The 72,089-nt window shown below is 41.7% G+C and overlaps 1 long non-coding RNA gene across 2 annotated transcripts; it reads right to left on the bottom strand.

Annotated features, from left to right (window-relative positions):
• Positions 1-29,012: 29,012 nt before the first annotated feature.
• On the bottom strand, positions 29,013-63,218 carry LOC123364862. Of its 2 annotated transcripts, none has more exons than XR_006577316.1 (5): positions 63,157-63,218; positions 62,809-62,939; positions 60,784-60,948; positions 31,474-31,541; positions 29,013-29,241 (listed from the first exon to the last, which is right to left on the bottom strand). It is a non-coding gene; the product is annotated as an uncharacterized LOC123364862 (long non-coding RNA). The 2 variants fall into 2 exon arrangements; XR_006577317.1 differs by having other exon boundaries at positions 60,784-60,897.
• Positions 63,219-72,089: the final 8,871 nt, after the last annotated feature.

Below are 72,089 nucleotides of genomic sequence, written 5' to 3'. Positions count from 1 at the left end.
AGGACGGGAGTCCATGCTAGCACAACTGATTGAGGAATTTGTATATAAGTGCTTTTACTAAAAGAGTATTGCCAAATCCAAGAGCTCAAAAGTCATTAGTCACATCCCCAAAAAACATGAGATTGGCATACAAATTGTGAAATAATTTGTTTTAAATTATTTTTCTTCGTCCTTTTTTGGCATGGCTCAAATTTTCAAGCTTTTCTCCTCAGCCATTGCAGCTGGAAACTTCCTCTTTTTTTCTGTTTAATGAAAGCTGAAATTTGGACATAACTTCATGAATTAGGGCTTTAAGAAAAAATATCAAATATTGTGAGATGATAAAATTGAGAGAGTTTTGAGAATACTCTCAACATTTATAACATTTCCCAACGTTTTGCCATTTATATTTTTATGTGTGCATGCTTTACCTTACACCCAACTTTGCCTATGTGAGGCTAATCATCTATCATTCTCACGCACACAGTATAAAGTTTCAGTGTGCAAAGAATTCTGTTATAGAATATACTTTATGACTGAGAATGATGGAAGCCATTCACAGTTTAATCACTATGAATATTTTGTACACTGGGGGGAATCTGTTAAGCCTTGTTAAGACTCACAGTGTTTGGAGGTTCTCACTGTAAGAATCTGTGTTTTGACATAAAGTGATAAAGTAAATATTTTTGCATTCACTAGATGTTCTAGAACATGCTGAATCATTATTGGCCATTGCTGACAGAGCTGTGTAGTGGAGATGCTCGGAGAGGTGTGCTGCTGAGATTAATGGAAGTTACTAATTTGAACTGTCAAAGTGACATAAAACTGATGATTTACCTAACCACTGATGTGTGGCACATAAAAATGGGGGGAAATTGTTAATACATATTGAGCATCATGAGTAGATTAAACTTTTTTAAAGCATTAGTGAGTATTTTATATCTTCTTATGGGTTAATTGCAGTGCTTTACAGCATTCTCCTTTAGCAAGTCATTTGAACATTTTTCCTACAGTAAATTAGTGGCATTTACATCTTGACCTGTTTATTACTCAGTCAAAGATCAGACTGGTATAGAATGGGTTGGAGAGCCAGCCAGAGAGATTTTTTCCCCCATTGATTTTCACATTTAATTAAGAGCTTTGTAAAATAATAATGGGACATAGTAAAAATACATAAAAACATAGTCTGGGTGATTTTTGGATAATTGATTGGAAGAGCAATTCACAAATCCAAATAACTGCTGCATTACAAAGTCCATTATCATTCAACTAAAACAATCATATACTTAAAATAGCAGATGTGCGGACCGTAATGCGGCAGTCCTGCTTCCACTGAATTACATGACAAAATTCCCATTGACCTTAATGGGAGCAGAATCTGGCCCAAGATATGCAATAAAAAGGAGTGGTAATATAAGTATTAGGGCTGGGATAATAACTGCCTAACACCATAGAAAAGAAATTGATACACAATAAAATTTCAACCAGGAGCAAGTGCAGCACAAAGGAAGCATAGCACGGTTAGTGAGGTAAGGTGGACAGATACCTTTGTTAGTTTCTTTAAAAAGAGAGAGATCCTTTTCATTCATTGCCAGATCCATGGCAATTTTACCAGCAAATAATTTTCAGAGTAAATGGAGATTTCCATATCTGAAGAATCAGGGCCGGCTTTAGGCCTATTCCACCAATTCCCCTGAATCGGGCCCCGCGCCCAGTGAGAATCTCTTCCCTGGCTAGAGGAGCCTTTTTAATTTGGCGGCGCTTTGGGTCTTCGGCGGCGGGTCCTTCGCTTGCTCTGGGTCTTTGGCGGCAGGTCCTTCAGTGCCACCGAAGACCTGGAGTGAGTGAAGGACCCACCGCCGAAGACTCGGAGCACTGCCCGGTGAGTACAAGCCTCGTGTTTTTTTTACATGTGTGTTTTGTTTTGTTTTTTTAGTCATCCCTGCTGGGGCCCCGTCGAAACTGTTCGAATTGAGCCCCGCACTTCCAAAAGCCGGCCCTGTGAAGAATCAATCATTTTGCTACCATGGAAACAATAACAAAATATGTAAGCCCTTCAAATACATGTTGATGACAGCAGGGATAAAGGAGAAGCTAAGAACAAAGGACAAGTTCTCCATTGTATGCAAAATATTATTTTCACTTCTGGGGTTAGTAAGCCTGATGCATATATTTGAATTTAGCAACACCAGGATCAATGTTTCTGTGGTTATTCTAAATTCTTTGCCTCAGCCATATTTGTAGCTTCATCTCACTAGGGTAAAGAGAGATGAGATTTAAGTGATAGATTTCTCAAAGACACAAATAGCAGCTAGGAGCCTAAATCTCATTGAACATCGATAGGAGTTAGACACCTATGTGTTATTCTTACCTTTAAAAACCGACTTTAAATAAACTTCTCTCTGCCCCTTCACCCCCCACTTTTATACAGCAAAGCTTCATCTAGAGCATAGCAGTTACCAAAAATCCTGAAAGCTTATCACATATGGATTCTATTTAAACATGCTGGGCTAGATTCTCATTTTTGATCCAGGTCCTTTGTGTCCAGGCAGTGTAAAGGAGCCAGAAGGTGGCCATAACTGTCAGCTAAGAATGCTTCTGGCAGGGGAGAGCGCTCAATTGGCTTGAAGCTGATGGAGCCAACTCCTGGGACAATCATCCCCTGGCCTTGGCATAGCAGCTGCATGAAGGGGAATAAGGGGCCAAGGTGGAGCTATGCTCTGTTGATGCACATCTGGTACATAGTCTCTTAAGGCCATGCATTACTGGCATAAGTTAGAACAAGCCCAAAGTTTGCTCTCATTCCGACCGAGGACAGCTCAGAATGATTCATAGAATTAGGAAGCCATAACCAGCTCCCTGATGGCCCATCCAGAACTGTCATGCCAAGCACATCTTGGAAGCAGACCAGAGCCTAGAGAACCTAATGTGCTGTATTTTATAAGCAACAAACAATAATGTGGATGACATTGTATAGAAAGTAGTACAATTAAAGTCTGCCTTAGTGTCCTTGGAGAGACACAGTTCCTTCCCTAATCCCTACAGTAAATAATCTGTGACTGTTCTTTGTCAGTAGCAGATTACATTTTCCCTATCATGTATGACTCAGCTACCATATTCAAGGTTCTGCCCACATATGTGGGAGAGAAGTAGTGGTTCCATGGAGCCTGGCCTACCCACATGCCTGTAGCGGCAATCCATTGAGGCTATGCAGGGGAGAATTTGGGGACAGCTTTCTCCCCTTTATGTCCAGGTGAAACCACATAAATCTGGGCCCCAATCTGGCCCCAAATTTCACATGTAATTCCAAAATCCAGATACTCTCAGTTTAGTTCAGAGCCCTCTCAAGTCTCAGTTGGCATTGCATTCAGCTGAGGTTTGGAGTTTATATGGCCCAAATGCTCTTAGAATAATGGTGCCTCTAGGATTTTGAAAGTAATATTACACAGTTACTTCAGCCTTAGAATCTGTGATTATTACTCCCTCTGAAAATGTGTTACAAAACAATGCATTGCAGAAGCAACTCTAGATGTCTTGCAGAGGATGCTCTGTGCAGCACTTCAGTTTTATTGATTAGAACACCATTTTGATTCTCCACCCATTGCTGTGTCAGAGCAAACAGAAGAGAGTGAGGAGAAGTGAGAACTATACTTGTCCCATCGTCTGTGCAGCCAATCTATAGGGGGATATGAGGGGACTATGATATGCAATAATACTGCATCACTGAAACGTTTTTTCAAAGGACAATTTTCCAGATAAGAGAGAGATCTGGGACTCATTAGTGCTTTCTGTATGTATGTTTCTGTTCTCCTCATCTACCAGTTTAACACAAGAAAAAAATTAAAGATTGTTAATATACCACTTCAGCTTCCTAGTGAAAACTGTTTGTGCACAAGTTTTCACATGAAATAAAATTGTGTGTGGTGTTTTGCATACTTTTATGTAGGAAAACAACCAAGCCCTTTTAACAAGCATTTTGTAGAAAAACAAAACATCAGGTAATGCAAAATAGCATAATAAAAATCTTCATGCAACATTCTACAAAAATATTGTTGCTACTTTCAACTAGCAGTATGATATCCTACAGAAGATAATTTGATTAGTGGACTTCTCAGGACAGAGTAACACTACAGAATCCCACAACCACTTGTGACAGACCCAGACCAGTGGGGTACAGGAGTCTGGTAGAGGGCAAATATACTGGTCACTGGATGAGTAGTTTTCTGTTCCCTGAGTGACCAGAGCAGGGAACCAATTAAGACAGGCAGGATAATTAAGACACCTGGAGCCAATTAAGAAACTGCTAGACTCAGTTAGGACAGGCTAGCTCAGGGGTCGACACCGGTGGCTCACGGCTCGCCAGGGTAAGCACCCTGGCGGGCCGGCCCGGTTTGTTTATCTGCCGGGTCGGCAAGTTCGGCCGATCGCGGCTCCCACTGGCCGCGGTTCGCGGTCCCAGGCCAATGCGGGAGGCAGGAAGCGGCGCGAGCCGAGGGATGTTCTGGCCACGGCTTCCTGCCTCCCGCATTGGCCTGGGACCGCGAACCGCAGCCAGTGGGAGCCGCGATCGGCCGAACTTGCCGACGCGGCAGATAAACAAACCGGGCTGGCCCGCCAGGGTGCTTACCCTGGCGAGCCGTGAGCCACCGGTTGCCGACCCCTGGGCTAGCTAATCAGGGCACCTGAGTTTAAAAAGGACCTCACTTCAGTTTGTGGCGTGCATGCGAGGAGCTGGGAGCAAGAGGCATGAGGAGCTGAGAGTGAGAAGACATATTGCTGGAAGACTGAGGAGTACAAGCATTATCAGATACCAGGAGAAAGGTCCTGTGGTGAGGATAAAGAAGATGTTGGGAGGAGGTCATGGGGAAGTAGCCCAGGGAGTTGTAGCTGTCATGCAGCTGTACTGGGAGGCACTCTAGACAGCTGCAGTCCACAGGGCTCTGGGCTGGAACCCAGAGTACAGGGCGGGCCCCCAAACCTCCCAACTCCTGATCAGACACAGGAGGAATTGACTTGGACTGTGGCTTCTACCAGAGGGGAAGGTCTCTGGGCTGTTTCCCAACCACAGGGTGAATCTGTGAGGTGAGCAAATCTGCCAATAAGCACAGGACCCACCAAGGTAGAGGAGGAACTTTGTCACACACTTCAGACATCAACAAAACCTGGGTTAAACAATATTAAATAAAATTAAATGTAAAGGTGCAACACACAACACTACAGAGTAAAAAATTAATTGTGTAGTTGGGTAAACTAGATGAGCAGCATCACTGTGCTTAGTTGAAGAATTAGTCTCACAACATGTACTTAAATTTAAAGGAAAACAAAGCAATAGGTGAGGATGAAAGAGAATAGCAGAATATGTTTTCCCCCCTCTCATTCTAAAGATCAGTAATTAATTTTTTTAATCTGTTCTTGACTGTTGCCCTAAAATAAAAATCTGAGAGGAAAAAAAAGATCAAAAAATAATTTAATACTTAATGCCTTTATCAGAACAAATGCTTAAATTATGTGGTTTTTAATGTTCATTTGTGGGTAATCTCTAAAACTGCACTGTAGCGCAAATCACTTATTTCATGCACACGTAAACCAGAAGTGAACTGTAATCTGCTCTGAAACTACATTTTTAACAACCATTTTGGAAAAGGAAGCTAATTATGGATTGTGCACTTTCCAAATGAGTCTTGATATTATTAAATAAATTTACCTGATTAGACTTTAAAGATATATTTGTAGGGCTAAATTTTGCTCTGATTTACACCAGAGGAAGTGCATCAGTTTTAATGAGAGCAGAATTTGTCTCAGTTCATTTTATATGTTTTTGCACTGCCTGCTTTTCAATTTAAGAACCAAAATGTATCAGAACATGTTCAGGTAAAGTATTCTGATAACTATAATGTAAAATGTGCTTCATCATCTTCTTTTTTCCTTGATGCCACTTTTCCTGGTGAGTAGAGAGGACCAGACCTCCTTTTCCTCCACAACAGGTCCCAGTTCCTCCCAGGGGATTCTTCAGCATTCCCAGGCCAGCCGGGAGATATAATCCCTCCAGCGTGTCCTGAGTCAGCATCGGGGGACTCCACCCAGTGAGATGTGCCCAGTATAGTTCCAATGGAAGCCTCCCAGGGGGCATCTTTGTCAGGTGCCCAAGCCACCTCAACTGGCTCCTTTTGATCCAGAGGAGTAGTTTGTCTACTCTGAGGCCTTCCCACATAGCCGAGCTCCTCATCCCGTCTCGGAGAGTAAGCCCAGGCACCCTGCAGAGAAACCTCATTTCTGCTGCTTGTACCCTCAATCTCGTCCTTTTGATCATTACCCACAGTTCATGACCATAGGTAAGGATGGGGACATAGACTGACCTGTAAACCGAGACCTTCATCTGAGATCTCAGCTCCTGCTTCACCACTATGGATCGGTACAGCGCCCACATCACTGCCACTGCCGCTTGCCATAACTTGTGAACAAGACCCCTAGATACTTGAACTCATCCACTACGGGCAGCTGGTCCTCCCTCACCTGGAGAGACCAGTCCACTTTATTCCAGGACAGGATCATGACCTCTGATTTGGAGCTGCTGATTCTCATCCTAGCCGTTTCACACTCAGTTGCAAAAAGTCTGAGTGCATATCAGAGATCACAGTCTGAAGAAGCAAGAAGGACATCATCTGCAAACAGCAGAGACACCATGTCTGAGTCCCCATACCAGATGAACTCCACAACTCGGCTGTGCCTTGATATCGTGTCAATGAAAATCATGAATAGGAATTGGGACAAGACACCCTTGGTGGAATCCCACCTTTAACAAACTCAACTTAATGCCAAGAATATGAACACAACTCTCACTCCAAGAACAGAGGGATGAGAATAGATAGCATGCAAAAGCAGCACGGGTATCACATACTCCAGCAGCACATCCCACAAGACATCTCAGGGAATGTGGTCATATGCCTTCTCCAGGTCTACAAAACAAAGGCAGATCAGGTTAGCAAACTCCCACAACCCCTCGAGTATCTGTGAGAGAGCAAAGAGCTCGTCCATTGCTCGGACAGAATCTGCATTGTTCCTCTTGTGGTTCAACTAACAGGTGTAACCTCCTCTCCAGAACCCTGGCATAGGCTTTGCCAGGGAGGCTGAGTAGTGTGATCTCCCTATAGTTGGAACTTCCCCTCTGGTCTCCTTTCTTAAATATGGAGACCAGCAACCCACTTTGCCAGTCCAGAGATGCTGCACCTACCTTCCACGCCACACTGAAGAGGCACGTTAACCACAGCACCCCACCATTGTCCAGTGCTTTCAACATCTCTAGGCAAATCTCATCCACCCCTGATGCCTTACCACTATGAAGGCACTTTGCTGCCGTAATGATCTCAGTATCAGAAATAGATCTGATATCTCCAGAGGTTTCCGGCACTGCCTCCTGGAAGCAGGACATGTCCATCAGGTTGAGGAGTTCCTCAAAGTGCTCCTTCCACCTCTTGACGATCTCCTCAGTTGAGGTCAGCATTTCATCACCCCTGGTGAGTACAGTCTGGGCAACATCTCAATGACCCCTCCCAAGGTGACGAGTGGTTTGAGGATGTCTGGTAGTCATTCTCCATGGTCTCTCCAAACTCCTCCCAAGCTGGGTCATTCCTTCAACAACCACCACAACCACAGCCCTCTTAGCCAGTCAGTACCTCTCAGCCATATCAGAAGTCCAGTTCATTAGCATTGCTCAGAAGAACTCCTTCTTCAACTTGACAGCTTCCCTCACCATTGGAGTCCATCAGCGGGTCCTAGGGTTGCCACCATGACAGGCACCAACTACTTTCAGACCACAGCTTTTCTTGGCTGCCTCAACGACCTCACCTAGAATGCAGGAGAAGTTCTTCCAGAGGTGGAAATTGAAGTCTTTCCACAAAGGGACATCCACCAGATATTCCCAGGTTACTTGCACTGACTGTTTGGGCCTAAAATGTGCATATTTTCCTAATATTTATTTAAATATATATCAAAATAGTAACAATACATTTCCAGTTTTCTATATTTGTTCTATAGTACATATATCTATGGCTGTATGTTATTATATATGACTGTTAAATTAATGCCAATTAATTTACTACTTATCTGAAAAAATATACTTTATATGTACTATGGCACTGCAGTATCATTACTGTATGGTAGTCATGACTAAGAAGGCCCATTCATTTTATGTCCCTAATTTCTAGAGCTTGGAACTTCAAGAAAATATGATGTGTGGTGAAATTTCTCAGGATTGTTCTCAATTCAAAAGTGCATATTGTGACAGACCCAGACCAGTGGGGTTCAGGAGTCTGGTAGAAGACCAATATACTGGCCACTGGATGAACAATTTTCTGTTCCCTGAGTGACCAGAGCAGGGGCAATCAGGAACCTGCTAGAACCAATTAAGACAGTCAAGCTAATCAAGACACCTGGAGCCAATTAAGAACTTTCTATAATCAGTTATGGTAGGCAGGCTAATCAGGACACCTGGTTTAAAAAGGACCTCCCATCAGTTAGTAGGGGTGTGTGCAAAGAGCAAGGAGTGAGAAGGAGTGCTGCTGAAGGAGTGGAGAGTTCAAGAGTGATCAGGCTTCAGGGGGAAGATCCTGTGGTGACGATAAAGAAGGTGCTGAGAAAGGCCATGGGCAAGCCCAGGGAGTTGTAGCTCTCACGCAGTTGATACAGGGAACATTGTAGACAGCTGCTATCCATGGGGCCCTGGGCTGGAATCCGGTGTAGAGGGTGGGCCTGGGTTCTCCCCATCCGCCCCAACTACTGATCGGACACAGGAGGAGTTGACCTGGTCTGTGAGAAACACCAGAAGGGAAGGTCTAATTTGGAAAGGGATCTGCCTGTCCCCGACACACTAGGTGGGACACAGAGACTGTGGGGATTGTTTTCCCTTTCCCCATGCTGGCCAGTGATGAGGTTAGCTGAGTGAACGGCAGGTTTGAGGCACTAGCAAAAGTGGCCAAACTGAGGGCTGCCGTGAATCTCTGAGGCAAGGAAATAAGTGCAGGACCCACCAAGGCAGAGGAGGAACTTTGTCACAATATGAAAATAAAAACATTCCAAAATTCCAATATTTTTAAGCTTGAAAAACTAGTGTTTTCACACATTTAAATGTTATACTCTAAAAAGTGACTTTGCTAAAGTGTCATCATAGGACACCATGTTTAGTATCTCTTGATGCCTTTCAGAACAAATGTCAGTTTACAAGCAAAAATATGTTTTAGTGTCTCTCTTCTTCACCACCCTACTCAGATCTCTCTACTGTTCTCCCCGCAGCCCCCCATCTTTACCTTCAAGCACTGTCCTCTCAGGTGCCATTTTTACTTTCTGAGTACTGTACTTGACTTTGCATCTGTAATGTTATTTAATTGTAATCAGAGCTCAAATATGGGTCTTAGAAATCACATCCCTATAGAGTGCATTACCTCACCCTGTAGATAACCCCTCAGATTTATAAAGTACACCAGCATGTTGCATGTTAATTTGTGCGTGTAGAGTCTGCTGTCACACTTTAATGTAGTGCTGTTTGAAACGATACTATGTTAGAGCACATTAAGGAATGTTTAGTGTGCACCAGCAGGCTCTGCAGGTACCAATTAAGGTGCAAAAACATTAGTATGCTTTAGAAATCACTCTCCAGTGTAGAGAACATTACCCTACAATGTAGACAAGCACTGAATCTCCTTCAAACAGTGGAGCAACAACACTGGCTGATTGATGGTGCCTGAATCCGTAATACCTTTAGGGGTGTGTGACTCCGACACATGTACCATGATGATGTGGTATATACATTTTATAACTGCATTATCCTCAAGAAACACAGTCACTTGGTAGAGCCATACAAGGGTGAATAAAAGCTTTATATTATATCAAATCAGCTGTTTTGCTTTGCTTATATCCAACAGATTTTTTTTAGAATGGTTTCAGAGGGTTTGCCAGCTTTTAGTGGCATTATTTCTCTTATTACTTTTATAAAGAAATAGTATCATCACCTTGAATTCAGCTGTACAGGCTTCAGAGGGAGATGTATCATTTATATTATTGATTGGTTTATATTACCAATGGTATCTTAAATCATAGTAACCTGTGCTAAGGGTTCACATTCCCTAAGGGCTACAGTTATTAGAATTAGAAGGGGAGAACCACTATTAGAAATATCATTAGGTCTGAAGACTCTAGGACGGGATGGGCAAACTATGGCCTGCGGCCAGATCCGGCCCCTCAGGGCTTTGGATTTGGCCCGCAGCGCCGCTGACATCACGTCCCTGAGGCCCCTAGGCAGGGGTCACAGGGCTCCATGCATTGCTCTTGCTTCCAGGCACTGCCCCCCGCAGCTCCCATTGGCCGGGAACAGGGAATTGCGGCCAATGGGAGCTTCGGAGGAGGTACCTGGAGGTGTGGCAAGGGCAGTGTACGCAGAGCCCTCTGCCTCCCCTCCCCCAGGGGCCGCAGTGCTTCCAGGAGTGGCGTGGGGCCGGGGATAGGGCAGGCATGCAGGGAGCCTGCCCTGGCCCCGGTGTGCACCGCTGCCACCCCGGAGCCACTTGAGGTAAGCAGCGCCAGGCCAGAGCCCAAACCCCTCCTGTACCCCCCCAACCCTCTGCGCTGAGCCCCTTCATACACCCCGCACCCCTCCTTCACCCAACCCTGCCCTGCGCTCTCTGCTGCATCCTGCACCCCTGTGCACCCAACCCCCTGCCCTGAGCCCCCTCCCGCACTCCACACCCCTCCTGCACTCCAACCCCCTCCCCTTAGCCCTCTCATACACCCCACACCCCTCCTCTGCCCCAATCCCTTGCCCTGAGCCCCTTCCTGCACACCGCACCTCCTCTCACACCCAGATGTGACCCTTGGCCCCAAAAGTTTGCCCACCCCTGCTCTAGGAGCACATGAGGAATGATGGTCGTGACCACAACAACATTCACAATTTAACAATCTTCCTTTTATTAAAAACCTTACTTCATAGATGATCAAAGTCACAATTAAAGATTCGTATGTGATGTTGGAGGAATACCATAAGATGATCAGCATCAATGTTTTCAAACTCACATCCCAAAGAACACCATAAAGGTGGGTGGATCTCTCAGCTAATAGTCATCTGTGGAGAGTCTCCTGATGGATTCTTCCTCCTTATTAATTCTGAAGAATGCCTTTTTATTCTGCATAATACTCATGCCCATAACCCTTATACATATGCATGAGGGTTCCAACTCCTTTTCCCTTACCTGGACTTCCATATCCCATAAAATTTTGGATGCTTCCCTTTTCCTAGGCTATCCCTAGATCAAAGAGTTCTTATGGTAACCTGCAGTCGCTGCAAAATTTCCCATGATGTTACAATCTGGCACCTTGTGGTATTGATGGGTACATTATGGCATAGCTTCCTGAACATCACATATTAGCACATATATTCCAGTGATCTTGTAACTTTTCTGGTACATGTCAACTCCTGGGTCACCCCTCCACCCATGTGGCTAGATAAAATCGTACAGGTCCCAGCCTGCAAGCCCTGCATTACAACCTTATTTAGCTTATATACCGAATACACACTCATCATTTACAAATGTTCATCAGCCTTATACTCCTATAATACTATCCTACCTATTCCTATATCTATAATCTACAACTTAAATCTATTCATTATACTCTGATTACATATGATTTAATCACAACAATAGAAGACACAATTAAATGATTATATAAGGTGATTAGCTACAGAGAAACAAAATAATAACCAAGAAATAGCAGAAGTCTCTAAACTGTACTAAAAGGTTGCTTTACAATGTCATGCTTTTATGGTCTAGTATCTTCCAACTTGCCAGAGCTAGGAATGATTGCTGCCTCCCATTGGAGAGGGATACTCCCAGTTTTCCAGCATGATAAAACATCCATTTCAACCCTAATGGCTCATGAGATATTGAAAATTAAACCTGTCACTAGTCCAGAACTATTGAACATTCCGCAAATCAAACTAATATGTAATTCTGTATCTGTGAGAGTTGGGAAATTTCACTTCTGGGGTGAAAGAAAATCATTTTTGTGTCACATGAAATTTCAGTTGAAAAGGACATTTTTTGAGAAACTTGCAAAGATGTGTTTAAACTGCGAGTGCCTCTGTATCCTTAATGTTAGTGTTGACGACCATGAAATCTATCATATACTCAACCCACAAGAACTGTGCACATACTTGTGACTTTTGGAACCTTGAATTATTTTTTCTCACAACTTTGTCCCAGTAAGGAATTACCTTTATCAAATAAGAAGGTTCAAAAATAGTGAGATCAGTTGAGAAGCAGTCGGTGTATTTAAGAGGTTTATGCAAATCTGAAGTGCATCAATTACAGGCTCAATATATTTTTAATTGTTACATTTAAATTATGAGTATATTAAATATGTTCAAAGTAGCTCTGCAATTTATGGATTACATGCTTTAAAAGCTTTAGAGAGAAAAAACAACAACTTAGTTCATGTTAATAAAATTAACTATATCTATGCCACTTTGGTACTAATCAAAGTACTTAACAACTGCAGGTTGCTATTTAGTAACCTATGTTGAATAAGTTTGGTACCTGTCCAGTTCACAATGGACAAGCGTCCACATCAGGGATCGGCAACCTTTGGCACGCAGCCCGTCAGGAAAATCCACTGGTGGGCTGGGACGGTTTGTTTACCTGCAGTGTCCTCAGGTTTGGCCGATTGCAGCTCCCACTGGCCACGGTTTGCTGTTCCAGGCCAATGGGGACTGTGGGAAGCGCCAAGGGATGTGCTGGATGCCCCTTCCCACAGCCCCCATTGGCCTGGAATGGCGAACCGCAGTCAGTGGGAGCTGCGATCAGCCGAACCTGCGTCCCAGCCTACCAGTGGATTTCCCTGATGAGCCACATGCCAAAGGTTGCTGATCCCTGGTATAGTGCAAGCTTTCACTCTTCCTACCCATGGAATTTCTACTCTATGGGAAGAATAGTTTTATGGTGAAACCACTGGATTAGGACTCAAGAGATTTGCATTCTGTTCAATTCAGGATTGTGTTCAGACTTCCTGTGTGACCTTGGGCAAGTCACTTCACCTTTCTGTGCCTCAGTTCCCCATCTGTAAAATGGTCATAATGATACTTTCTTACTCTGCCTTATCTATTTAAACAGTAGGGTCCTTGAAGCAGGGGATATATCAACAATGTGTTTGTCAGTTACTAGCATAATTGAGCTTGGGCCTTTTGATGTCTCTAGGCACTACAATATGGATGAAGCACAGAGGATTCTATCTCTGTAGCTTCAGTTTAGAGAAATATTAAATCCATCACCTTCAACAAGCACTAAATTCACATGAACATTAAAAATACCCTGAATTTTATTTCTACCATTTCTGTTAATATGTTCTTATCAGCAATATTTATAAAAAATAAATACCATTCTCATACATTGTATTTTTATTCACCATCACAGTATTTTCCCCTGTACATCATATTTAATAATCTTCACAAAAGTCCCTGACCTCTACTTTAAATTCTGTTAAGACATGTGTCTTTCAAAGTGGAACACAGAGTCAGTAAATAAAATCAGTAAATTGACCTGACTTCAGACAAGAACTTGAGTTTTAAGGACATAAAAAACCATCTGCAACGTTACAGCTACTCAGTATAAATCTCCACTGCTAGAGGCTGGCAGAGTATTTACCGGTATATTACTCTTTGAACTGCCAGTTCACTGAACTATTTTCTGATGTCACAAATTTTGTTCTTTCAAAGGAAAGAAGTGGACACAGAAATGCCCAATTCTAAATAATTTGTTAGAGTCAAGAAATAAAAGGTTACATTGGCAGCTGAGCCTCAACCTTTTGCAGATGTAATTTGCATTTGCAAAATTTCTGCCTACACTGGCCCACAGGTCTGTGGGACTTACATGTGCCTCACTTTGCCCAATCTCCAGAGTATGTGGGTTTGTTACAGCCAATGGCGAGGGAATCTGCTCCTTTTGCTCTAGTTGTAGAAGCTCATGTTTGGTCTTACAGGTCATACAGGTCTAGTGTTATCCATACCCTTTGCTTCCTTCTCCCTTTATGTCTAATTCACCTCCTGGCTGATCAGCACCGGTGTACATAATAGTGTTGACAGGAGTGAAAAGGAGATCTGAGTTTTTGAGTTGTTTGGTTTGATGGTAGGGGGTTATAATGAATGGTACTGCTGCACTTCAGTTATGCTGGGGTATTGATTGGTGGTATTTTTTACATGATGTCAAGTATACCTAGAGCATACAGACAGGTCCTTGTTTTAGCATGTGTATATATCTAAATAAATAATAAATTAATATTTGCTCTGGGAATGTGCTTCTGAGTTGGGTAAGCTATGCAATAAATTTGTATTGTATTGCAAGGGCAGCATAGGATTCTAAGCGAGCTTGAATCCTATGCTAGCACAATCCACTAAAACAAGAAATTATTCATGGAACCAGACAAAAAAAAGCAGCACATGATCAATACAGTGATATGTACAAGTCCTTATTTCATTTAATTGCCACATGGCTTCTGATTATTAATATTATGTAAAGATAGTGGCATAATGGAAAACATACCCAATTGAATGATTAAATTAACAGAAATGAATTCTTTTAGTTAAGGCTTCATACACAGCCATTCACAATTTTGGGGGCTGAATCTCTTTTTTGGGGAGTGGTAGAAGTGTCCTTAAATTTCACTGAATGAGCTTTTATACTCTCTTGCCATATAGTTTAGCTGTGTGTGTGCATGTACAGATAGCCACATCACCTCCATGCTTATTCAAAAAGTTACAGTCTTTTCTGTTTTCTTGGTTCTCAGTGTACTTATTCCTCTCTTTTCACTCATTTAACCTTTAACTAGCTTTAAGGTGTGCTGCTCAATTATGATCATGACATGGGGACCTGAAGCTTTTCTCTGATTTAGCAGGACTGACCTTTACTTGATTTGCCCCCACTTCACTGTTTCTCACTATCAGAACTCTTGGGAAACTTGTTATGTTAGCATGGGTGAGGAGAAGGGAAAGAAGTCTTTAATAAGTTTGGAAAAATGGTGTCTTGCTGCTTTTACAGCCTCCTCAGCTATACCCGTCCTTAATTGCTCCCTGATGGTGGTCTTTGATGGTGGAATGGTAGTTTGAGAAACAAACCACAGAATAAAATAAAGTTGATATTTACAGTTTCCTGTTTAAAATACATTGTGGTTAAGAACCTCAATCAATTTTAAGAATGAAATGATTCAGTATTTACAAAAATCTTAATAAATGTAAAAGACTTTGAAAAAGGAAAAGAAAATGGAAAAGGGAAAAAAGAAAACATGGTAGAAATGGATCAGCCAACTCTTACTACGTCATCCCTTTTGCAAATCGTTTAATTAGCTAATCCTACCCTTGTACCTGAAAAGCAAATTCTTAGTCATCCTCTTCAAAGCTCTGAATAACTCTGGTCCTGTCTCCACAGCTTCATCTAATCTCACGTCCCATTAACTTTTGCCCTATGCAACTTTTTTCCTAATTGTTCCCATTTTCTCAGTCTTCCTCCATCAGATTTTCCTTCTTTCATGCAGTTAGGCCCAGCTGAAATACTTCACAGAATGTTTTTCAATGGAAAATGAGGATTTTGACAAAATGAAAATTTTCAGGGTGTCTAATTTATTTTTAAACTCTATTTTTCTTTGGAGAATGGAACATCTGAAAACTGAACATAAGAACCAAACTGAAAAAAAAAGCAACAAATTTTTACCACAAATGTTTGGTTTTCTGTGCCCCAAAACAGGAAAAAAAATAGTTTCTAGAGTTTTGGACAAGAAAAGTTATAATTTTCCATGTCTGGGGAAGGGGAATTCAGACCAGCTCTACTTGCACTCCCTTTTGCTTGGGAAGCAGATACTTTTACAAAACTCACTTTGTCCTTCAAATCTTCTGTGTATGCATTTGCTGTGGTGATCTCCTTGTTGACAATGTCTCAGAACCTGCTTTCCTATTACTGGTGTCCCATGGATCACATTTGCCGGAGTTCAAATAGAAATTCTTTGTGGAAAGCATTTTTTTCTGGGGTTGATATTAGGGTGCTACTAAAAGAATTTCTGGAAAAATATTTTCTTCTAGAAAATTTCCATGAATGCTATTAACATGTTTTAAAATAGTGAATGAAATGTATAGAACTATAGAGAAACTGAAAATATGTGGTTTAAAAACCTACATTAAATGTTAGGAATGGAATAATTGCAAGGCGAGTGGAAGAGAATACAGAATATAGAATATGCTCATGCCCCAAATCTCATGATAAGTTGATCACTATATTACTGTGAAGTTATAATTCTTTGATCTGGAATTATTTTTGTCCTGAAATGGACAATTAATCTTCCTGCATGACTGTTTTTCAATTTCAGCATTATAACTTCACTCCTGCCTTGTGCAATGAGGTTACTATTATAACTGGGACTGCAACAATATAATAATTTAGAACCTGTATGCTTACCTAGCTGGAATTTCAACTTGTGAAAGATTTCTTTATAAAAACAAACAAAAAAATTATCAGAGTACTATGTGGTTCAGAGGAATTTCTTGGATCAAATTAAACATGACTTGAAGATTGATTTTACTCATACATGATCTTTGGTTTCATAATGTTGCAATTCTCCACCAAAATGTTATGCTTAAACAAAGCACACGAAATCTTTTATAGGGGAGAAGGCAATACGCCATATTTGTTGAGAATTCAGCAGTTAGCATATGCTTTTCAGTCACACACACACACACCAGGCACATAGTCCCTGCAGCCGATGTTTATAGTTACCAGTTTAGAGTCTGGATCAATCTAGTGGCCAGACAGATTGGTCACAGAGGGCAGCCAGGCTTTGTCGGTTGTGATCCTATGCTCCTGGAGTAGTGGCAAGATGAACCCAAAGTCCCATGGCAAATCACTCTGTTCTTATAGTCTTTTTTTGTTGTTGAAGTCTATGGATTTTGCTGTATCAGTTTATGACTCTTTAATTGGTGTTATTTTTTTCGTGTAAACAGTCCAAAACACCTCTGAGAGGGTCATTTTTTCCCGAATTTGATTTAATCAATTGTCTTTAGGGGTTCCAGTTTCCACCTCAGGGTCCTTAATCTGCCCTTCCTCAATTATGGATGTGTGTTGATGGTTCTTTGATGTCAATAAGTCTCAATAAGTGTCTTCGCTCCTCCTTTCTTGAACATCTGGTTAACAATAGCCTTCGCACCTTATCTTTTCCTGATGCATGCATTCCTCATTCACACAGTCTTTTACAGAGACTTTTGAGAATACAAACAGCAGTATTTTATACTGAGCAAAAATTAAACTGTAAATTAAACTTTGCTAAGTTTTATAACCAAAACAATTGACATTGAGGTCCAGGCCTTCAATTTACTTAACATAGACATAATACAGACTTCTGTCTCTTACTAACTTAACCTTAATAATAATAATTTAAAAAAAAACCCTAAAAAGGGTCCAATTTGTAATGCATATGGGAAACAAAATCCCATAGTCCCAAAGGGTTATTCCTTTCTGCTATTCAAAAAGGGTGGCTGGCAAAATAAAATAAAATCATACATTAATTCTCATAGTATAATTATAAAATTCTGTTTGTACACTGACCCAATCAACCCCCAATTTAACTTAATGAAGTGAGTAGAATTATGTTGTGGATAATATTGACCCATTGTATTTCATAATATATGTCTTGCATTATTCTTATTCCTGTTCATATGAAGTTGTCAAACCCAGGATCGCCAAATGTATGGTTGCCCCTCTTTGGGATGAGCAGTTTGGTAATATCCAGGACCTTGTCAAATTGTTTCCAGTAGGAGGAAAAATTGATTATATGAATCAGGTCTTTCTTTGGAGCAGTCCTGTTTCTCTACATAGAATGTATACAGACTATTGTTTTCCTGAACATAGTAGAAACAAAGAACAGGAGATAGCTTCCTTCTTGAGAAACCCAAGTCTGCCTTTCCGGAAAGTACTGTACCCAATAGAATCATAGAATATCAGGGTTGGAAGGGACCTCAGGAGGTCATATAGTCCAACCCCCTGCTCAAAGCAGGACCATTTCCCAACTAAATCATCCCAGCCAGGGCTTTGTCAAGCCTGACCTTAAAAACCTCTAAGGAAGGCAATTCCAACACCTCCCTAGATAATCCATTCCAGTTCTTCATCACCCTCCTAGTGAAAAAGCTTTTCCTAATACCCAACCTAAACCTCCCCCACTGCAACTTCAGAGCATTACTCCTTGTTCTGTCTGGAACAGTCTAGATCCATCCTCTTTGGAACCCCCTTTCAGGTAGTTGAAAGCAGCTATCAAATCCCCCCTCATTCTTCTCTTCTGCAGACTAAACAATCCCAGTTCCCTCAGCCTCTCCTCATAAATCATGTGCTCCAGCCCCCTAATCATTTTTGTTGCCCTCCCCTGGACTCTTTCCAATTTTTCCACATCCTTCTTGTAGTGTGGGGTCCAAAACTGGACACAGTACTCCAGATGAGGCCTCACCAATGTCGAATAGAGGGGAATGATCACGGCCCTTGATCTGCTGGCAATGCCCCTACTTATACAGCCGAAAATGCCGTTAGCCTTCTTGGCAACAAGGGCACACTGTTGACCCATATCCAGCTTCTCATCCACTGTAACCCCTAGGTCCTTTTCTGCAGAACTGCTGCCTAGCCATTTGGTCCTAGTCTCTAGCGGTGCATGGGATTCTTCCATCCTAAGTGCAGGACTCTGCACTTGTTCTTAGGTTGAACCTCATCAGGTTTCTTTTGGCCCAATCCTTTAATTTGTCTAGGTCCCTCTGTATCCTATCCCTACCCTCCAGCATATCTACCACTCCTCCCAGTTTAGTGTCATCTGCAAACTTGCTGAGGGTGCAGTCCACGCCGTCCTCCAGATCATTAATGAAGATATTGAACAAAACCGGCCCCAGGACCAACCTTTAGGGCACTCAGCTTGATACCGGCTGCCAACTAGACATGGAGCCGTTGATCACTACCCGTTGAGCCCGACAATCTAGCCAGCTTTCTATCCACCTTATAGTTCATTCATCCAGCCCATACTTCTTTAACTTGCCAGCAAGAATACTGTGGGAGACCGTATCAAAAGCTTTGTTAAAGTCAAGGAATAACACATCCACTGCTTTCTGCGTATCCATAGAGCCAATTATCTCCTCATAGAAGGCAATTAGGTTAGTCAGGCATGACTTGCCCTTGGTGAATCCATGCTGACTGTTCCTGATAACTTTCCTCTCCTCTAAGTGCTTCAGAATTGATTCCATGATTTTTCCAGGGACTGAGGTCAGGCTGACTGGCCTGTAGTTCTCCGGATCCTCCTTCTTCCCTTTTTTAAAGATGGGCACTACATTAGCCTTTTTCCAGTCATCTGGGACCTCCCTCAATCGCTATGAATTTTCAAAGATAATGGCCAATGGCTCTGCAATCACATACGCCAACTCCTTCAGCACCCTCGGATGCAGCGCATCCGGCCCCATGGACTTGTGCTCATCCAGCTTTTCTAAATAGTCCTGAACCACTTCTTTCTCCACAGAGGGATGGTCACCTCCTCCCCATGCTGTACTGCCCAGTGCAATAATCTGGGAGCTGACCTTGTTTGTGAAGACAGAGGTGAAAAAAGCATTGAGTACATTAGCTTTTTCCATGTCCTCTATCACTAGGTTGCCTCCCTCATTCAGTAAGAGGCTCACACTTTCCTTGACTTTCTTCTTGTTGCTAACATACCTGAAGAAACCCTTCTTGTTACTCTCAACATCTCTTGCTAGCTGCAACTCCAAGTGTGATTTGGCCTTCCTGATTTCACTCCTGCATGCCTGAGCAATATTTTTATACTCCTCCCTGATCATTTGTCCAATCTTCCACTTCTTGTAAGCTTCTTTTTTGTGTTTAAGATCAGCAAGGATTTCACTTTTAAGCCAAGCTGGTCGCCTGCCACATTTACTATTATTTCTACACATCGGGATGGTTTGTTCCTGCAACCTCAATAAGGATTATTTTAAATACAGCCAACTCTCCTGGACTCCTTCCCCCACTCATGTTATTGTCCCCGGGGATCCTGCCCATCACTTCCCTGAGGGAGTCAAAGTCTGCTTTTCTGAAGTCCAGGGTCCGCATTCTGCTGCTCTCCTTTCTTCCTTGTGTCAGGATCCTGAACTCAACCATCCTATGGTCACTGCCTCCCAGATTCCCATTCATTTTTGCTTCCCCTACTAATTCTTCCTGGTTTGTGAGCAGCATGTCAAAAAGAGCTCTGTCCCTAGTTGGTTCCTCCGGCACTTGCACCAGGAAATTGTCCCCTGCACTTTCCAAAATCATCCTGGATTGTCTATGCCAGGGCCGCCCAGAGGGGGGCCAGGGGGGGCAATTTGCCCCAGGCCCCGCAGGGACCCCATGAAAGTTTTTTGGGGCCCCTGGAGCGGGGTCCTTCACTCGCTCCAGGGGCCCCGGAAAACTCTCACGGAGCCCAGACCCCTGGAGCTTCTTCCACTCTGGGTCTTCAGTGGCAGGGGTTCCTTCTGCTCCGGGGCCGAAGAACCCCCCGCCGCCGAATTACCGCCGAAAACCCAGCTCTTCAGCGGCAGGTCCCGCTTCGGTGGTAATTTGGCGGCGGGGGGTCCCCGTCGCGGGTCTTCAGGGCACTTCGGCAGCGGGTCCCGGAGTGGAAGGACCCCCCCCCACCAAATTATCGCCGAAGCAGGGGCCCCCACCGCCGAAGACCCCAGGCCCCCTGAATCCTCTGGGCGGCCCTGGTCTATGCACTGCTGTATTGATCTCCCAGCAGATATCTGGGTGATTAAAGTCTCCCATGAGAACCAGAGCCTGAGATCTATCAACTTCTGTTAGTTGCCAGACGAAAGCCTTGTCCACCTCATTCCCCTAGTCTGGTGGTCTATAGCAGACTCCCACCACAACATAACCCTTGTTGCTCAGACTTCTAAACTTAATCCAGAGATGCTCAGGTTTTTCTGCAGTTTCATACCAGAGTGCTGAGCAGTCATACTGCTCTCTCACATACAATGCAACTCCCCCACCTTTTCTTCACTGCCTGTCCTTCCTGAACAGTTTATATCCATCCATGACAGTACTCCAGTCATGTGAGTGAACCCACCAAGTCTCTGTTATTCCAATCACATCATAGTTCCTTGACTGTGCCAGGACTTCCAGTTCTCCTTGCTTCTTTCCCAGGCTTCTTGCATTTATGTATAGGCACTTAAGGTAACTCACTGATTGTCCCACTTTCTCAGTATGAGACAGCAGTTCTCCCCTCTTGCACTCTCCTGCTCGTGCTTCCTCCCAGTATCCCATTTCCTCACTTACCTCAGGGCTTTGGTCTCCTTCCCTCAGTGAACCTAGTTTAAAGCCCTCCTCACTAGGTTAGTCAGCCTGCTTGTGAAGATGCTCTTCCCTCTCTTTGTTAGGTGGAGCTTGTCTCTGCCTAGCACTCCTCCTTCTCAGAACACTATCCCACGGTCAAAGAATCCAAAGCCTTCTCTCAGACACCACCTGCGTAGCCATTCATTGACTTCCACGATTCAACGGTCTCTACCCAGGCCTTTTCCTTCCACAGGGAGGATGGACGAGAACACCGCTTGTGCCTCAGACTCCTTTACCCTTCTTCCCAGAGCCACATAGTCTGCAGTGATCTGCTCAAGGTCATTCTTGACAGTATCATTGGTGCCCACGTGGAGAAGCAGGAAGGGGTAGCAATCCGACAGCTTAATGAGTCTTGGCAGTCTCTCCATCACATCGTGAATCCTAGCTCCTGGCAAGCAGCAGACCTCTCTGTTTTCCTGGTCGGGGCAGCAAATAGATGACTCAGTCCCCCTGAGGAGGGAGTCCCCGACCACCACCACCCGCCTCCTGCTCTTGGGAGTGGTGGTCCTGAAACCCCCATCCCTAGGACAGTGCATCTCATGCCTTCCAATCGGTGGAGTCTCCTTCTGCTCCCTTCCCTCAGATGTATCATCTAGTCCACTCTCTGCATTAGTACCTGGAGAGAACATGAAAATGGTTGCTCACCTATATCTCCATTGCTGGTACATGGACACTCCGCTTTCTTCCTCTGGAGGTCACATGCTGCCAAATTTCTTGACTGTCATTCTGTCCCTGCTGCACAGCCTGCTCTGATTCTTCAGAATGTTGTGCCCGTAGAAGCATATCCTGACATCTGTCCAGGAAATCTTCATTTTCTCTTATGCAACGCAGGGTCAATACTTGTTTCTCCAGACCTCATATCTTCTCTTCCAATATGGAGACCAGCTTGCACTTTGTACAGACAAAGTCGCTTCTGTCCTCCTTTCAGACAGATCCAAGTCACTTTCCACTGCTTCTCTCTCCTCCTCCTTGCTTTCTGGTTGTTATCTGCCCCTCTCTCTCATACACAGGTATACACAACTTCAACCAAGCAACCTCCAATCCCTGAATTTGCAATCAGTCTCCAGGGAAACCCTTCAGCCCACCTGGCTTAGCTTCTGCTCTAGCCTTATCAGGCTGGCTAGAGTGTCTTGGGCAGTGGTTTCTATTATTTCAGCTCTCAGTGCACAAAGGTACATTTAATTGTTCCTTCCATTTAGCCTGAATGAAGATTGCTTAGTACACTCATCAATTTTCACTGGGTCTATGATTGATCTGTAGATCAAAGATATGCATGATAGCAGCCTTCCAGCATAACAGCAGTCCTTTTGTACTTTATTTTTCTTTTAATATTTGTTTTTATTACATTAATATATTATCTGCTAAAGCTGGGCCCATGTCACAAAATTCAAATCTGAATTTCAAACCCCACAAAATCTGATGGTATTGAGATCCAAGGTTTTGGATCTGTAAGGGCTGCTTGTTGCTCAGCACTTTCAAAAACTATATTACTTATTTAGGTTTATAAGGATCTATTTTTGAAAATCTTCATCTAAGCTATTTAATAATAATACCCATCAACAATCCTTCTCCTAGTCTCAGCAAGCAACCTCCACACAAGATGACTGAAAGAAAAAAAAGGACTTAGCAGCATGCCCAGAAAGTACAAACTGGGGCTATGTCAGACCAGAGTTCTATAATTAACTGCCCCCTCAGGGAATATTGTAATTGCAGTCTACACAGAGGGAGAGAGAAGTTGCTATCTGTTTTGTGCTAATCTCTTTTCTAGATCAGTTCTGATTGACTGACATATTAACCCCTCGTGCGCATAGGTTAAAATCTGTACTTTCTATCTTTATCTGAATTTTGGCATGATATGTTTATTTGCTAATTGTTATTGTGATGGTCTGAATCATTGTCTGATTTTGAAATGCATTTGTTGTGTTTGGAACAGTATCTTGGGGGCTATATTCAGGGATTTTTTGTGTGTGTCTGTGTAAAATATCTGGCTGGCCTTCAAAACTGTAAACAATGCCAGAAGCCACCTGAGGTGAGAAAAATAATTGGCCTCTGAAAAAGTTCCTCAAAAATAGGGAGGTCTCCAACCTACCTGTTTTACTTTGTCTGGAAGGATTTATTAGAAAACTAACTGAACAAGCATCCTAAAGGTGTTTACTCAGAATATACATGGGAAGATGGGAAGAGGGGAAAAAAATCATTTCACATGCCTCAAGCTTCAGACAACTTCAGAAGGTAGACTTTAAAGTGGAAGACGGTACCTTTGAAATTCTGAGTATGTTACCATGCTACTTAGAAGGAAATTAAAAGACTGAATATCAAGGTATACTGACCTACGTTAAGCATTGAGTAAACCAGAACATATGGTACCATGGAGATTGTAGACTGATAGGAATGTAATTATGTGTCCCACTGCTAATTATACCAGGATAATAAGGTTAGAAGAGGGACCTACTGTTTAACATAATCATGAGATGTTTTGACACCTGAACAAGAAAGGGTAGCTAGACAAAGGACACAACATACAAATTCCCATAAGAGTCACAGAGAGAGGGGTTTAACACTGGGCCAATACCCCTGGAGACATGAATTAGTGTGAGTACCTGTCAGCAAAGTTGGACCCCAGAATTCTAAGAGTGAAAGATTTCTAATCCTGTTTAATAATCAGACAGCAACCAACAGAGTTATTTTGTCCAAGAAGGGGCAGGGGGACAGCCTCACTAGACTAGTTCTGACTTAATTTGCTTAACTTTTATTGGATTTTTTTTCTTTCTCCTATGAACATTGCTTAGTTAAGAGAACTGGAATTGACAGCTGTTAGCGGGATCAGTCACAAGCAGCAAGAAGAAAACCTGAAGCAGCACTGGCAACCCCATTAAATTACAGATCATGAGATTGGCTTACAAAATCATGAGATTTTTGGTATGAGCCTTGAAGGGTCAAAATCCAACCATAAATATAGATGCAAAAATGTGTATTTTCCACTTGCTGCGCAAAAGGAATTTCCCTTACCCTTGATTATCCCTGGGATGAGGGAGCTGACATTTGATCCTGCTTTTGTCTCCTACCCTCATCATTATCCTGTATACCCCACCCCCCAATCTCCGCCACATTTCCCTTCAACTTCTGAATCTGTCTCCTACTCCTGCTCATACCCTGCTCCACTTAGGCCTGGTCTACATTACGAGTTTATTTTGAATTTAGCAGCGTTAAACTGAATTAACACTGCAGCCGTCCACACAACGACTCCCTTTATTTCGATATAAAGGCTCTTAATATTAATATCTGTACTCCACCCCAATGAGGGGAGTAGCACTGAAATCAGTATTGCCATTTCGGATTAGGGATAGTGTGGCCACAATTCGATGGTATTGGCCTCCGGGAGCTATCCCACAGTGCACCATTGTGACCACTCTGGACATAAGAACATAAGAATGGCCGTACCAGGTCAGACCAAAGGTCCATCTAGCCCAGTATCTGTCTACCGACAGTGGCCAATGCCAGGTGCCCCAAAGGGAGTGAACCTAACAGGCAATGATCAAGTGATCTCTCTCCTGCCATCCATCTCCATCCTCTGATGAACAGAGGCTAGGGACACCATTCTTACCCATCCTAGCTAATAGCCATTTATGGACTTAGCCACCATGAATTTATCCAGTCCCCTTTTAAACATTGTTATAGTCCTAGCCTTCACAACCTCCTCAGGTAAGGAGTTCCACAAGTTGACTGTGCACTGTGTGAAGAAGAACTTTCTTTTATTTGTTTTAAACCTGCTGCCTATTAATTTCATTTGGTGACCCCTAGTTCTTGTATTATGGGAATAAGTAAATAACTTTTCCTTATCCACTTTCTCAACATCACTCATGATATTATATACCTCTATCATATCCCCCCCTTAGTCTTCTCTTTTCCAAGCTGAAGAGTCCTAGCCTCTTTAATCTTTCCTCATATGGGACCCTCTCTAAACCCGTAATCATTTTAGTTGCCCTTTTGTGAACCTTTTCTAGTGCTAGAATATCTTTTTTGAGGTGAGGAGACCACATCTGTACACAGTATTCAAGATGTGGGCGTACCATGGATTTATATAAGGGCAATAATATATTCTCAGTCTTATTTTCTATCCCCTTTTTAATGATTCCTAACATCCTGTTTGCTTTTTTGACCGCCTCTGCACACTGCGTGGACATCTTCAGAGAACTAACCACGATGACTCCAAGATCTTTTTCCTGACTCGTTGTAGCTAAATTAGCCCACATCATGTTGTATGTATAGTTGGGGTTATTTTTTCCAATGTGCATTATTTTACATTTATCCACATTAAATTTCATTTGCCATTTTGTTGCCCAATCACTTAGTTTTGTGAGATCTTTTTCTTCACAATCTGCTTTGGTCTTAACTATCTTGAGCAGTTTAGTATCATCTGCAAACTTTGCCACCTCACTGTTTACCCCTTTCTCCAGATCATTTATGAATAAATTGAATAGGATTGGTCCTAGGCCTGACCCTTGGGGAACACCACTAGTTACCCCTCTCCATTCTGAGAATTTACCATTAATTCCTACCCTTTGTTCCCTGTCCTTTAACCAGTTCTCAATCCATGAAAGGACCTTCCCTTTTATCCCATGACAGCTTAATTTACGTAAGAGCCTTTGATGAGGGACCTTGTCAAAGGCTTTCGGGAAATCTAAGTACACTATGTCCACTGGATCCCCTTTGTCCACATGTTTGTTGACCCCTTCAAAGAACTCTAATAGATTAGTAAGACATGATTTCCCTTTACAGAAACCATGTTGACTATTGCTCAACAGTTTATGTTTTTCTATGTGTCTGACAATTTTATTCTTAACTATTGTTTCAACTAATTTGCCCAGTACCGACGTTAGACTTACCGGTCTGTAATTGCTGGGATCACCCCTAGAGCCCTTTTTAAATATTGGCGTTACATTAGCTAACTTCCAGTCATTGGGTACCGAAGCCGATTTAAAGGACAGGTTACAAACCTTAGTTAATAGTTCCGCAACTTCACATTTAGTTCTTTCAGAACTCTTGGGTGAATGCCATCGGGTCTCGGTGACTTGTTAATGTTGGGTTTATCAATTAATTCCAAAGCCTCCTCTACTGACACTTCAATCTGTGACAGTTCCTCAGATTTGTCACCTACAAAAGCCAGCTCAGTTCAGCAATCTGAACTTGGATGCACTGGCCAGGTAGACAGGAAAAGCCCCGTGAACTTTTGAATTTCATTTCCTGTTTGCCCAGTGTGGAGCGCTGATCAGCACAGGTGACCATGTAGTCCCAGAATCAAAAGAGAGCTCCATCACGGACCGTACGGGAAATACTGAATCTGATCTCTGTATGAGGAGATGAATCTGTTCTATCAGAACTCCGTTCCAATAGACGAAATGCCAAAACATTTGAAAAAATCTCCAAGGCTATGATGGACAGAGGCCACAACAGGGACTCGATACAGTGCTGCGTGAAACTTAAGGAGCTGAGACAAATGTACCAGAAAGCCAAAGAATGAAATGGATGCTCACAGAGGGAGGGGCGACTGACGACTGTAGCTATCCCACAGTTCCCGCACTCTCTGAAAACCATTTGAATTCTTGGCTGAGCTCCCAAAGCCTGAAGGGTCAAAAACATTGTTGCGGGTGGTTCAGGTATATGTTGTAAACCCCCTCCCCCTCCTCCATCTGTGAAACCAAAGGGAAAAAAATCATTTCTAGCCTTTTTTCAATGTCACTGTATGTCTACTGGATGCTGCTGGCAGATGCGGTGCTGCAGCATCTTTCCCTTGCCTTGTGGACGGCAGACGGTGCAGTATGACTATCTGTCATTGTCATCCCATGAGTGCTCCTGGCTGGCCTCAGTGAGGTCAGCCGGGGGCACCTTGGCAAAAATGGGAATGACTTCCGGTCATTCTCTTCTTTAAGTTTTGTCTCCTGGAGATTCATTCCTGCCTGGAATATCATAGCATCTAGAGGCTGCCCTCTCCTCTCCTCCCCCCTTTGATTTCTGCTTGCAGAGGCAATAAAGTCAGTGTTGTTTCTTATTCATGTATTCTTTATTACTTCATCACACAAATGGGGGGATAACTGCCACGGTAGCCCAGGAGGGGTGGGGGAGGAGGGAAGCAATGGGTGGGGTTGTTGCAGGGGCACTCTCTAGAATGGCATGCAGCTGATCATTTCTGCGGGATGTCTGGGGCTCTGACCCGGAGTGGCCATTTGCCTCTCTGGTTCTTTAGTAGGCTTGCCCCATATTCTAGGCAGGACTGACTCTCCCTTTAGACAAAACTTAAAGAAGAGAATGACCTGGGGAGTCATTCCCATTTTTGTCCATGCGCCCCTGGTCGACCTCACCGAGGCCGGCCAGGAGCACCCATGACAGCAGCAGACAGTACAGTATGACTGGTAACCATCATTGTCAACTTCCAAGGCCGCAGACAGTACAGTAGAGCTGGTAACCGTCTTTGCTAACTTGCAAAAGGCAAGGGGATGCTGCTGTGTAGCACTGCAGTACTGCGTCTGTCAGCAGCATCCAGTAGACATATGGTGACAGTGAAAAAAGGCTGAACAGGCTCCATGGTTGCCGTACTATGGCATCTGCCAGGGCAATCCAGGGAAAAGGGCGCAAAATGATTGTCTGCCGTTGCTTTCACAGAGGGAAGATTGACTGACGACATTTACCCAGAATCACCCGCGATACTGTTTTTGCCCCATCATGCATTCGGATCTCAACCCAGAATTCCAATGGGTGGGGGAGACTGCGGGAACTATGGGATAGCTATGGGATAGTTACCCACAGTACAACGCTTTGGAAATCGACGCTAGCCTCGGTACATGGATGCACACCGCCAAATTAATGTGTTTAGTGTGGCCGCGTGCACTCGACTTTATACAATCTGTTTCCAAAAATCAGTTTCTGTAAAATCGGAATAATCCCGTAGTGTAGACATACCCTGAGACTCCTCAAGCTCCTTTTACAGTATCTCTGCTGCTCCTCACAGACCCTGTGCCCTAATAATGTTTAGTCGAGCTCTTCCCAAATTGTAGAGTTTTAGCCACTTTACCTGTGGGCCTGGGTTCAGTCTCACTGAAAACAGTGAGAGGTGACAACCATCTTTATTATAGGACTGCCCCCCTTCCATAAGCAGACAGATTATAATGAAATTAAAGCCAAGCTGCTGGCTTAGGCCTCACAGACAGTAAAGGGTTAAAATAGCCACTTTGAATAAGGGAAAATGTGTGATTTGGCAGCCAGTCATCACCTTTTGATAAGAAAGATTAAAAAAACCCCCACCCAAATCACTAGAGTTTGCAATATTGCAGAAGTCAGACCACAGACAGAGGTGATAATATCAGCTTGCACTTTCTCCCAAGAGCTCAAAAGGGGGAGGGAGCTTATTTCTACAGAAGTACCAGCAGACTGACCAGTCATTGGGAAAGCCTAAAATGCAAACTAAAGGCCAGAAGAAAGGTCAAATGTTAGGTTACAATTGTTACATATTCAGCAATGACATTATAGTCAGCATCATAGAAAACATGGAGGAAAAAACAGTCCCAACCCCAGGAGCTTATAGTGCAAGAAGATAAACAAAAGACAAGAGTTCAAACACATAAAGAACTGGGAGTAACATTCTGTCCTCCATTGTAGTCAATGGAAAAATTCCCACTGACTTCAATGGAGGCAAGATTTCACACTGGCTGACCTTTCCAGCTCATGCTGCTGCAGGCAGGGAACAGTAGGCTAGCCACTCTCCATCTACCAGGGAAGATACCCGGTGGATCAGGGAGTAAGAATGGAGTCAGTCTTCAGACCAGACATAACCAGGACAGAATGAGTTGGCCATCGACTGCATCTGGAAAAGTTAAAAAAGTTTAGTTAGGTGATCTGAATTCTTCTGAAAACACTGTAGGGCCACTAGCCCTTCCTCACCATTAGACAATGAAAGAAGAGTGAAAGTTGCAAAGAAGTCTGGGCCTCTTGAGGGGGAGAGATAGAGAGGAACCAGTAGGAAAAGAGAGAGATAGTAGGGCTTTCAGGTTTCACTGGGCTTGCTTAAGGTTCACTTGGAATTCTGGAATGTGAGGAAATTCAGCAATAAAACAGCTCCCACAGGTTGCTTGATCATATGAGCTAAACTCTACAAAAGGTTACGCTACATCATTGCACACTGAAATTGGTAGGTTTCACAGAGCTATAAAATTAACTCATGCCATCAGATTTCTCCTAATATTTTAAGTATAAGTGAGACAGACTCCTGATTAATTTTTTCTTATGAAGCTCTAAGTGCATGAACTTATAGTGCTTACAACTAGCTATTATGCGCTAAATTTCTAATGCATTTCTCAAAAGATAAATTATAGTTTGCTTAGTTGACGCTCCTAATAAATGTCCATTTTGTGATTGTCCTAAACCTATGACTAGTCTTTTAAAATCCCTTAACTCTTTGACATGATTGATACACATTTTTTATATTGATTTGAATAAAGTTACATACACTGAATTGGCTGTGTTTGGTGAGTTGGATTCCTCCCTTTTGCCTTGCTGAGGTATTGCTTCTGTCTTAATTTAAAAATGGCAGACATAATAGTTCAGTAAATATTAATTCCCACAAGTGAGATTCCACGTAGGTGAAAATGTCGGCCCTCACAGAGTGCAGTGCAGGCTGAGCACATTATCTTCTGTGTAATCTATTTATTGTTTTACAGTATAAATGTTTGATATTTGCCTCCTGCAAAATCTTCATAGGTATACAAGACATAAGTAAACTGTATTTTAAACAACTTTATATAGGAATTTAATATTTTTATTTCTCTTTCATAAAATAAAGACAATAAGGGTGATTCATAGTAAGGATAGTGAGCTGGTTGCAAGAAGGGATTCTTACTAGCACTGGCAAAAAGAAATAAAAATAAAATATAAAATTGAAATTTAACGAAAAAAGGGACAAACTTTTCTCAAAAAACATCCAATTTATCAACCGGCTTTAATTGTTTTTTTTTCCCAGAAACACTCCAATATCTCTTGGCTGTTTGGTATTTCTCTTTCGTTGGTTTGCTTCCTGTTAGACATTTTTTTCTACATCCTAATGCAATTTTATTTCAGAATGTATATGTTTGTTGACCTTCAGGAATTAGAGTAAAAGATTGCCTACTGGGGCTAAATTGGTGAGATGCATTAGTTTAATTGACCTGGGAGCAAAAATGTTTGATGCTGCTGGATTCTTGTTTACACAATGGTTACCATTAGAACTACCATTGCTGCAGATGAACCGGTGGAAATTGTTATGTTAAAATTCCTTAATGTCTATACATTCTTTTGGTGTCTTTTTCCCCCCTTACACAATTTTATATATAACTTTTCATTCTTTTAAAATGCTTTGGTTGATATTTTTGCATAAAATCCCTTTCTACCATTGACTTTTCTCCTCCTTTCCTCTCACTGGGCTTGATCCAAAGCTCATTCAAGTGAATAGAAAGACTCATTTTCTTCAATGGACTTTAGATGATGCCCTATCTCTGAATCTCTCACCCCCATCCTCTCTCTCCAGTGCATTTCTCTCACCATTCTTGGTGATTTTCTTCTCCCCATACACATCTTTGGTCACATTTCTCATGTCCTTATGAAATGAAAGCTGGAGTATGTGACTTGCTCAATACCCAATAGCAGGTATATTCAGTTTGTTTGAAGAATGGGAATGTGACACAGGGCCTGATCCGGATCCAATGAAGCCAGTGGGAGTTTTACCATTGGTTTCAACAGGAACAGGATCAAACCCAAAGTGAATCTCTGGGTTTCACCTGCCAAATGCAGGTGAGCTGTCAGCTTGGCAAATGTGTTTATTATCTAGCAGAGACTTTTTGTTTGTTTGTTTGTTTGTTTGCTGTCACTGAAGTTAGAAAGAAAGAACAAGACAGTAAAGTAGTGAGCTAGAGAGCTTTCAAAGACAGACATTCATTCATTTTGTTTTTGTTTCAAAGAGACAACATTAATGGACGCATTTAATACAAAAGATGAAAAAGGATTTTTTTTTCTCTTGCAATGAAAATGTACATTTCATTGTTTAGGAAATTCACATTTTGCCTACCTTGAATCATATCTTCCGTATTCTCCATTTTCTCACCTCACAGCTACCAACTCAATCTGAATAAATATCTGCATAAATATAGAAGGGAAAAGTCAGTTTCCAGAGAGCCTGAAGAAACACTAAGGGCAAGAATGGCATCTGCATCAATACCATAAGCAGGAAATGAGTTAGTACCTCATTTATTGTCAAAACAGACCATATGGGAAGCATTATGTGTGTCATCAGACCGGGGTGTTAATTAAGGCAAACAAATCTATTTGTAGACTAGTGGAAGTAATACTTTTAATACTGACAAACCTAAACACAGAGCAAAGACTTTTTCACATGTTTGGAACTGAGAATCTAGCTGTGTAAAAATTCAGGGCCCCATTCTGAGGTTTTTAATCAAATGGGTTAATTATAACATAGAAATCAATGGAACCGCTTGTGTGCTTAAGAATTTGGTGTTCCTATGTCCTAATCTTTATTTGCAAAGCCTTTCATTTGCAAACATTCGGCCCAGTCCTGCAAACCTTTCATCACATGAGTGATTCTTACTCATGTGAATAATCCAATCGTCTTCAGTAGGTTTTGTCACCTGAGTTAGAGTTTGCATGATCAGACTAATAGTGCAAACAATGTGTTAATCAGAGGATAAAATGTTAATAGCCTCAGAGGAGATGGCTGACATTAAGAAAAAGGAATTATTCACACTATGCAGACATCATTTATTTGTATCAAATATTTAATGTGGTATCTTTAGACAAGACTTAAAGCAGGGCAGCTTGCATGGAATTGCAGATCCAGTGGTGCTGGGGTTGGGAGATAAATTGATTGATGAGGAAGGTACAATACAAAATACTTTAAATAAGCTACTTGAACATTACAAGTTTGTTTTAAAGTGGTAAATTTCCATTTTGGGACACTGGCAAATAGACTCGGATACTGTTTTATATCTTATACCTCAGACTTCGGTTAAGGAGTTGGAATGTTGAAGACAAGTAAAAGCTCCTGTGTGCTGATCCTCACCGTCGACTAACATAATTTTCAGTGGGGCTGAACACCCACAATTCTGGTAAAGTCAATGGAAGCTGCAGGTATCTAGTACATTCTGACCCTATACATATTTACTGTTTTCATTCTCTCCTCCCCCAACTAATATAATTCTTGCCTTTATTTTTCACCTTACTACTGAGTCCTTGACTATTTCAAAGGGCCACCATACCCTACCATTGGCTTGATCCCCACTTCCCCCATCAGCCTCACTTTCTAGAGTTTTATAATTGCAATCTGTCTATGGTTTTATTTTGTTCCCATTGATGTTGATAGGAGTTTTGCCACTCACTTGACTGGGGGGTAGGTCTTTAGTTTTGTATCCAGCTGAAACTCCTGCTGAGTTAGAAAACTGAATACTTCACTCTTGAATAAGAGAATTTGTAAGTTATCAACTTCACTTTTTGATTAATCTTTACAGGAAGAAGGTGAGGAATATTTTAAAAAGAGATGATTATGTACCTTTAGGTAAAAGTTAAATCTTGCTTCCCGAGCACTTTGAGGCATTTTTTAATAGGCATATTGTTTGTTCTATATATGCTGGTAACTTTAACTCGTATTGTGTAAGTTAGGAGACTAACAATAAAACTACAAGTATGAATCAACAGAAAGGTCTTTTTCTTCCCCTTTGTTTTATTCCTATGCTGAGCTATTCTTCAAAGTGTCTGTTTTCCTCTTCATCTTGGGGCAGAACATCTGTTGCTCATCAGAATATTAGGTCAATCTTCTTATAAAAATGTATTTTGTAATTTAAAGATTTCCTAATTCCTTTCCCTGCTGAAAATCTTGCCATTATCACTTTTGGTTGGATAATTACCATAGGTACAAATGGTAAACACCAGTCTTGAATTTTTCATGTAATAAGTTGGCTGATCAAACTCCCAAAAGTTAGATAATATATGAGTCCCATGTATTTCAAACAGTCATAGAAGTTAATTATTACATACTTAATGGGAGAAAGAATAGAAAGCAAAATGTATTACTTTATGTGTATTTTCCTTTGCATGTTACAAAAAAGCTGATATTACAGCAGCTCATTCTTGTGTTAGGACCATAATCTATCACACTATTTTTAATTAGGTATATTACAATGATTCTTTGTGGAATCAGTCTTTTTCCCTTCCCTCATCATACACTCTTCCTGTTTCTTTCCACCTTTCTCAGCTACTATTTGGTATATATCCCTTGTCCTCAAACAATTACTCACTCAAGGTCTGATCCAAAGTCCATTGAATTTGGGAAAGATTCCAAGTGATTTCATGATGCTTTTGATTAGGTTCCAATTTTCTTTCAGATTCATTTAATTGAAACATTATGGAATTTTTCAAGAGTTTTTATCGAAAAATGTCATGAAATCTTGAGTGTCCCACACATTTGCAGAGAGGAAATGGATGCTCATCCCACACCCACATCTTCAGCTTGTCAGTAGATGGGCACTTATGTTGACCTGTGGCTCACAATTTATGCAGATAATATAATAATAGGAGATATACCTATCTCCTAGAACTGGAAGGGACCTTGAAAGATCACTGAGTCCAGCCCCCTGCCTTCACTAGCAGGGCCAATTTTGCTCCAGATCCCTAAGTGGCCCCCTCAAGGATTGAACTCACAACCCTAGCTTTAGCAGGCCAATGCTCAAACCACTGAGCTATCCCTCTCCCAGATCTGTTTGTCTTGTTCATATGTAGGTGCTATGCCTGACTTTCTCAATTCTTTTCTCATTTAAATTTAAGATGGTAAGATGGCTGTCCCTTAAAGGCCTAAGACTAACCTCTGTGGCAAACATGACAAAAGACTAGATTGCAGAGGCAGGCCTCACTACAGAGCCCAATTTCTTAAAGAAGATTAACAAAGATGAAGATTCTGAAATTGTTGAGCACGCTGACCCTTATCTAGCAAAGCACTTAAGTACATGCTTAACCTTGAATGCTTGAATTTTTTCATTGACTACAAAGTTAAACACTTACTTAAGTGTTTTGCTGGATTAGGATCAGTACGTTCAGCATTTTGCAGGATCATTCACTGGTTCTCCAAGCCTATTTTCCAGGACATGTTCAGTCGCGGAGGCAACATGTTTTGTAGGAATTCAGATAAGACATTTTTTCTCTACATTCTCAGGCAATCCTGGGATCTTCAGATTACAACACCGTGATCTGTTTTCTAGGTCCAACACTTTTTCCTGAAGGGCTTTTGTCAGGCCAGTTTCCTATTAAAATCAATGGAAATACTTCTATTGATTTCAGTTGGTTTTGGATCTGCCCCTATGGCCTCTGATACGGTTTTAAGAAATCAGAACCTTTCTTCCTTATTCCCTCTGCCTCTTAGCTTAGCTAACAGTCTCTTCTCAGTGAGGAGCAGACCACTGTTTCTCTCAGCTTTTTTTTTTTTTTTTTTTTGAGAATTTTGCTCTGAAATGTGGAGGTCTTGATGCTATATCCCTGTAAGTTGAGATGCCTTTTTAAGTGACATCGAGGAGTGGAGAGCCTGTCACAAAGCTCAGAATCAAGCCATCATCTTCTTGCTCCAATGGACTATCAAACACACACTGTTTAAAGGATCCAAACATCTCCAAAATAAGTTGCTCCTTTTCATTGTATTTTAAACATTTCAACAAAAAAGGCATGAAGTGTTCACTCTGACCAAACTTTGGATTCTTACACCCATAAAACAGTTATATTTATCAACTCCAATTCTGTATGGCATAAGGGAATATAGTGACAGACAAATGATCTGAATAATTAATGTTAAACTTCCCACATTATATGACTCAACATCTGGCACATTTACAAGAGAAAAACATTAGAATTTTTATGAGCGTCTGCACTCCTTCACTGTAAATAACATTTATGATCCTAACATACTGACACATTTGCTTATCTGTTACTCAGTCTCCTCTTGGGGTAACATTACTGGGAACAAAAATTTCCTTGTCACTTAGTCAGGTAGGAATGGTTTTATTGACAAACACTGTCCACACATGCATATGTGCTATAACATGGACAACTGTCAAATATGTCTTTCTTTGACTGATTTGTGATTTAGTCAAATGACAATCTAATATTAATTATAATAAAATATTACAATATAACTTAGAATTTTAATATTCTTGTACCGAGTGGGATAAGTTTTTAACCTGTCATAACAAATATGAAAAGTTTCTCTGTGAAGAGAAGGAGGAGCTGGACATAAACATAGGAATTAAAAGTGACATAATATCTGTGAGCAATCTAAGGATATATCCAGAAATCCCACTGTTAGCTTCAGCTCATGTAAATGTATGCACTGTGCTGCCCCTTACGCATAGAATGTCATGGCATATTTACTATACAGCAGGTGAATTCTCACTCACTTTTCTATCCCATTCCAAAATTCCCATGCCAACCTAATAAAGCCTAATATATATATTTTAAAAGGCAAAAGAGAAATAGCTTTATTTTTAGAGATGAACAAGTAATTCATTCTGAATAGTTTATTTAATTAATGCAGCCTCATCTTCTGTTTATGAATTATCTGTTTAAAGCCTACAATTTACCAGATAGTCAAATTAATTTGGCATTCATTATTATTCTCCAAATAATCTTTGTGGCTGATTCTTGTTCTGTAACCGTTCGTGAGCAGTTAGCTGTAGTTTTGAAATTCCAGATATGTTAGATTTGACTGGATAAAAAGGTCTCGCCTAGTAGTTTTTAGGTATGCTTATATTTCCATATTGGATGAGTGCAACAGAATCAGATTTCTTGTGCAAACAGATTTCCACTTGAAAATTTGCTTACCACAAATACACTCTAATATTAACTTAAACATCTTATTGCCATGGACATTCATTTCAGTAATTTACTTAAAAAGAGGGAGCACTAAAGGTGCACAAATGCAGGTGAAGCCAGAGAAATGTTGTTTTTTTAATTCAAGTAAATATGCATGAAAAATCTCCTTTTCTTTCTTTCTTTCTTTCTTTCTTTCTTTCTTTCTTTCTTTCTTTCTTTCTTTCTTTCTTTCTTTCTTTCGTTCTTTCGTTATCATATAAACTCCATGGGACAGGGACCATGGAATACATGCACACACTTATGGTATAAACAATTGTTTCATAATAATGAATAGTCATGCACCATGATTGCAATGACTAAGATTTCATAAAATAAGTAGCCAAAAAATTTTAACTGACATATAGAGTATCTTTCTACACTTATTTTGGTCTCATCAGAGGTCGATATGAGCTTGCCTGGCCATGAAACATGAATCATTGAGGGCTAGTGTATGTGATTAGTGATAAAAAGATTTAGAAAACTATGTGCGAGCACACACACAGAAACACTGAATAAAGAAAGGATTAACATCTACAAGTATCTGAAGGGTGTAAACCCCAAAGAGGGATAGAAATTATTTTGGGCTAAATCGTGGCATTATCAAGAGCCTTGAGTAAGAGGCAGCCTATAGATATGCTATTCCAGGGCTGCCCGGAGGGGGGGTAAAAGGGGGGCAAGTGGGGCAATTTGCTCCAGGCCCCAGGCCCCACAGGGGCCCCCACGAGAATATAGTATTCTATAGTATTGCAACTTTTTTTTATGGAAGGGGTCCCCGAAATTGCTTTGCCCCAGGCCCCCTGAATCCTCTGGGCAGTCCTGTGCTATTCCATACACAAATCAGAGACCAAAGGCCTTGCTCCAGAATAGAAATAAGCTATAGCAACTTACTCGGTGCTCCTGTCGGCCCACCTGTCTGCTTTCCAAGGACATTGTGGCTGGAATGTATACATTGGCACCAGGTTAAGGGCAAGAGGGAGAAGCTCCTTGCATCCTTTCCCCCTTTTGCCCACCCACGAAAGCTCATGCTCCAGTATGTCTGTTAGTCTATAAGGTGCTACAGGACTCTTTGCCGCTTTTAAGAAAGATTTAGTTCACATTACCATGCATACAAAATATTCATATAGTTAAGGGCCCAGATCCTCATCAGGTGTAAATCAGAGTAGCTTCCCTAATTTCAGTAGCACTAACTCTAATTTACACCAGCTAAGGTTAGGATCCCAGTACACAAAATCTGAAAGTACCCACAATGGAAAAACCTCATATTTCCCCCCAGAATCTAAAAGAAATAAAAGAAGATTAATAGAAAAATTGCTGAAGCAAGGGCTTCAACTCCACACATTTAGGGGAAATGTTGTCATGGATTGATAGAGAAGGAACACATTTCTTACTGCAATTTCCCTTTACTCAGTAATAACTTTATAGCTGAGTGAGCAGAAAAACACTAGTTTCAAATGGCATGTACAGTAGTTCCTTCCCTTGTCTTCCTTCCCAATTGGCTTTTAAATGAAAGCCTGTAGTAAACTTCCTCAGTACTTGTAATGTGCAATGGAGGGGCTGTAACAAAACATCTGGGTGGTATTGTATAACTTTATTAGGAAATGGAAAATTTCTTTTTTTTCTTTTTGCAATTTTTTTAACTGACTTTGTTGAGACAGTAGTACTATTCTGCTGTGCGTGAATACACACAGTTTCCCTTACTGCTTCTGTGGAGTGGTTTCTACAGGTGCCTGAAAACAGAGGCTAGCTTGAGACTTTCACATCCAAAGTCAGGCCCAAATTCTGTCTTCAATTAGTTTTGTGCATATCTTTTGTCTTTTATCCAGGCACAAATTAGGATGTAATTCGAAAACAGTGCCGTAGTATAAGCACAAGTGAAGGCAGTATTTGACTAGCACACTTTTATTACAGATAATTTGCGAGTGAAAACCAAAGAACCCAGTTGAACCTTCAGACCTGAGAGTCAGTTTGCAAGGCTAACTATTACCAAAAAACACATCTTTTTATTTGTAAAGTGAGTACATTTGACCTGAAAGTCACTGGTAAATTACAATGGAAACCCACAGGGCAATGGCATTATTACAAAGTCATCTTCAGAGTAGAATCACAGTGTAAGGTGGCATTACATGGTCTGACTAATCGAAATAGAAACTGATCAGTCAGATCCAGGAAACTCCATTTGAAGATAGGCATTGTTTGAATGAATTGAAATGTACAAAGTGTTATTCTGCTATATGAAAGCCCTGCCTATGGAAAGGCAGGGTGGGGTGAGAGGGAGAGAAGACATTTTTCTGTGAAGGAAATAACCTGATTCAAAACCCATTGAAGTCAGTGGAAAGACTCCCACAAACGTCAATGGGCTTTGGATCAGGCCCCTAATGCTTCATCTTGAGGTAAGGGATTTCTGTAGCAATATCTTTACCCACATTATAAACATAACAAGAAAATGTTACTACATAGAGGGAAAAAAGAGGTACTGCAGGCACCTGAATTTGATTCAGCCAAATTAGCAAGATTGACAGAGAGTTCAGGGGTGAGGTTATGTGATAATCGGGATTTTCAGAGCAGACTGAGTAGTCATGGTAGTAGAGACACAACTGAGTATAGAAAGAGGATCCAGGGAAAATGAGAAGGCTGTAGAAAGAAGATAAGAACCACAAGCAGCGGAAAAAAAAAAGATTTAAGAGGAAATGAGAGCAGCCTAACAGAAGACAAGATCAGCATTAGTTGAGATGGGTAGAGTGAGAAGGCCTGGAGGAAGGAGCACTGAGATATTGAGAAGTACTCATACGAAGAGTGATTGAATAGTTCAAGTGTCTACTAAGGCAAAGAGGTTCAGTACTGAGATTGCATCCCTGGAGATCATTCCAGCTATGGAACAAAGAAAAAGAGAGATTATTTTATGCATGGTTATTACTTAGTACACAAAATCAAAAGGAGCCATTGTTTTCCGAGTAACTTCTACAGGGAGTCAAAAAAGAAGCAAAGCAATTTCCCCTTCCTTCGCCATAACATTTATAAAAATGTTTTGAAAAACTTTAAATCAGTCAGTCTGCACTGCCTGGGGAGGTGGACTGCATTCATTACCATGGTATTTGAGCATATGATTCAGAGAAATGCCTAGAACTTTTTAAAAAGGAGATTAAAAACTAGCAACACTCCTCCATCAAAGCACACTTTGTGCCTCTTCAAGCTGCAATTTAACAATGAATTCTGATTACCGGAACTTAAACAAATAAAGCTATTCCAACAAAGACAGCTCAGGTTCCCCACCTTGACCCCATTTGTTTCTAATTATGTTGTGAGAAGAGTTGGGGTTATAGCAATGAACTTCCCATAACTGTGGATGGGCAGTAAGAAAGCTGTATGGCCATTAATGTTTATTATCAAGCTTTTAAGCAATGTAATAACTAAAGTGATCCAAGCTTTAAAACTCTCCAATGCCAGCTGGAGAATCAGAAAATGTGTATGAGGCTTTAATTAACTGTAAAGTCTGAAGTGAACTGCATTGCACGATACCTGGGGATTTTAATGAAGAACGTACATATGTTCTTTCTGCTAATTGAAGATGAGCTGCATTTTAAGGGATTACATCCCCTGAGGTTGTAGAGTCAGAGAGAGTGGAGGAAAGGCAAAGAATTTTAAAGGCCTAAAGTAAACTTTTACTAATGGTTTGCCCTTTGCAAGCAGTTTATTAGCAAGTTATCTTTGAATTGATTTACTAGATATATTAAGCATGCTATGTGGATTTTACCCAGAGATAAAACTATGATCCAGGGAAGAAGCTTGTTATTTTTGCACATCTCCAGAGAACTGTAATATCTAAGGGCTGCTGTTCAGCCCTGTGAGCCTGATGACAAGGACAGTTGCAGTCTTTGCACATGGAAATGCATACTGCTCCAAAGGGGTCTCAGGCATATTTCCTCCCTGAGCTTGGTCTTGTGCCAGAGACTCCAGCCTTTCTCTTCTCTCTGTTGTTCTTCATCTCCCCCCCTGCTTAGTCACTGGCACTATGGCAACTGGATAGAAAAAAATTACCTCAGTATCTTTGCCACATATTGGAAACTATCTGATAGGGAAGACTTCTGGCTCTATCTCCTGGATTAAAGAAGTCTTCCTGCCTCCCAGCTGCTCCTCCTGTGTATCTGTGTACACAGCATCTCCTGTATATCTGACTGGACCTGAGAGAGGGGTATGGAGAGGAAGCAAGAGAAGCAGTGGTATAGAGCAGAAACAAAGCTGCTTCATGCCTGAGAGAGAGCTGAGCAACCATTCATCCTCCAGACCCTTGGATCAATGGGGCCTAAGTTAGAGATAAAGGAGCAGCAGGAACAATAGATAAAATGTAGGAATACCTCACAAATGACCCTCATTTCAATGGATGTCCCTCATTTTCATCCCAAAGTTATTCAAGTCCCACACAAATTTTGTGTCCCCTCATTAAAAAGTGATGAAAGTGATGAACATCGGAAGTAAAGAATTATGGAAATGAGGAGAGAGAGCACTTTGTGCCCTGCATGAATACTTTATGTCCTTCATATTTGTTCTTTGTCAGACATTTGGGTCTTTTCCGGCTGACACTAGGCTGCTGCAGTGCTGTAGTGTAGATAATTACTACATCAACAGAAGGGGTTTTTCCATCATTCTAGTCAATCCACCCCGTTGAGAGCTGGTAACTAGATTGATGGAAGAGTTCTCCTGTTAATCGAGTCATGTCTACACCAGGGATTAGATTGGTTTAATTACATCTCACCAGGGCATGAATTTTTCACATTCCTGAGTGATGTAGCTAGGTCAACCAATGATTAGGTGTAGACCAGACCTAGGGTTGCCAGAAAAGAATTCCATTTCACGAAACATTTGGAGGTTTTGAAATAAGAGGATTGGAAAGTGTTCAAGAAAATTTGATTGTTTATAGCCCAGTGGTTAGGGCAGTGCCCTGGGATGTAGGAGATCCAGATTCAAGTCCCGTACTATGCCTGATTTGGGAGAGAACTGGTGTACTAAAGAGGGGGTAATAAAACTGATGTATTCATAAGGGGGTAATTGCTTGATTTGGGAGGTAGTCATTGAGTTGGGGCTGTAATACTGAAGTGGATTGCACACACCAATACATTATACAAATTATATATAGTTCTAGTGTAAGTTGCATACAAATTGCATGAAAATTTTGTGTACTTTTTCTCTTCAGCTGTTGGCTAAACCCACTTGGTAGGTCAGAGAGAGGAGTGTGGTGAACATCCTTTAAGATGACCTAGTCTTTTCTCCAGGCCAATCAGGATCTAAAATTATTTTACAGATGACTCCCTTGCACTCTGCCATAGAGGAACAAACTCCCCATGTGCCAGGTCACAAAACAATTTGGGCTGGCCACCCCTTTGACTGGACAGAGGAGTGACCGAGTCAAACTTCAATGGCATTGATACCACATAGCCAGAACCATGCTCGGGACTGCTCCAGCAGCTGTTGTACTGATTTAGAACAGGACCACTGCTTAAAAATGGTTATGCCATGCCCCCCACCCCAGCTCCATATCCTATGGAACTTTCAGCAAGTGCAAAAAACATAGATGGGGGGGCGGGGGCATTTTCCACCCTGTCCCTCCAATTGGTGTCACTGATTTGGATCTCAATAGAAACAGAGTTCAATAAAATATCCTAGAAAATATTGCCAAAATGTTCTCAAAAGTATGGTTGCTGAAACATAAATGGCCATATGAGAGAGAGAGAGAGAAAGAGAGAGAGAGAGATTGACAAAAATAATATTTTATTAACCAACACCACATTACTGAAGGTAAAGAAACTGAATAATGCTTTGTGTATGTTTGGTGCATAACATATTTAATGCCAGATCCTCAGATGATGTACATCAGTGTAGCTTCACTGAAGTTAGTGGAGCTACATTCATTTACAGCAGCTGAGAATTTGGTGCTTATACTACAAACTGTAAACAGAATTCCTATATTTCTTGTATCCTTATTGTCCCAAAGTAAAAATGGGAAAGAGTATGTGACTGAAGAGTGCTTCAGTAGGTGTCATCACTTCTCATGACCATGACCCTTCAATATTTACAGAATCTTCCCTTCTAGACTTCCACACAACCACTGGATCTTCATGCTGCTGTGCTTGTTAATGCTGTTGCTATTATTCTGTTGGCTTCCAAAATGCTAGCTTGTCAGGGAGACACTGTGGCCTCCAGGAATAAAGTCAACTCTTTTGTATTAATTATATTTATCTACAGATCTTAGACACAATTTTAAACACAATTCACTGCTTCTGATTGCTGGGCCATAAATGTACTTGTTTTATTGTCATGTTAGGTGCCAATTTGTTAGTTGGAGAGTGCTGAAGTTGAGAACATTTTCCATTCATTGCATCTCATCTAGAGAAGGAAGGGTATCCTTGAGCATCAGTGACTCTATCTCCAAGCAGGGACATATTTACATAGTGTTTACATACTGTAAATACTTATGTTCTCTTCATTAATCATGCATAAATTCTACACGCAGACTGGTATGAATATACTGAATTGAAAAGTTTGTTACTTGAGTTGTATAGAAAAATATAATTTGAATGTAGAGTCAACATGCTAAGCATTTTTATGCTAATAGATAATACCTTCCATTTATATCATTTGATTATTATTTAGATTGTGGTAAAACCCAAACTGTACTAAACATCTTCCAAACACAGAAGTCATAATCCTTCCTTCAAATTGCTTGCCACTTCAAAACAAATTTAAAAAATGGTCCAAAAAGACAGTTTGAAAGAAACGAACACAAATGAATGCAAATGGTAAGTCACAGGACTGTATGTATCAATCTAGTAAAAAATATTTTGTAACTCCTCCCGACACAATAATTATTTAATATTAAAACAATTAACAGGGTTTTGTTTTATGGGGACATTTGTTATGCATTTTTACACAAGGAACAGTAAAAAATAGCTTAGCTGACCATATTGTAGTGACAAAATAAACAGAGCCAAAAGTAAAGAACTGGATTCTGATCTTACTTTCCTCAGTTTTACTCCTGATTTACACTAGCAGAAGCAGAATCTGGCTCCATGTATTGAAATTGACCCCAGCCTCCGTTTTTTTTCACTTACTGAAAGACTAATTACATATACATAATCCTATGTAGATTACACAGCTACATTTTCAATTCAGTAGATACTATGTGCCAAATTTGTTGTCTGTTACACCGGTATACTGAGGTTGTGCTGGTATAACTGGCAGCAGAAGTTATGCTCTCATCCATAATCGGGGCCCAATTTTTCCTTCTAACATGCACCAGCAACTCCAGAGTTGCCAACTCTCACAATGTTATTGTGAATGTCACATTTTTAAGCATTTAGTTTGTAAAGCTGCTCATGCTGTCAGAAGAAAGGTAGGGAGTTTTCACGATTTTTCCCCTTACTAAAATGGCTGCCATCGCTCATTGTTCTGTCCTCAGCTAAAATCAGAAGAATGGGGAATAGGGAAAGGCGAAAGAGATAGGGCAGGAAGTGAGAATGTGAGCTGAGGAAAACTGATGGAAAATAGAACATGTCTGAAGGGGAGGGTAATATACATGGAAAGAAGACTGTGGCAGCATTACAAACCCAAATCATGAATCAGGCACCCAAATTGTCATGAGATTGGCTTAAAAATCATGAGATAAAAATAATGTATTTTTTTAAAAATCATGTTTTCAATCCTCTCTCTGTAACCATGACTGTTTGAAACTTGATTTTAAAAAAAGTAAAAGCCTTGATGGGCTCGGAGTGTGAATAGCGGGCATGAGACTGTGAGGGAGGACAGTGTGCATCAGTGTGTTGATATTACAGTGAGGAGTTAAAGATAATAAAATAGCAGTTGAATATCATTTTTACATTATCTGATTATTGTAGCAGGGACCGTCTTCTGACTACCCGACAGTTTGTTCTCTTCAGCCCAGCAGGAGCTGCTCTTGGCTGCTTGAAGTCCCTCTTTTTCCCCTGAGTATCAACTGTTTCATGATAGCAAAGGCCATATTGAAGGTCTGTCATGCATCAGGTTCTGGCTTCTTTCTTCCCGCATGGCTCCACAAGCAGGGTTTGCTGTCCTTGGAAGAGGAAATCTGGCTGACTGTGTGAGGTTCACCTGGCTGAGCTTCTCCCACTCTTTCTGCCCCATAGCTGGCTGTTTCCCTCCTTCTCTCATGAAGACTATTGAACCGGGGGAGCTGGAACAATTTGTTTAGCGGGGGAGCTGAGATACATTGAACGGAACTTTAAACTGTGTATCTAATGGAAACCACTTCAAGCCAGGGGGTGCGGCACCAAACCTAGCACACTAGTTCCAGCACCTATGATTCAACCTCTTTGTCTGTGCATGAGAACTTCTGAGTCTCTCTAGGGAGACCTGGGATACACCCAGCCAAATGCTACTCCTCGGGGACTGACTGCCAGAGCCTCCAATTGGCTCATCTCTTCTTTTCTTCCCCCACCCTTCCTCCTGTCTGAGTTTCATGTGCTTTTTTCACAAAGTGAAATGTCAACACTGCTTTTGTAAAGGGAAATCATTAATCAACAATCTATTAGAATTCTTGGAGGGTGTCAACAAGCATATGGACAAAAGTGATCCAGTTGATACAGTGTACTTAGACTTTCAGAAAACCTTTGACAAGATCTCACACCAAAAACTTGTAAGCAAACTAAGCAGTCATGGGATAAGAGTCATGGATCAGTAACTGTTTAAAAGACAGGAAACAAAGAGGAGGAATAAACAGTCAGTTTTCCCACTGAAAAGAGATAAATAGCAGGATTCCTCAATGATATATACTGGCTGTGTGCTGTTCAACATATTCCTAAATGTTCTGGAAAAGGAGGTAAACAGTGAGGTGGCAAAGTATGCAGCTGATACAACATTTCTCAAGATAGTTAAGTTCAAAACTGATTGCGAAGAGTTACAAAAGACTCTCACTAAATGGAGTGACTTGACAACACAATGGCAGATTAAATTCAATGTAGATAAGGGCAAAGTAATGAACATTGGGGAAAAATCCCAACTATCTATACAAAATGATGGGTTATAAATTAACTGTTACCACTTGAGAAAGAGATCTTAGAGTCACCATGTATCATTCTCTGCTCAATGTGCAGCAGCAGTCAAAAAAAAAGCTAACAGGATATTAGGAACCATTAGAAAAGTCATAGATAAGAAGACAGAAATATCATAATACCAGTTTCTGAGTCCATGGTTTCTGAGCCTCACCTTGAATACTGAATGTAGTTCTGGTCACCCCATCTCTAAAGAGATATATTAGAATTGTAAAAGGCACAGAGAAGGGCAATAAAATGATTAGAGGGCATGAAACATCTTCCATATGAGGACAGATTTAAAATACTGGGACTGTTCAGTTTAGAAAACAAGACCACTAAGGGGGGATATGGTAGACATTTATAAAATTAAATCATGAATGGTATGGAGAAAGTGTTATTTATCTATCCATGAAACAGAAAACAGAGGTCAGCCAGTGAAATTAATAGACAGTAAGTTTAAAAGAAATATAAGGAAGTACTTCTTTACAGAATGCACAGTTAAGTTGTGATTTTGTGAAGACCAAAAGTTTAACTGGGTTAAAAAAAAATTAGATAATTTCATGGAGGATAGGCCCCACCAATGACTATTAGCTATGCAGGTCAGGAATGCAACACTATTCTCTGAGTTTCCTTAAATCTCTGACTGCCAGAAGCTGGGAGTTGATGACAGGAGATGGATCTGATGGAGATGGACTTGAAAATTGCCATTCGGTTTATTCTCAATGGCCATTGTCAGAAGACAGGATACTCGGCAAGGTCAGTGGTTTTCAATTTTTTTCATTTGAGGACCCCTTACAATATTTCAAATGGAGGTGTGGACCCCTTTAAAAATCTTAGACATAGTTTGTGGACCACCACGGGTCCGTGGACCGCAGGTTGAAAACCATTGTTCTATAGGAACGACAACCTTTTGTGGACCCCTTAGACATAGTCTACAGACCCTCAGGTGTCCATGGACCACAGGTTAAAAACCACTGGGCTAGATGGACCATTCTTATCTTTTTATGTTCTTATGTTGTGAACGAGAAGGGAGGCCAGACATCATAGATCCATGTCCTTATACAGGCTTTGACCCCACTCCCATCATTCCTGAGATCAAAGGGCCTCCAGATGCCAGGTTATGTGTAGTCTTTTTTCTTGCCAGAGTTTCTGGGTGAGAGAGACACCCAGGGAGGTACATAAGGAAAATGTTTTTTAAAATGTGTTTTCCAATGTAACCCGCAGATGAAGTTTAGGCTGTTCCCTTTCTACATTCAGCCAATTTCTAAACAGTTCTCCAAAGAACACAGCGACTGTATCAAACCAAGAGGCCAGCTAAAAACTTTGCCAAAGAGTGTTGAGCAATCCTATGCCATTCTTTCTGAGTAGTGACTAAGGCCTGGTCTACACTACACGTTTTTTATACCAAATTTAGCAGCATTAAACCGAATTAACCCTGCATCCGTCCACACAACGAAGCCCTTTATTTCGATATAAAGGGCTCTTAATATCGATATCTGTACGCCTCCCCGATGAGGGGAGTAGCGCTCAAATCGGTATTACCATTTCGGATTAGGGTTAGTGTGGCCGCAATTCGACGGTATTGGCCTCCGGGAGCTATCCCAAAGTGTACCATTGTGACCGCTCTGGACAGCAATCTGGAGTCGGATGCACTGGCAAGGTAGACAGGAAAAGCCTTGTGAACTTTTGAATTTAATTTCCTGTTTGCCCAGCGTGGAGCACTGATCAGCATGTACGGGAGATACTGGATCTGATCGCTTTATGGGGAGACAAATCTGTTCTATCAGAGCTCCGTTCAAGAAGTCGAAATGCCAAAGCATTTGAAAAAATCTCCAGACATAGGCCACAGCAGGGACTCAACACAGTGCTGTGTGACAAGCGTAACGGAAAGCCAAAGAATCAAATGGACGCTCATGGAGGGAGGAGGGACTAAGGACTCCAGCTATCCCACAGTCCCCGCAGTCTCCGAAAAGCATTGGCATTCTTGGCTGAGCTCCCAATGCCTGAAGGGTCAAAAGCATTGTCCCGGGTGGTTCAGGGTATATGTCATCAATTTATCCCCCTTTCCCCCCCGTGAAAGAAAAGGGAAACAAATTATTTCTCGCCTTTTTTCAATGTCACTGTATGTCTACTGCATGCTGCTGGTAGACGCGGTGTTGCGGCGCTGAACAGCAGCATTCCCTCCCCTTCCTTTTCTGATGGCAGATGGTACAAAAGGCTTGGAAACCATCCTCATCATCCCATGAGTGCTCCTGGCTGGCCTCGGTGAGGTCTGCCGGGGGTGCCTGGGCAAAAATGGGAATGACTCCTGGTCATTCCCGGCAGACGGTGCAAAAGGATTGAAAACCATCCTCATCATAGCAGCGGGAGGCTGAGCTCCTCACCCCCCCTTTCATGTCTAATGAAGATTCTGTACTGCCTGGACTATAATAGCAGTGAGAGGCTGCCTCCCCCTCATTTTATCTCACTAAAAAGTCAGTGTTTCTTATTCCTGCATTCTTTACTACTTCATCACACAAATGGGGGGACACTGCCACGGTAGCCCAGGAGGGGTGTGGGAGGAGGGAAGCAACAGGTGGGGTTGTTGCAGGGGCACCCCCTAGAATGGCATGCAGCTCATCATTTCTGTGGGATATCTGGGGCTCTGACCTGGAGCGGCTGTGCTCTCTGGTTCTCTAGTAGACTTGCCCCATATTCTAGGCAGGACTGACTCTAGTTTTAGACAAAACATAAAGAAGGGAATGACCTGGGGAGTGATTCCCATTTTTGTTCATGTGCCCCCGGCCGACCTCAGCGAGGCCAGCCAGGAGCACCCATGACAGCAGCAGACGGTACAAAAGGACTGATAACCATCATTGCCAATTTCCAATTGCAGACGGTACAAAAGGATTGATAACCGTCATCGCCAATTTCCAATTGCAGATGGTGATATAGGGCTGGTAACTGTCTCTGCTACCTTGCAAAGGCAAATGAATGCTGCTGTGTAGCACTGCAGTACCGCGTCTGTCAGCAGCATCCAGTACACATACAGTGACAGTGACAAAAGGCTAAACAGGCTCCATGGTTGCCATGCTATGGCATCTGCCAGGGCAATCCAGGGAAAAAGGGCGCGAAATGATTGTCTGACATTGCTTTCACGGAGGAAGGATTGAGTGACGACATTTACCCAGAATCACCCGCGACACTGTTTTGGCCCCATCATGCAGTCGGATCTCAACCCAGAATTCCAATGGGCGGGGGAGACTGTGGGAACTATGGGATAGCTATGGGATAGCTACCCACAGTGCAACTCTCCGGAAATCGACGCTAGCCTCAGTACATGGACGCACACCGCCGAATTAATGTGCTTAGTGTGTCCGCGTGCACTCGACTTTATACACTCTGTTTTTAAAACCCGGTTTCTCTAAAATCAGAATAATCCCATAGTGCAGACATACTCTAAGGCCTGGTCTACACTAAGGGGGGAGGGTCGAACTAGGGTACGCAAGTTCAGCTACGCGAATAGCATAGCTGAACTCGAAGTACCCTAGTTCGACTGACTTACCCGTCCAGACGCGGCGGGGTCGAACTCCGCGGCTCCAAGGTCGACTCCGCCACCGCCGTTTGCGGTGGTGGAGTTCCGGAGTCGACCGGAGAGCGTGGGGAGTTCGAACTATCGCATCTTGATTAGACGCGATAGTTCGAACTCCGAGAAGTCGAACTCACCGCGTCGACCCGGACGGTGAGTATAGACCTACCCTAAGTGAAGTACAAAACCAAAGCATGTATTGTCAAGGTGCTAAAATGAAATCACTTAAAATATGGCTGATTAAAGACAAGACAATAATATACTTCCAAAAAACAGATCAACTTCTGCTGGTTGTAGTACTGACTGTCTCCACCCCCAACAGAAACCAAATGCCAGGTTGCCTTATACTATTAGCATTTTTGAGGTACCTCATCAGTTATGACTTAAGTCTTTCCCTGAGTGTAACTTTGGAGAATGAGGCCATTCTTTTTGTTCATCTTGATCTGATGATCTTCAATGGCTCCATTATTCTGAAGTTTAGTAACAGCATTCTTTGTTTCTATTGTTGTACGACTTTTAATTGCAAACTACTTTAGAGTAAATAAATAGATGATGCTGTCACACAATCTGGATTCTTTATCTGGAAGAAAGCTCAAGGCAAATTTATGGGGCATCAAGCTTCATCTTGTCACTTCATAGCAGTTGATATTCTTCAAAAGACCACAAAGAATGCTAGTGGTATCCTAAATGTCCAGTACTCTCAGAAGAAAGAACAAAACAGAAAGATCCTAAAGATAATACTAAGTAGTATACATTCTCTTGCCAGATAAGGACTTACACTGCAAGGTCATTATACTGAACAAGTTGAAAATACATCCTTAGGTGAGGTTAGAGACAACTTTGTTAAATTGCTTTAATTCCAGGAAGAATAAGATCCTGATATTTCAAAGTAGCTGAAAAAAGAGTCAAGAGAATTTCACAAGTCCAGTTATTCAAAACAAGATAATGGAAACCATGACCCTTAATTGTGAAAGATATTTCAGAGAAAATTTCTGGAAAGTGGTATACAACTATAATAGATTAAATAGACTTCTCCAACAAAGAGCAAGTGGTTTCATGCCTCCAATATGTGGATGATGAAAAGAATGTTCATGAAGACTTATTTGATTTACAGTGTAGCCTGTACTTCGGCATATGTAGTCATATTAAGAAAGATATATTATTCTTTAAGTCTTAGAATCAACAACTGTCACAGACATTGCAATGATGGCTTCACTAAAATGGCAGGCTTAATATATTGTAGCAACCAGTGTATGCCCATTTCTTCCAACGTATGCCCATTTGGCATTAATAATAATGCTATCTTAAATCATGCAAAATAATGCTGTCTTAAGTTAGCATTGAAACTTTTTATAAAATCACATATTTTTTTTAAAATCAACCAAATGTGACGTGATATGTCAGGACAGAATATGAAGTGTTAAACAAATCTTCAGGCATCTATGTACTCAGTCCAAGAAGATGGACTCTAATAAAGAACCATTGGCTTCATTTTCTAAGAACAACCTTGACACTATGTGCAATTGAGCAGGTTGTGAAGAATGCAGTGAAAGATCTTGAAATGAGATCTCTAATAAGTAGCATAACAGCTCAAACAGAAAAGTTTGAATTCCTCTCTGGTATTAAATTAGGTCCAAAAGTCCTAACATGGTAGACAGTCTGTCCATATCTCTGCAAAGATCAGATGTTTTAGCAACAAAAGGCCAATCTCTTATGAAAATGACAATTCACTCCAATCCATCCTGTGACATTCTATACCTCGAGGGAGTGTCCTGGAACCCCCATATTCCTCATTCCTGCAATTTAGCTGGGTGTGGGGCTCCACATGCAGTTGTGCTGAGTGATCACAGTGCCTGGAGGGGCTTGCTGCTTGTCATTAGCAAGGCACTGAGAGAGAGAGCCCAGGCTGGAGAGAGTTAAGGGGGAACATCTGTTCCACAGTCCCAGGCTGCACCCCGGGGATCCTGTCACACATCCTATCAGATCCATAATTTATTCTGGGATTAAATCCGTCAGAAAAGTTGAAAGTTGGAGATAATGTGAATGTCTGATCTTCCAAAGAAGAGAAAAACTCCCACAGAAATGCAAATAGGAACAGGGGAAACCAGCTACCAGATTCAGAAATGGAATTTTGGAAGTACACCTATTTCAAGGTAATTAATTGTACAATGTCCAATATTCAGTCAAGGTTGAACAGAGGCTATAAAATTATTCAATTTCTTGAGACTCTCATAAACACTCAAAACATAACAGAAACACAAATTCAAGACATGCCTCAAGTGTAAGGTTCTGATTTCAGTCAGGATCAAGTGATTACTCAGTTTCATCTGATGTAAGTAAATTTTCACCTTCCAGAAAATAATTCAAGTCAGTTCAGAAATATCTATGTTTACTCAGCCAAATCAAACATGTTATCAGCTGTTTTCTGAAATGGTAAAGTTAACTAGTGATTTTAAGATACAAGCAACCAATGCTGTAAGTGAGGGTAGTTTCAGTGTTCTACAACATATTAAACATTAAACCTGTCAAATCCAAAGTGGGACAAATCACGGCTCAACTGGTATGCAATTATACAAGTACACAATGACAAAACTGATGACCTGCAGATGCTGCAGAAGAATGAATTTCAAGAAATCCAGGGCTCATATTGTTGTTTAGTCCTTTCAGTTAAGTCAATCTTTTTACTCATGATTAAAAAAGGTGATGTTTCAAGGAGTAATTTTATACCATGACTAAACGTGTCCACTTTTAATAAAATGAAAGAAATGAGTTTCTGTTCCAAACTCATTGTTTCCTTTATTAATGCAATCCCTAAAATTTTATGGTAGCTAAAGTCCCCCCATGTCTCCAGTTATCTACACCTCTGTGGGGGATGGAGAAGAATAAAATAACAGCTCCTGCAATCACAAGGATTAAGAAAGGGTAAATGGACTCCCAAGCCTCAGCAGCCTTCCAGCAGCTCCTATTGGCCCAGAGCAGCGATCCGCAGCCAGTGAGAGCCACGATTGGCTGGACCTGAGGATGGGGTAGGTAAACAAACCGGCCCGGCCCGCCAGGAGCTTTCCCTACACAAGCGGTGACCCCTGTTTGAGAAACCCTGGTATATAGGGAAAATGTTAGATAAGAAAGTTCCAGTTAGAATTGGCCAAATAAATTCCCTCTGAAATCAAAATAAAGTGTTTCATTGCTTCAGTGGATACGCAATCAGGCTCACAGGGCAGATATAATCTGCGTGCCTGGACATCGAATGGGATGTGGATTGACTAGTGCTGTCAGCAGCACTAGCAGTCAGAAAGGGAGCATGTGTGAACGGACTAGAGTTGCACTAGAAAGATAGCAAAGTACTGGCTACCTCTGTTGTACTGATATGGCAAGTCCCACAAACCATCTGATTCCACACAGCACCCATGAACTATATGAATTAAAATGGCATAATATTTCCATATATCCCTTCTCAAACCATGACGCTTTCACCATTCTCAACATAACTCAAGGCCTTAGAACTTTAAAGGCTATAGGAAGTTTGGATACAAGGGAATGGATTTATTTATAAAAAATGTTGGAGCTGAAGCATGTATATATTATTATAAATAATATCCAGAGAAAACAATAACTCCTGCATTAATTAACATATTTAATTATGTTCCCATATATTTTATATATATGCTGATCTATATTGAAACTATAATACTGAAATAAGAATATTTTGCTTACAAAATCTATTGCACAAAAACACATTTTCCAGTTTAATTTAATCTATACATAATCCTTGTACTTATTTCTCCCAATGGCCACTTTCTTCCCATTCTCTTTGTTTTAACTGCTGGCATATATTGAATCCTCACAACTATTTGGTTTTGGTATCTCACTGGGATTAAGAAAAGGAAAAACACTCTCTTTGAGGAAGGCCATTATGTTTTTAAAACATACATTTCCTTAGCTATATTCTTTATATAGAAAAGCTGAGCCCACAAGATGTAAACCAGATGGAGGGGAAAAAAATTGGTAAGCTGTTTGTGTCCTGACATTCACTAGATATTCATGCAGTTTCTAATGGATTTGCAGAACTGTAGTGAACAACATATATTATGATGTAAATGCTATCAGTATGACATATGCTTAAAGTTCTGTGTATAAATAAATAAAACATATTGAAATGCCTGCTGCTTACCCCAGCTGTTTATTTCTCACAGTGCATAAATGTTAAGAAGTGGCATAATTTTGCTTCTAGAGTGTTTCCATATTGAGTTTGAGTCATAAAGCAATTAGTAATCTTAAATCAAAATTACTTCTTGAATTAAGGTTAAATCCCAAGAGTCAAAATCTGTCTTTGAGCCAGGAGATGTATAGATCTTTCCATATGAAAGTTGTGAGAAAGAATATGCCACATTCTGCTATACATGTTTCTGGGACTGTTGATCATTCATGTATAGGTAGGTGGATTCACCAGGGGTCCAATCCAAATGTTATTGGAGCCAATGGAAACTTTCATTGCATTGAAAACTGAACTGAGCCCAAAACTCTTCTTCCAACTTGCTCACAGGCCAGACAAATAATCAAGGATGAATATGGGATGAAAAACATTGTTTGGCTGACTAAGAAAGTCACAACAGTAATAGGAAATATGCAATAACTAAAAGAGCTTAGCTACAGTAAGAGGTCACAGTATTTAAAAGGCTCTCATACACACATACCGTGGAGATACTAAAATAGTGTATATTACTATACTTGTATACAGAGCTGGAAACAAGCCCATGATTCTGTGGGGGATATTTGTATTCTAGAGAAGAGGGAAAGTGGCATAACCATTCTATGTTATATGTAAGTTATATTTTTTTTAGTTGGATTTTGAATGTATCCTAGTGCTATGTGTGGGGAAGCCTTATTGAGAACTTGGACAGAAATACACAGCTGACCCAAGTTCAGATATAAACACATAAGCTCCACAACCTTGGTTGGTTAGAGAGCTGCCAGGACATTCCAGCCCTTCTGCTAGTTGTCAGCTCTACTACAACTGGAGAATGAGGGTGCCATTGGAGATTGCATGGGTTGCTGTTGCTGCTTCAAGGAGACAGCTGGCCTACAATCTAGGGTTTAAGCCTGGGAGGCTGGGTAGTGCCTGGAAGGGTCACTACACTCTTGCCCATATTCCATTCAAGAATCAGCCGGATCCCAAAGGGAAGGAGGTGCCCTGATCTGTGATTCAGGGACCAATGTTGGAAGGGCAGTTGGACTGTGCACCTGTGTTAAATGGAAGTTTGCTTGAATTCTTGCTGGATTCCTGCTGGGAAGTTCTCCACCCCAAGGCGGAAGGTGTGAATTTGGAATAAACTACTAGAGAGGAGCTCTCGCCACAGCTCTTTGACATATGCTGGGGACATAAAGATTTTGCTTTTTTAAAATCAGTGGTGGTTTTTTTTTTGTTTGCTTTCTAAATCCATGGTATCCAAGCATTATATGTTGCACATCCTTTTTCAGAATTTGTCCCTAGAAAGTGTTTGAAATGTTAAAGTAACTAATCACAACTTCCATACTCAGAGAAAATTATCTTCGAGTGGGAATCTTTTTTTCTGAGCGAGGAGTCTAGAGGCTGGTCTTTATGCTTGTACACTGTAGAAGCGATCAGCATTAGCCTACCTGTGCTTCCATTAAGTCAATGGTAAAATTCCCATTGATTTCAATGGGAGCAGAGTGAAGCCAGTGTTAGGCCTGGTCTACACTAGGACTTTAATTCGAATTTAGCAGCGTTAATTCGAACTAACCGCTCAACTGTCCACACCAGGAAGCCATTTAATTCGAACTAGAGGGCTCTTTAGTTCGAATTCGGTACTCCACCCCGACAGGTGGAGTAACGCTAAATTCGACATGGCTAGCTCGAATTAGGCTAGGTGTGGATGCAAATCGAACTTAGTAGCTCCGGGAGCTATCCCACAGTGCACCACTCTGTTGATGCTCTGGACAGCAGTCGGAGCTTGGATTCTCTGACCAGCCACACAGGAAATGACCCGGGAAAATTTGAATTCATTTTCCTGTCTGGGCACTTTGAATCTGACGTCCTGGCTGGACATCGGGGCGAGCTCCGCAGCACCTGCAACGATGCAGAGCTCTCCAGCAGAGGAGTTCATGTTATCTGTGAATAGAAAGAGGGACCCAGCATAGACTGACTGGGAACTCTTCGATCTGATCGGTGTGTGGGGCGAGGAGTCTGTGCTTTCGGAGCTGCGCTCCAAAACACGGAATGCAAAGACCTACGAGAAGGTCTCCAAAGCCATGAGAGACAGAGGATACAGGCGGGATGCAACGCAGCGCCGCGTGAAAATCAAGGACCCCAGACAAGGCTACCAAAAAATCAAAGCGGCAAACGGACGCTACGGAGCCTGCCACCACTGCCCCACCAGTGACCGTGGACTCTGATGATGGGACAGTGTCGACGGGCAGTTCCTCGGCGATGTTCGCGGACGGGGAAGATGAGGAAGGGTTTGTGGAGGACGAGGCAGGCGAGAGCGCTTACAACGCTGGTTTCCCCGACAGCCAGGATCTATTCATCACCATCACGGAGATCCCCTACCAACCCTCCCCGGCCATGAACCCGGATCCTGAATCAGGGGAAGGAGCAGTCGGTAAGTGCTTTAACCATGTTAAATTTTATTCTTAATATAACAGGAATCTTAACTGTGTGAAAAGGAGGGCTCTCCATATATGGAGATAGAACAGAAATCATCCTTGGAGATCTCCACGAAGCTCTCCTTGCGTTAATCGAAAAGCATCAGCAGGAGGTTCCTGGGGAGAGCTGCCTTATTGGGTGCTCCGTGGTAGCACACTTTTCCGCGCAAGGCTTTCATGAGGTACTCAGGGAGCACTGCCTCCCCGAGCACGGCTGCATCGGGCCCTGGTTCGTGCTAGCTTTCACGCAGCATGCGCTCTCTATCTCCTTCAGTGACCGTCCTCAGGGTGATCTCGCTCGGAGACTCCTGCATCTAATTAGGGTAATTACTGTAATTTTACGCCTGGTCCAAAGTATTTTTAAAAAATCTCCGGACAGACGGCATAGCACAGACTCAGCACGCAGCTGCGTGACGAGCGTAATGGAAAGCCAAAGAATATAGTGGACGCTCATGGAGGGAGGGGGGAATGAGGACGCAAGGTATCCCACAGTTCCTGCTGTCTCCGAAAAGTATTTGCATTCTTGGATGAGCTCCAAATGCTTCTAGGGTCAAACACAGTGTCTGCGGTGGGTCAGGGCATAGTTCGGCAATTTGCGCACACACCCCACCCACCACCAGAAGTGAAAACAATCCTCTGTAGACTCTTTTACATGTCACCCTATCTTTACTGAATGCTGCAGATAGACGCGATGGTGCAGCACTCAACACCAACATGCTTGCTCCCCCCACGCTATGGATGGCTGATGGTACAAAAAGACTGGTATCCGTCCTCATCATCAGCCTATTGGCACATGGGACAGTGTAAAAGGACTGGTAACCATGCGTACTAGCATCTGTGAGGTCGATCAAGGTCGCCTGGGCCTAATTTTTCATGGTAGATGGTGCAGTATGGCTGGTAACCGTCCTCATCATTGCAACAGGGGGCTGAGCTCCATCAGCCCCCACCCTTCCTGTGTAAAGAAATGATTGAATTGCCCCTGGACTAGCAGAGGGATGATGGGCTCCTTCATCCACAGTAATTAATGTCCTGCCTGGACTATCATTGCAGCTGGAGGCTTCCTTCCACTCATTTGTCACAAACAAGTCACTGTGTCTTATTCCTGCATTCTTTATTACTTCATCACACAAGTGGTGGGACAATGGTATGGTAGCCCAGGAAGGCTGTGGGAAGGCAGGAATGAACAGGTGGTGTTGTTGCAGGAGCACCCCCTGTGAATAGCATACAGCTCCAAATTTATGCAGGATCAGACACAGAGCAGCTGTGCTCTCTGGTTCTATGATACAGTGGTTCTCTAGTACACTTGCCTATAATCTAGGCAGGACTGATTCTATTTTTAGATACCAAAAAGGAGGGATTGACTCAGGGAGTCATTCCCAATTTTTGCTTTTGCGCCCCTGGCTGCTCGGCCAGGGGCACTTATGACAGCACCAAATGGTGCAGTGCAAAAGGACAGGTAACCATGCCCAACTTATTACCATCTTATTACCAATTTATGGTATGGTAGATGGTACAATATGGCTGGTAACCATCTCTGCTGTCATGCAAAAGCAAAAGCATGCTGCTGTGTAGCGCTGCTGGACCGCCTCTGTCAGCGGCATCTAGTACACATACGGTGACATACACAAAAGGCAAAACAGTGTCCATGGTTGCCACGCTATGGCGTATGCCAGGGCAATTCTGGGAAAACGGGCTTGAAATGATTGTCTGCCGTTGCTCTCCCGGAGGAAGTAATGACTGGCGACATTTACCCAGAATCCACCGCGAAAATTATTTGTGCCCCAGCAGGCACAGGGGTCTCAACCCAGAATTCACAGAGACAGCCTAGACTCAGTTAATTGTTCGCAAAAATGTATCTTTGCAAGGAATTCACTCCCTGTTTCCCATCTCACAGCTTCCACTGTCTCCAGACCTGCCACAGCATCCCCCTCGCAGAGGCTGGCAAAGATTAGGCGGCGAAAGAAAAAGACAAGGGACAAGATGTTTGAGGAACATATGGGCTGCTACCTAGCAGAGGCGGACCAGCAGAGCCAGTGGAGGGAGACCGTCTCTCTGTGCCAGCGCTCATACAGCGAACGGGAGGAGAGGTGGCGTGAGGAAGACAAGCAGGCGACTGAAACGCTGCTTAGACTAGTGAGGGAGCAAACGGACACGCTCAGGCGCCTTGTGGATGTTCTGCAGGACTGCAGGAGGACAGAGACACCCTGCAGTGTATCTGCAACCGCACTCCCCCGCCACAAAGTCCCATACCCCACTCACCGAAAATAATCAGGAGGAGGGGCGGCCAGGGACGTGAATACTGTCACTGCACCACAGCACAGTGCTCAAGTACCCAAAAGCTCTCATACCCTACATTTGCCGAAGTCCTTCACTTCCAGACTCACAGTAGTCCCAATCCCAGTCCCATCCCCTAACTGTCTACTTAATTAATAAAAATGCTTTGCTGTTAATTACTGTTTCCGTTATGTTTTTTCAAAGAAGACTGTGTTTGAATGGGGGGCGTGGGGAAGGGGGTGGTTAATTGCATAGGACAGTCACCTTTCCCAGGGTACAGACACGGGGGCAGGATCAGCAGCGGGTCACACACACGGTGCAGTCAGTAGGCACCCTGGTCGGTATGGGAGGTGGTTTCCAGGATCTCTGTGGGCGGGGGAGATGTGACTTTGCAGCGGGGGAGGGCGGTTACAGATCTTATACAGCGGTCCTTGTCCTGGACCGCTGAGTCACGCAGCTGAGGAATCTGTATCCGTCCTCCTCCACCACAAGGTCACATATCCGCCCGCACACAGAATTCCATAAAGAGGGATGGCAGGCTCCGTTGAAAGAAGCATTCCGGCACTGCGGACCGCTCTAGGAGCAGGAGCCTGTCATTCCTTGAGTTTAGAGGCGGTCTTTACATCACTGCACACCCTACCCAGCACAGCCTGCGTCCCAGTTTCAACCCTTTCACGAAAAGTCATGAATAAAGAAACCTTTCTTCAGTAACAATGGGACATGTATTTTATTTTTACACGTGTGTTGGAAGTGGAGGAAACGGGGTGAACGGGGTATGTAACCGAAGAGGAGAGTCAACAGTAACTGGGTAAAGAAACAGGGGCAGGTTCAGCTTCTCTGTAAAGAAACTGAACAGTCACAGGTCACGCTGCTCGCTGCTCGCTGGTATTTGAAGAGTTCCTTGTCGCTGTCCCAGGCGCCTGTATAGGGCTTCATGAGCAAGTGCATTAGCGGGCAGGCTGGGTCCCCGAGGATGACTATAGGCATCTGCACATCCACAACAGTTATTTCGTGGTCCGGGAAGAAACTACCTTCCTGCAGGCATCTGAGCAGCCCACAGTTCCTGAAAACACACGCATCATGAACCTTGCCCGGCCACCCGACGCTGATGTTTGTAAAACGTCCCCTATGGTCCCCCAGTGCTTGCAGCACCATTGAAAAGTAGCCCAATTTCTCAGCAGCTGACTGTGGAAGAGGTGGACGATAAAGTGCGAGGAGGAGAAAACGGCGATGATCGCAGCAGGCTCCATGCTTGCAGTGCTGTGACGTCCGCGCTGTCACTGACCAGAAAAGTGCACGAACAGATTGTCCGCATGCGCTTTCAAGGAGGGAGGAAGGGAGGGCGTGATTGACGGTTCAATGATGACAGTTACCCAAAACCACCCTCGACACATTTCTCCCCCCAGCAGGCATATCCAGACTGGCCACGTCTGTGTATAATGTTAAAGGTCAAGAACCAGCACAGACTATGCTAAGTAAAACTGCTTTCAGCTCCAGCTGGTTGGGGAAAATAGAGACAGAGGCAAACCAAAGGCAGTACAAGTTACAAAATTGGGGGCTCTACCCAGCATTCCAATGGGCAGCGGGGACTGCGGGAACTGTGGGATAGCTTCCCACAGTGCACCGCTTCCAAAGTCGACGCTGGCCCCGTGAATGTGGACTCAGAAATTCGAATTAGTGTATTTAGTATGGATACACAAATTCGACTTCATAAGGTCGAATCCACAAATTCAAACTAAGTTGATTCGAAATAGTCTTGTAGTGTAGACAAGGCCTTAGAGTCCTTTTGAAAATTTCACCCAATATTAATACTTAGCCTACACATAGTGTTTTACATAGTCAAAGCCAACTAGGAGCAATCTGGGGTCTGGAATCTGGGAAGACATATATTTTGCAGTATATACTAGGTTTTTTGGAGGACTGGCACCTACGGAGACGATTCATCATAATAACAGTATCAGGGGATTGCCACAAGAAATGCTGGCATCTTTCCAGCTCATGGAACTGTATTTAGATGTGTCTAAGGATGTATAATTAAAATGTTCTGTGCTGGCCACTGCTATAACCTCTGTATGGTTGTGATGCCTCTTGATGGATATTTAATTGAAGATAGTGTTCTTTTAAAAAAAGCACCATTAAGGAGATATTTTGCTTTCTCTCAGCATTCACCCATAAACATTCAAAGTAGTGGGTACCTGCTCTTTAACTTTCAAAATTACTTGGTATTAGATGAAGCAAATGGTCTGATTCTTGGATGAGTTCATGTAATTTTTGCTATATTTTGAGTATTTCAAAAGCCATTATATAGACAAGCTAATAACCCCACTTACAATAACTTATACATGTATTCAGTTTTTTGTATGATTTCTGATATTAGGTCTGGAGACTTGCCAGTTTTTGGTTATTCACAGCCTTACTTTCACTGGACTTCCAAAGGTCTGCCTACACTGGAATGTAAGCTCAGGGTCTGTGGGATGTGAGCGGGCAAGCACAGTGTTTGTATGCCTGGGCTTGAGCATCTACTCTGAATATTGACTCTAGGTTTACAATTTCTGGACACAGTTCTTATATCTGCACACAGACTTCTACACTGAATTTTACACTCTAGTCAAACTAGCCTATGAAATGCTTCCTGGAGCCCTCCCTAGCTGTAGTTGCACTAGCCATTTGTTCGTGGTGCACAGTCGGTGACTGTCCATACTGCACACTTTACAGGAAGTTGTCACAGCCCAGCAACACATCCTGCCGAGCCATCTTTTGGGTCTGCATGCTCCTGGCAACTAGAGCCAGCAACATGGAGGAGTCACCTTTTGAAGAACTTGTCCTGTTTGGGCTTTCACTTCTCTTTCAGGAAATGTGCAGATCATTCATGAGACACTGGCGGATATTTTGTCAGCATGTTATCACCTACCTTAAGCACCTATTGTAGGAGAAGAAGGAATACGGACATGGCAGACTTGAACTGGCTGATACTGCTCACAACTCTCGGGCTAGCTGCTGATGTCCCCTCTGTAGACAGGCACTTCTGGATCGAGGCACAAGCACAGAGATCCTGGGATCACATCATCACACAGACCTGGAATGATCAGCAGTGGCTCCAGAACTTTTGCATGAAGAAAGGTAAATTTCTGGAGCTTTGGGAGCAGCTTACTCCAACCCTCCAGTGTCATGACACATGCATAAGGATGGACATGCTGGTCCAACAGCAGGTTGCTATAACCATATGGAAGCTGGTTACCCCAGATTCTTAGAAGTCCATTGCTAACCAGTTTGGTATTGGAAAATCAGCTGTGGGTAAACTGGTGGCAAAGGTTTCTGAGGAAATCAGTGGTGTGATTTACCCAAGGTGGTGGGCAAAAACAATATCCCTGAAGTTATTGCTGGTTTTGAGAGAATGGGGCCATTGACAGAACTCATGTGCCCATAGTTTGCCCTCCTCAAGGAGCACATGATACACAAACTACAAAGGTACTACTCCATTGTTATGAAAAACCTCATGGACCTCAGAGGCTGATTTATAGATGCCAATGTGAGCTGCACTAGAAAAGTTCATGATGCCAGGGTTTTCCATGAAGTGGGAGTCTACCTGCTGGGACTGGCTGGGACATTATTCCCACCAAATGACATTGTTATAAATGGAGTAACTCTCCACCCTGTCATTCTAGGGGTATTCAAGGTTTAGGAAACTGTATCCTGCTCTCAGAGGACCTGGCAAAAGAATTTTAATTACACTCTCAGCAGGTGTAGAATGATGATTGAAATCCTGCTGGCACTGTTTGTAGAGCTATTTGATTCCAGTGTAATGTATGCTGTCCGCATTATTGTGTCTTGCTGTGCTTTTCACAATCTTTTTAAATCAAAGATGAGACATTTGTCCCTGAAGGGACCTATGACAGTTAATGGGTAGCTGAACTGGTACACTCAGGCAGAAAGTTCACCTGCCAAAACTGGGGCAAGATGCACATGGGCAACAAAATTAGGGATGTTTTGTGTGTCCGCATTATGGATTGCATGGACCAATGGGAGAGAGAGACTAGTACATTTGTAGATGTATTTGTACAGCACTTTTTACAGTAAATGACTCTTGCTGTATGCTATGAATGGGGTGTGTATGTGAGAGCGATTGTCATGAATTATTAATTATGACTGAGATGACTAGTTAACAATGGCGGTGGGATGGTACGTGTGAAAGAAATTGTGGATTTTCATTATGGATTGCTCTGAATTGAAGTATTGAGAAGTTGTGTTTAGATATAACTTTCCAGTTGTGGCTTACGTTTTTATCTTCTTCAAAATACACATTCTATGATGTTATGGTTATACGCTTTTTAAATAAAGCAAAAGCCTTTATATTTGAAATGGCTGTATTACAATATATATTAAAGCACTGTCAGGCAGGCCAACTACCATCATAACATCAAACCACCAGTAATAAACCAATAGCAAAACGAGTAATAAAAGTACATAACACAAACATTGACCCATACAAAAAAGAGAAACCAGTGCAAACAAAAAATCCATATTTTTGCATGTACACTGCTCTCCTGTTCTCCTTTCCCTTTCTAGGATGTTTAGCAAGCACTTGATGATTTTTGCATATTTGCACTGTCAAACTAGTGATCAGTCCTGGTTCCATGAGCCACCAAACATGCTATTGTCCAGTGCATTCCTGTTCTACAGGACACGGTAGGGTGAAAAGGGCTCAGGACATGGTGTGGGTGGAGCAGGAGCATGAAGTTTTGTGGCCATTAGTGCAAGCAGCCTCTCAAAATAGTGTTTCTGCAGTGCCATTTCTTCATCCCTCAAGCAACATTTCTGCTTCAGAAAACTCACTGCAGGTCTCTCCCCACAAGCTACAATTCACCCCTCAGACTCTGCTGCCTGTCTGTTTGTGCCCTTCCATTTGCTTTGAATCCTTCTCCCTTTGGTATTGTACCTGCTTGTTGGTCCTGTCCATGATATCCACCATATGTTCATCACCGAAACACATCCTCTTTGACCAGTCCATGACAGTTCAAAGTCCCAGGCTCCTGCTGGAGTCTGGCTGTACTGCTGAGGTGGCAGGACCTGAAAACAGACAACAAACAGTTCAGTATTGTCTCAGTACTTTAAAAACAGTTAATTGCATCCTCAGAGAAAAGTGCCTGTGGAATCTTTGTAAAACTCAGCTTTAATATAGTCTTGAGGAATATAGAGGAATGCTTCACTTCCCAGAAGCTAAGTGGATATAACTAAGTTAAGCAGAGTAAAAAGAGTGCAAACACAAAGGAAAGTTGAAATTTACAAATGCTACATCTTTAAAAACTGCAGAACATTGTAGTCTGGGGTGGGGTGCTCTGGTTTACAACTAACATTTCTCAGTCCTTCCAGGGATTCCACATTCTGAAGGACATAACAATGCTGAGTTCCTGAATGGCAAAACAATTCCAAGTTATCAGTGGCAAGCCAGCCATGTCACAGAGGTTTTCAAGCTTATGTTGGCTCAGCAATACATCCATGAATAGAGTGGGCAGGTGTTCTATAAAGGATGGCCCAGAAAAAAATGTCCTTCCCTGAAATGTGACTATCTATTTTGAGTTCCTACTGTGGGAGAAGTTTGCAGCTATCAGCACCTGGGACTGGGTCAAAATCCATGGTGGAATCAACATGATGTTGTATTAGTGTCCACAGGGATTATTGCCTCCCTAATGTTTATTATACAGCCTATTCTGACTATATCTGTCCATAGTCTACATGAAAACACACAAGACAACATGGAATCTCAAAGAACTGCACAGCCAGTCCACCCTCATATGACACATTTCTGGACTGAATAAAATCCCCCACCATATTTCAAACATTGTTTTTGTCACTTGTGCACTGCATTTCCTCCTCTCACTCCATTTCCCCCACACAGTTTACTATTAGCTAGTAACACTGTGGCACTGCTGATTTTTCTGGTGCAATGTACTAACAGGGAAGGCAGTATACCAGTCTTATTTTTAATAGCCCAGCACATCTTTGTAAGAATGTGCACATATCTAGTAAAAAAAAAAAATTAAATACTTGCTTCCTGTTCTCCATTTTGAATTCTACAGGGTGGTGCAGGGGATGATGCCAAATTGCTAGTCTCCATTCTGCCATTACAGATACCCACTGCTACTTTTGGCTTGTAATAAAAAATTGCATTGGGTTATAAACCAGAAATCCCTCCCATTCATATATTAATAGCAACAAATATAGAGCCAAACACTTACCAAGATATGGGGCTAGTTCCACCTCTTCTGTTTGTGCTGCAGGTTCTGGTGGGCTGCTCCTGCAGGAGATCACCAAACAGCTTCTCCAAGCCTGGACCCAGAAGGTGATGCATCTGCTCCAGCAGCAAAGCCTCCCTGGGGTCTGGTGTGAGCACCAGAGTCACTTTGCTAGCTTAGCCTGGTGCCTGCATGCTCCCCTCCAGTCCTATAATAGATTTGGGGGTTGCCATCCCAGCTGACCAGGATGTTGTGAACCACTGAGGGTTCGGTGCTTGGCATCCAGTCAAAATCCTCACAAAAGAGGCAGGATGACAGAGAGTTCCCAGAGGTGCAGGTCTCATCACTGGCTTTCCGGAAGTCACTTCTGAGCTGCTTAATCTGCTCCTTACACTGGTTGTTGGTCTGTTGAATTCCCATCACTGCCACCTTGTCCGCTATTTCTTGGTACATGTGGTCATTTCTGGTCCTCTTATTGAAGTACAACATCTTGCTTCCCTTCCACCACATATTTACCAGTATCTTACTGTGGTCCAGTGAAAAGGTAGCACTTGGAAAAGGACTTCTTGTTGGTGGCCATAGCTAATGCAGGAGATGGTTCAATCTGTTTGAAGCTCAACGATCAGAATAAAATGGAAAGGTTAAATGCCGAGCAGCTGTACCTGAACCAGAGGATTATTTCCATTTCCAGGGAGTTGATTGGCTAGACCTTTTCCCTTGTCAGGTCCTAGGCCCTGTGTCCACAGGGTTTACTGGCCTGAATCAGACAGATTTGTGTGTAGATAGAATGTGGGGTGGGGGTTTGGCTCAAGCCTGAGCCCAGGCTTACATTTCAACGTAGACATTCCCTAGCATGGCAGTGGCCCTGTGGACATAATGCAAGGAAATCATTGATTTTCATATAACTTGTCATTTTTGTTTACATCTCTAGAATGGACATTAATCTAGTGAACATCTCAGCATATGGAAGGTACACATACTGCCTGCTCTACAATACATGGTTTGTGTTTGTTTGTGTGGCAGGAGCAGGCAATGAGGATTAATTATTTTTATGTGGTCAGTAAAAGGTAACTTTAACTGGGAATTTGTGCACACCAGAATCTATGAATTTAATATTTTATGTCTTATATTAAGTGGGCCATGTTCTCCCCACCAGCTCTTACTTTTGCCATTTCCACCAAACAAAATCTGTATTTAATATTTTTAAAAGGACAAAACATTTTCAGATTCTTCCATTCCAAATTGCAATGTCCATGAATAAAGCCACCATGAATTTAGGAGCCCACACAGGAACACCCACACACTGATTTCTAGGTCTTTCAAGAAATCTAAACTCCACATAAATATCCTGAAGATGAAGGTATGTATTTCAGACTTTGAGAAATTTTGGGCTTCATTTAGCTTCTGTTGATAGATACTCTTGCTGCCTTAAGAACTATCACCTTGAACAAGGATGAAATGGCAGGATTGTCTATTACAATAAGGGGCAGGTTGAGTATGTGGGAGGTCCCCTCACAATCAGAATGACTGATTTGCTCCCTGAGACTCCAAACACACACACAAATAGCAGAAAAGCCACCACAGAGACTACTGACAGATTTTCAGAGGTTTTTTACTAACTTGAAACTGCTTACAAACAAGTGTGTCCAGAATAACTTTGCATGGTGTCAAGTATCAGAGGGCTGGCTGTGTTAGTCTGTCTCTGTAAAAAGCAACAGAGAGTCCTGTGGCACCTTAAAGACTAACAGATGTATTAGAGCATAAGCTTTTGTGGGTGAATACCCCTTTCGTCAGACGTCTGACGAAGTGGGTATTCGCCCACGAAAGCTTATGCTCCAATACATCTGTTAGTCTTTAAGGTGCCACAGGACTCTTCGTTGCTTTTTACAGAATAACCTTGATCACTTCACTTACCTGTTTTTCCCCTTTCCTTGGTTCTTTTTCAATCTTTTCTTTTTTTAGACTGTAAACACATTGGTACAAGTCCTGATTGGGTCCTTGTGAACTACAATAATACAAATAATAAGCTTTCTCCCTTCTCTCTGATAATTAAAATATCTCTAGCCATACCTATGAAAGACCTCATAGTTCTTTTATTGATCAAGACAGATCTGGCTCCACATTATTTGGTTGGAGCCAGTGGTGGCTGATCTCATTAAGATTCAAAGCTCAGTCTGTCTGGTCTCTTGGAGAGGGGACAAGGAAACACCATTCTGAACTGAATCTAGGTATTTCATGCAAGAATACTCTTAAAACTTTGTATTTGAGGCCATGTTAGGGCTAAGGTCCAGGGCTGTTTGCAAGTTTTAATCTCAACCAGTGATTGAAAATCATAGAATACCAGGGTTGGAAGGGATCTCAAGAGGTCATCTAGTCCAACCTCCTGCTCAAAGCAAAACCAATCCCAAAACAGATTTTCACCCCAGTTCTCTAAATGGCCCCCTCAAGGATTGAATTTACAACCCTGGATTTAACAAGCCAATGCTCAAACCACTGAGATATCCCTCCTCCACCTACCATGCTTTAATGCTACTCTCATAAGATGAGCTCTTACAGAATTTTTGACATGGTCATGAGAATAACCCTTCTTGTAGGTTTCCACTGTTTAAAGCCATGCTGGAAGTAGATGAAATACAAAGCCAAACCCACAGGCAGGGATTCATACTGGGGATTAAAAATTAAAACACCATCCTTTGCCATGTGTTCATATATTAGGTTCCAGTTTGGATCCATCTCTTCTTAGAAATAAGAACATGTACTTCTACTACCCAGGTTGAAATCATTTAGTATGTCTCAAGAAACAGTAGAAACTAACCAGTTTGATGTTTCAGATGAGGCTAGCAAGTCCTTCTGGCAACCTAGAAAATTATTTTCCAGTCTTATTGATTAGTTTTACAAGCAGCCACATATTCTGTAGGTATAAGATATAAATTGGTGGGTTTTACAGAAATATCAGACCAGGTATTCCATGAAAGAATAATAAAATGTTAGCCTTATTTAGGGAGGGTTCAACTATACAGGATGTTTTTCTTTTAGAAATCTTTGACAAATGCCTTGTAACCATAGAAATGATTTCTGAGACAGCAGGAGTAGCTAAAATAGATTAAATTAATGTGCTAGGCTCCCTTTTTCACAGCATGTTTCACTTTAATTGATTACACTATAGCCAAACTTAAATTACTAATATCAGTGCTGATAGAAGAAAATGAATATTTAATAAAATCCCTTTGTGTAGTTTTAATAAATTAATCTATTTGAATAAGCTATAATTTGTGATAGGCATTTAAAGCTATTTTTGTATCCTGAACAGTCTGTTCAAGAGCTTATAAATACAAAGAGCAGAATAAGACAAAAATAATTTAACAATGTAGGGAAAAAAACAATTAACTCTGCAACATGATATACAGAATTTGCATGTTAGGATTCAATAATATTCTTGATTTGCACAATAGATTTGTCACCATGCTAACATTTTAAGCACTGTTCTGAAACTGCAAGAGGCTCTCTGAATAGGTTGATTTAAAAAAAAACACCACCACCACCTTAATACATTAGGTGTCAACTCCAAAATGGGGCAGAATTAGTCGATAAAAACCCGTAATTGTAATTAATTTCTAGGCCCAGGTACAAATCTATAGTTTTGTGGATTGCAAAAGCTTGTATTTATAGATATTCTTCATAGAATAATTAGGGTTAGAATAATCAATAGACTAAATAATTTTAATAGGGTAAATCTAGAGACCAGTCACAGAGAAAAATTGGAACATGATGCAAAAACCCAATCCCAAAACAACTAAGCATCTAACAAAAGCACAAGAGCGTTTCATATTAAGGCCAGAGGTTCATAGTACAACCAACAGTGGAAGGCAGGCAATTTCATACTGTGGAATTCTATTTGGTATTTTACAATCAAAAAGGGCAGGCCTAACATTTTGTTTTATATTAGCCATTACTTACATTTTTTTTACAAGATTTAGCATTATAATACCATGATTATGCTTATGAGAAAACCATTCTTGTCATAAAGCCCCATTGACTTCAGTGGAGCCAGGATTTCAGCCATTATGCCTACCAAGCGCCCTTTTTTCTATGTGAGCAAGTACATAGGATAAGCTTATCAGTTAATATTTCTACACTATGCACTCATAACCCTCACTGCAAATGTATGGATTAATCTTCATTGCATTTTAAGATGAATTCATGTTCCCTCGCTTTTTACAATTCTTTTTCAGTCTTCAGCGTAACCCACTTTCTATCTAGTTTGGGGTTTCCTATTTGGCAGTTTACTAGCAAGCAGGCATATTTTAAAAAGTTTTGTTGTCATGGTAAAATTGTTCTGTGTTTGTGTGTATGTTGCTGCCCTTGTGTCATGGCTGGTAGTACAGAAGTCTCAAAACTCTTCTAAAGGACACAGAAGGAAATTGCTCTTACTTTTACCTCTTGCATGTATTTAACAGTTACAATCGGGGCTTTCATTAAAATTTGGATACTGCAAAGTACTGATTTTACATCCAAATGTCCGGACAAGCCATCTCTTTTGCTAGTCCATCTTTAGCTGCTTCAGCATTGATACCTCCTCATCAGTAATCTACAACTGAACCGTGCTGCTCAGATTTTCCCCTCATCCGGTTCATCCAAATTTAGCTGTTTCTGATAATGGTATTTTTCATTAAAACATTTCCTGTTGGGGATAATTTCATTTGTTCCAGTTTCAACCTTTTGATGGAAAAGTTGAGTGTAAATATGTAGTCTGTTGCTTTCCCCTTAAAATTTATTGTTATTTATCCTTTGCAATATATTTAAATATGAAATAGTTGTTTGTTTGTCAAATTTGTTTGTCAAATTTTCTCCTAGTTTTTTTTAATTTCAAACAGCTGTATTAGTGACCAAGAATGTCAAGATGTTCTGCTGCACACATTGTTTCTAAGGGCTTGTCTACACTGGCAAGTTTTTTTCAATGAAACTAATGTGGCCAAGGAAAAATTGACAAAAGCAAAGTCGCCAAAGCGAGTCTACATTTGCTCCCTCTTTCTACAGATCCTGTTCACATTTGGGGCACCTTTTTCGAGAAATTTGCCCGTATGTGTCCCGATTCATATGGGTCACTTGCAGCTGCAACTGAACAGACTCCTCTCCCCATATACTGATCAGATCCAACAGCTCAGCAGTGGTCCAAGCGGGAGCGCGTTTGGTGCCATAACCAGCCATGCTCACCTGGGAAGCCACCTGGGAAGCTCCTCGGGGAAGCCGGCAAGCAGGAAATGAAATTTAAAATTCCCGGGGCTTGCAAGGGGGAGGGGCGGGTTGGCAGCATGGGAATTGTGAGTTACTTTCTGGAGGCCAATAAAATCGGGAAAAAAAGATTGGTGTCTACACTGCATGTTTGTCAACAATAAAAGGAGGGGAAAAGACAAAAGTCTCTCACAGAGGTGGAAGTTTTTTGTTGCCAAAACTAGACTTTTTTTTTTCAAAACAAGTCACATTGCAGTGTGTATGCTATTGCTGTTTTGTCGCCAAAAGCCAGTTTTGCAACAGCAACATTCATATATAACTAAGCCAAAATAAAAGTGATCTGTCTGGATCACACTGTATGGTTGAGCATTATTGACCTGCCTGTTTCACCTAATTTGTACATAAACATATAAAATATTGGAATACTGCAGGAGAGGGAAATACACTCCTTCATGCTTAACAGGATACAGAGCTTATCCTCTCACTCAATATTTTTGCAGTAGTTTTAAAAGAATCTGCAAAATTCTTTAAAAGACTTCAGGGAGAACAGTGGAATACAGTGTACCACAGTAGAGTGCCTTGTAGTCAGCCACCATACTGAAATAGAAAAATTAAGCTCAGTCACTGAGGTAGATTCATGAAGATGAATTTGACAAACTCTCACGAAAAGCAAAGCATATGGGAAGTGATGTATGCCTAGCATTTTCAGTGCTTTATATTGCTAAATAACAAACACTGGGGGGAAAAAATCTACCATCCAGTTCTGTACACTATTATAGAAGGTCACTAATTCTTCCATTTTTGGTTGAAAACATATTTGGAACACCGAATAAAATTGCCTAAGTTCATTGAGCTACTGGCTCTGTATTTCAGAAACACAGCTACTCTAAACTTGGACTGTGAATTTGCCATTACTTGTCATATTTAACTTTTGATAAACATCATATCTCTGTTTAAATACCAGCAATGGAGGTGGTACAGGCAAGGAAAAGAGTATATAACCAGTAGTGAAAATAGTGAAACTCTTGCTCAGTGTGACCCAATATTCTTTCACAATATTCACATATTGCTGCAAATATTTGCTAGACTCTGACGATAGCTATCGAAGAAGTTCTTTCCACTCTTGCCTCACTTTCAGGAAAAAAATACATAGTGGCTGAATGGACTAGCTGTGAAGTACTAGAATTGAGTGAGAACATTAATAATGCGATAGAGAACACCACTGACTGCCACGTGAGGCAGCTAAGATCTTTACATCTTTTTTGTGTAAAACAGAGGATATGCATCTGACTATCTTTCATAAAGATTCTGCTAGTTTGTACAATCATTTGCATAATGTGCATATTTGCATACTTGTCCCACTTATTCCCACTAAAAAGTCTTACTTCTATTACCACTTATAAAATAGGAGATAATTTACTGTACACCTTCCTTCAAAGATCTGAAGTATGGGGATGAAAAAAACAACAATGCCAATTAGGGCTTATAAGGCTGCCAGTGATCTGAGGGGCAGCTCTCAGTACTACATTCTCAATCTGAATTAGATAGGCCAGCTGCATTTATTTAAAAGAAAAAAAATTGAGGTACTATATCTAAATCCCTACAGGAAATAGAAAAGCATGCAGAGAAGAACCCCTGTAGTGCAAATTTAATTGACTCTTATTATCCAAATAGACTGGATAATTTAGAAATTTGTATCTGCATAAAATTGCAGAAGGGGTTGATTATAAAGCAGCAACCATGGAAAATAGAGATTATATTTTTAAATGAAAAAAGAATAAAAAGGTTGAATTATTTTTATTAATGTAGAAACAAAACAATTGTCCAAACACTTTCCTTCCTCTTTAGCTTAGTCATGATACCAATTTCATAATGACATGTCTTTTTTAAGGAAGTTTTCATGGCTGCTTCTGAGCATGTGGATTTAAATATCAGGATAACAAATTATAGTGAGGAAACCAACAGGAAAAGTTAAACTGCTGTAGTAAGGTGAAAAATGAAAGCCAGAAGGCTGGAGTTCAGATGAGATGACAAATAAGTGATTAATGAACTGAAAATGATTATTGTTGATCTCATTCTCCAGTCAACATAGTTCTGTCCTGTACAAAGAGGCCATGTTTACTGGATCAGAATCATACTCCAGATCCAAAAGTTGCAAACGTTAATATGCATAGAAATTGGATCATTAATCTTGCAACTTAAGCCCATGTGTTACATTTGGAGATGTGTCCCTCTTAAATCAGAATCCAGGAAGAACTGATAACAAAACAGTGCTAGCCTGGCAGTCTGAGTCGAAGACAATTTTAATCATTCCTGTAACAATTGTAACACAGAAGTGTAGTACAATCTGCTCTTTCCACACTTATTCACTGGGATATTGACAGTCCCTTTTTGTGGGGCATTTCTGTCTTTGTCTGTTTCTGGCACCCTATAAGATTGCAGGTGTTACAGTTTGTCATTGCTAATGACTTCAGCCAGGCATTGGAAGGAAAGTCCTTCAAGGACAAAATGTTTAGTTGTGTTTTAGGAATGTATGGTTCATAACCTCACACTGTCATTCACTGACCTGCAGTTTCAAGAAGTGCACAAAAACATGATGCTCAGTTATTAGGTGGTGAGCATGTTATTGTGTTAGCTGACCTTTTGTAGCTTCTGTCTACGACAGATTGTCACAGTGTCTGATGTTAGAAGTGCCAGAATGCTAAAAATGTGTGATATGTATACACAGTTTTGAAAGTGAAAAGTTCATAAT

This window comes from Mauremys mutica, chromosome 2 (genome assembly GCF_020497125.1).
Source record: "Mauremys mutica isolate MM-2020 ecotype Southern chromosome 2, ASM2049712v1, whole genome shotgun sequence".
Classification (NCBI taxonomy): Eukaryota; Metazoa; Chordata; order Testudines; family Geoemydidae; genus Mauremys; species Mauremys mutica.
Note: the sequence above shows the minus strand (reverse complement) of the source record. Positions and strands in the feature narration are given on the sequence as shown.